The sequence below is a fragment of the Silene latifolia genome, chromosome 8 (genome assembly GCF_048544455.1).
Source record: "Silene latifolia isolate original U9 population chromosome 8, ASM4854445v1, whole genome shotgun sequence".
In the NCBI taxonomy this organism is placed as follows: domain Eukaryota; kingdom Viridiplantae; phylum Streptophyta; class Magnoliopsida; order Caryophyllales; family Caryophyllaceae; genus Silene; species Silene latifolia.
The window spans coordinates 109,011,284-109,072,231 of record NC_133533.1 but is presented as its reverse complement, the minus strand read 5'-3'; the positions used below and the strand labels follow the sequence as shown (position 1 = coordinate 109,072,231).

The 60,948-nt window shown below is 38.2% G+C and overlaps 5 protein-coding genes across 6 annotated transcripts; 3 read left to right on the top strand and 2 right to left on the bottom strand.

Annotated features, from left to right (window-relative positions):
• The first annotated feature begins 602 nt into the window (after positions 1-602).
• Positions 603-6,455, top strand: LOC141597266 (mitochondrial import inner membrane translocase subunit TIM17-2-like). Its single transcript, XM_074417651.1, has 2 exons — positions 603-1,441; positions 6,090-6,455. The coding sequence occupies exon 1, from the start codon at positions 711-713 to the stop codon at positions 1,425-1,427; it is 717 nt and encodes a 238-aa protein (XP_074273752.1). The 5' UTR covers positions 603-710; the 3' UTR covers positions 1,428-1,441; positions 6,090-6,455.
• An 11,324-nt stretch (positions 6,456-17,779) lies between these two features.
• On the top strand, positions 17,780-18,226 carry LOC141595712 (mitochondrial import inner membrane translocase subunit TIM17-1-like). The gene has a single exon (XM_074415678.1). The coding sequence runs from the start codon at positions 17,780-17,782 to the stop codon at positions 18,224-18,226; it is 447 nt and encodes a 148-aa protein (XP_074271779.1).
• A 705-nt stretch (positions 18,227-18,931) lies between these two features.
• On the bottom strand, positions 18,932-25,223 carry LOC141597265 (hexokinase-1-like). Its single transcript, XM_074417650.1, has 9 exons — positions 24,727-25,223; positions 23,372-23,522; positions 22,799-22,981; positions 21,723-21,797; positions 21,189-21,344; positions 21,011-21,109; positions 20,804-20,934; positions 20,261-20,342; positions 18,932-19,654 (listed from the first exon to the last, which is right to left on the bottom strand). Exons 1-9 carry the CDS (start codon positions 24,996-24,998, stop codon positions 19,313-19,315), a joined length of 1,491 nt encoding a protein of 496 aa, XP_074273751.1. The 5' UTR covers positions 24,999-25,223; the 3' UTR covers positions 18,932-19,312.
• A 20,670-nt stretch (positions 25,224-45,893) lies between these two features.
• Positions 45,894-48,103, top strand: LOC141597264 (uncharacterized). The gene has a single exon (XM_074417649.1). It carries the CDS (start codon positions 46,053-46,055, stop codon positions 47,808-47,810), a length of 1,758 nt encoding a protein of 585 aa, XP_074273750.1. The 5' UTR covers positions 45,894-46,052; the 3' UTR covers positions 47,811-48,103.
• Positions 48,104-52,630: 4,527 nt separating this feature from the next.
• Positions 52,631-55,738, bottom strand: LOC141597263 (uncharacterized). Of its 2 annotated transcripts, none has more exons than XR_012522727.1 (5): positions 55,518-55,729; positions 55,032-55,094; positions 54,781-54,932; positions 53,217-53,282; positions 52,631-53,046 (listed from the first exon to the last, which is right to left on the bottom strand). XR_012522727.1 is itself a non-coding variant. In XM_074417648.1 (5 exons), exons 3-5 carry the CDS (start codon positions 54,894-54,896, stop codon positions 52,868-52,870), a joined length of 351 nt encoding a protein of 116 aa, XP_074273749.1. In that variant the 5' UTR covers positions 54,897-54,932; positions 55,032-55,094; positions 55,518-55,738; the 3' UTR covers positions 52,631-52,867. The 2 variants fall into 2 exon arrangements, 1 of the variants encoding a protein (XP_074273749.1); XM_074417648.1 differs by having other exon boundaries at positions 52,631-53,036; positions 55,518-55,738.
• Between the last annotated feature and the right edge of the window lie 5,210 nt (positions 55,739-60,948).

Sequence of the window (60,948 nt, the reverse complement as noted above, 5' to 3'; positions counted from 1 at the left end):
CTCTTGTGGCAATTGTTCGTCCATGAAAGCTGAGCTACTTGCCCTCTTAGCCGGCCTATAAAGAGCGAAATTGTTGGGTTTGAAGAATTTATTAATTCACATGGACAACTCGCCTTGTGTCAAACTCGTTCTTGAAAATCAACTCGTAAGCAATATCCTCAAATTCATAGTCCAAAGATGCAATGAGCTTATAACAGAGTCACATTGGTTGGTTAAACTAGAACATACCTACCGGGAAGCAAATCGAGCAGTTGACCTTGTCGCTAATCGAGGTGTCCAGTCTACCATAGAAATACAACATTTAGATTCTCCCTTTCATGATCTCCACATTATTCTTAGAGAAGATATTTTCAAGGTAGCTATTCCCCGTGTTATAGCTAGTAGTTAGTTTCATCGGGACTTTGCCCCTCTTAAGTACCACAAAAAAAAAAAAGATTGATTAAGTTTAGGTAAAAGGGTAATGAACGGAAAATTAAACTCGTATGTAAAAGAAATAAAGAATAATACTCGTAAGTGCGGTTCACCGATTAACCTAAAACCACATGACTTGGAGAACGGGTAAGCCATAAACCCAAACAAAATAGACACACAAACACATTTCTCCTACTTAAAGACTAGTTCACACATTTCGGCCAACCAAACAAACAAACTACCCCACAACACAACACAAACCTCCATTTCTCCCAAACCCTCAAAAACTTAACGCCGCCATGGGAACACCAGAAACCTCAAGAGAACCATGTCCAGACCGAATCCTAGACGACTTGGGTGGCGCCTTCGCCATGGGAGCATTAGGCGGATCAGCTTTCCATTTCATCCGAGGTACAATGAATTCACCAAAAGGTGAAAAATTCTTAGGAGGAATTCAAACCATGAGAATGAACGCACCAAGAACCGGTGGTGGGTTCGCTGCTTGGGGTGGATTATTCTCAACATTTGATTGTACAATGGTTTACCTTCGTCAGAAGGAAGATCCATGGAATTCTATATTCGCTGGTGCTGCAACTGGTGGGTTTTTGCAGATGAGACAAGGGATTAAAGCTGCTGGTAAAAGTGCTGCGTTTGGTGCGATTTTATTGGGGATGATTGAAGGTGCTGGGATTATGCTTAATAGGATTATGTCTCCGCCAGTTGGGTATGAGGATCCGGCTATGGCGGGTTATCCTGGGTTTCCGGGTCAGCAACCGGGTGGGTATCCTGGGTTTCCGGGTCAGCAACCGGGTGGTGTGGGTGTGGGTGTGGGTATGGGTGGGGAGGTGAATGAAGGTGGTGGTGTGAGTGGGTGGTTTGGTGGGTTGTTTAGTGGGAAGAAGGATGATGGCGGTTCAGGGAGCGGGAGTGGTGGTGGCGGTGGTGGTGGGAGTGAGACTAAGGTTTTGGAGAGTTTTGATACGCCTACTGCTATGCCCACTTTCGATTACAAGTGATTGATTTGAGAAGGGTAAGAGTTTTTGTTTCAAGTATTGATTTTTTTATGTGAATTTTTTGTTGTTGTGTTGTTCTATATTTTCGCATTTTGAGTTGTACGATTATCCATGGACGGTTCTAAAGGGTGATTCATGTCAGCCGTCCCCAAATCATGGCTCTGATGTTGTTGTTGTTGTTGATGGGTTTTGTGTTCTTTTTAGTTTCGAGTACAAGTGATTGATTTAAGAGGGGTAAGGATGAAGTATGTTGAGTAATTGTTTCAAGTATTGATCTTTTTGTTATTAATTGTTGATTGTGTTATGTTTGTGTGTGTGTTTGGATGATGGGTTTTGTGTTCTATATTTTTGCATTTTGAGTTGTGCGTTCACCGTTTCTAAAGGATGATTCATGTCAGCCAACCCCAAATCATTTTGGGATTAAGGCTCTGATGTTGATGTTGTTGTTGATGGGTTTTGTGTTTTTGTTTGAGAAGGGTAAGGGTTTTTGTGAATTGTTGATGTTGCTGTGTTCTATATTTTCGCATTTTGAGGGACGGTTCTAAAGGATGATTCATGTAAGCTGACTCCAAATCATTTTGAGATTTTATTTTGGGATTAAGGCTCTGATGATGTTGTTGTTGATGGGTTTTGTGTTCTTTGATATAGTAGTGTAGTTTCGGTTTGTCATTTTAGTTTCGAGTACGAGTGATTGATTTAAGAGGGGTAAGGATGAAATGAGTTGAGTAATTGTTTCAAGTGTTGATCTTTTTGTGATTAATTGTTGATTTTGATATGTTTGTATGTGTTTTTGGATGATGGGTTTTGTGTTCTTTGCTAGAAATGGAGGTAGTGTAGTTTCGTTTGTCAATTCTCAATTAGTTTCGAATATGAGCAATTGATTTAAGTGGGGTATGATTGAAATGAGTGGATTTTTTGTATCAAGTTTTGATTTTGGTGTGTTTTTGGTGTTTGGGATGATGGGTTTTGTGGCGTTTGTTAGAAATGGTTGTAGTTTGCGTTGGTAATGGAGCTAAAGACTCTTTCTTTCTTTGGTATTGATCGCTGGAGTTTTTTTTGTATTGGGGATTTCGATCACAAGTGATTGATTAAGAGGGTAAGGATTAAAGGAGTTGGTTTTTTGTTTCAAGTATTGATCTTTGTATGATGAATTGTCGATGATGTTATTGTGTTCTTAGAAATGGATGTAGTGTAGTTTTGGTTGTCAATGGAGTCCCAGGCTCTTCATTTCTCTTCTTTGGTTTTTGATTAGGGTAAACTGAATTGAAATGAAATGAAATTAGTTGCTTTGTTTCTTCTTGTAGTGGAGTATCAGTCGTTCGATGCAAATTTTCTAATTGAATATTTGTCATAGGTCGTCCGACAGCCTTTGCCTTGCTGTTTGTGTGGCACCGGTGTTGTTCTTAAAAATAGCCTTTGATGTTCATTTTCCCTTTGACTTTTGATCAAGACAAGATGAATTAAAATGATTTTTATTGAATTAGTTGCTGTGTTTCTTTCTGTTGCGTAGTATCAGTTTTTTGACGCAATTCTCGACACAATATTTGTCATAGATCCTCTGAAAAGTGGTGTCTTTTTGCTCACACTAGGATTGCATATATCAAACCCCTCTCACGTTCCCTTTCCGAGTGTTCTTGTGGCACTTGAGTAATGTTGTCGATAGAAATTGCTTTAAAGTTATTATCTTTCATTAGTTTTGGTTCACTCGTTTGCTAAAGATTACATTTTTATGAAAAATTGATATGTTTTTTTTTAAAATGAGTATGTGAAATGACAGCTACATCTGAGTGATTTTGTTTATAGCTTTGTTCTTTTTGTTATATCAATGAAGCTTTTGTTGTTCATTAGTAAAAAAATCAATATAGAGAAAGAAAAGTTTTTTATGTAAATTTGAGGTGTTCCTATGGTTAGGACTAGCGATCAAGAGGTGCTGTTTTAAATTTAACAACTATTTTTGTGTGCGTGTTTGTATTAGGAAGTATTTAGGTTTTTATGTTTAAAAGAAGGGAGTGAAGTATAATTCTCTTGTCCTTGTTTTTAAGATGGGGTGAAATTTTTGTTTGATTTTTGTATGATAATGTTATGTTTGCGACTCTGCTTTTTGGGCGACGGATTTTCTGGTGTTTGTTAGAAATTGCTGTAGTCTCCATCGTCAATTGAGCCAAAGCTCCATTAAACTAGTTGCGACTATTTGTATTTTGAAGCGTATTTGATGCAATTTTCTTTATGACCGTGTCAGCGGAACTGCTTTCGGTGGAATCTCTGTTTGAAGTTTTGATCTTTTTATGATGATGTTATGTTTGTGGTTTTAATTTTTCTTCTGAACGAGCAATTGTGTTTTTTGTCATAAGTTTCAATTGTTTTTATTTTTCCATTGCCAATAGCCATTGGTTATGCTCCTTTTTATTGTGAGGTTCATTTCACTCCATTCTCAAGGCAATTTGCATCATGCACATCAATAGACAGCCTGTTATTTTTATAGACAGGGGCAAGGTTGTGTTACTTGTGTACATCAACCTCCTATTACCGCAACATCTGCGGCAGCCCCTGGACACTGAATCATGTTAGAAATGGTTGTAAAGTTATTATCATTTGCAGGAGCATTAGGCATTGAAGTAATACGGTTGTTGGGAGAAATGGCTCTAAAGTTTTCATCTGTCATGCCTTTTGGTTTAGTTATGTGCTAAAGTCGATTTTTTATGAAACATTTGATTGTTTGTTTAAAACTGGCTACAAAGAAATGTTAGTTTGGTATGTGTGTTTTTTCCCCATAAATTTTTGACGTTCGTTATCAAAAATGATTATAGTGAACATAAAGTTTCATTCTTGGTGAATATGAGGTGCTCTCGTGATTGGTATTGAACGGTGATGTTTCAATTTTAGAACTTTGTATGTTTGTGCTTTATTTAATATTTGAATCGTCTTTGTCCAGAAAGACAAGAAAGAAAGAAAGAATTTGTATGTCTTTGTTGTATTCAAGTGTTCTTTGATGTTCAATTGCTGCATTTTTTTTTTGCGTTTCATTATATTTGATGTTTATTCATTGTTCTGTTGTGGTGAACATATGTTAGGGGGTTTTTAATGGATTTTTGGTACTTACCCTTTTTTTTAAATTATATAATGTTTTGATTCACTCTCAATTAGCTCTTACCAGCCTCACTCAGCCCTTAGAAACTTGAAACTTAAAACACAAACATGTATGTATATATTGATAGATATTGATTCAACTCACCCTAAATGTAAGCAATCACAGAGTTTGTACATAATAGAGTGTAATCAGTGTATTATTTTATACTCTTTACTTACACCATATGTCCCAGGAATAATTTCTTCAATAATAGAAAAATGCCGAATTCGTAAAAAGTGTTAGCACTTAGTCATACGTACAAATTCAACATGCGTCCATTACATGAGTTGTTTTCATAATAATATCATGAGACTCTCTAATGAGTACTCCAAAAGGTGAAAAAAAACGTGAAAGCTTATCTCCGAGTTCATAGAAATTGGAAGGAGGGGAGACAAAACTGGTAATATGAGTGCCTAGATTTTTATCAATGAAACATGTTGATACAAGGCTAGACACTCGCATCATCTGTACTGTCTCTCTTGTTTTCTGTTTCTGTGACCTCAAAGGTAAGTCTCACATTTTTTTCACTTATTGGAGTACTTAGTAGAGAGCCTCGTGATATTATTGGGAAAGCTATTCATGTAATGGATTGACAGTGGATAAACGATTCAAGTGTGAACCCGTCTTATAGGTTACCGAATCTTGAATGTATATGTATGATTAACCCTTTTTTCCGAAATCAGCATTTTTCTAATATTGAGGAATGTTCCGTATGGTGTAAGTAGGGAGTACAAAATAATACTCTTCATTATGGCAAACTATGCTGGATTGTTTACATTTTCGGTGAGTTGAATCAATATCTATCAATATATACATATATAAATATTTATTACAAATCTCCAAATCTTTATGTTCAGTCGCATTATTTCGATTTAAAATTTTGAATAACAGTAAAGTTTATGTGGAGAAATAAAAATGCAGAAAGCTATGAGAGAATAGTAGACATGGGATATTAGTATATTACGTAGGTGTGCGCGACTGAGGATGAGTGGTGTTAGGGTAAGGGTGAGATAGGGTAGTGCAGGTGGTGGGAGCCCTCTGGATGCCTGTTGGTTTGGCATGGTAGAGGAAGGAGCCGATGAAATTGGTGATGTGGTAGAGGGAGAAGATAAAGGAAGCCTAATTATGTATATCTACTCCCATAGACGACATTTGAGGTGTGAAAAGTGTGTATTCTTTAGGCTATAAGAAATTCAAACTTGTGTTCAGTTTTTGACTAGAAAGCTGGAAGTTAACTGTTGATATCGTTAGGTTTGCTCTATATTGCTTAGTTTTTACGGGATTGGAACTTCCAGAGTTCCAGTAATTGTCGAGGTGTGAGACAATTGCCCATTTGACATTTGATGTTAAAAGAAGATTTGTTGCGAGTTTGCTTGTTGTATACAAAAGCTTTGCGAGAGACTAACCAAAATGCACCTTGCCCTGTGATAACTTAATTATGTATCGTAAAACAGTTGTCATTGATTTTTCTTTCGATCTTTTTTGATAAGTGACGGTAATATTGACAGTTTATAATTGTGTGCTATGTATGCTTTCAGGTTCCTTGGTATGCTTGAATAATAAGCAGCAGGCGAATAGTTTCCTTCCTTGGCACTCTATATACAGGAAGGACCGCAATTTGACAGGTCTAGTTATAATCGGTGGTCCTTTGAAGGTTTTGGGTTTGATTTACTATGTATGCCGTATGGTTAAGATGGCTACGGTCGACTTTTGTAAAATAATGTCTTAGCTTAGTTTTAGCAAATTACTCTTATTTATGTATTCTTTTGGTAGTTTTGAATCAACTTTAGTAACTCTGCTACTTTCATATCTCTGAGAGCTGGATTTGGGATCCAACATAGTTATGTATCGTAAAATTATCGAGATTTTTTTATCTATACACTGGTAACAGGTTTGCCTATCGATTTTTGTCCATCTTTGAATAGTTTAAGGCCTTAAAGGGAGGGTGTATCGGACATTATCGGAACTGACAGTTTGGTAATATCGAGTGTTCTTTAGCATCTTCGCCTTTTGGTAACAACTTCTATACCATCGGTAATTTTGCAACTGTAAATGACTTTTATCGTTAATTATCATTTGATTTTGTTGTTAATATTCATATGCAAGTACGATAAATGATTTTTACAAGTTTTGTGAATTTTGATACTCGTATCTATTTATGACTTAAAATTATACTCCCTCCATACCGGTAACATGGTAAAAAATGGGGTTTTTAAGAAAAAAGGGTAAAAGTAGGGGCAAATATGGAAAGTAAGCGGAATATAATAAGGATTAATGTTGGGTTGGTGAGAGTCCCACTACTTGGCATTTGTGTAAATATAAGGACATAAGGGTATTATTGGAAAAAAAAAAACAGCCCATTTATAGTGTGCTACAATTGGTGTGGTACGGTCTTATTAGGTAAGTGTTGCCATTAATCTGGTATTAATAATTTAAAAATAACCCAATGTTGGTAATTCGTCGAATTTAAGACATGCGGGCTAAAAGCCTAAAATATCAAAACAATTAAGACAAGCCTGAAAACCGTAATAACCCGTGTAATCACCCGGCCCATATTTAATCCGACCCGTATTTAACCTCCTCCTCCATAACACATACTCCCTCCAATTTCCTAATATCTTCCCCTTTCTGTTGGACACAAAAAATAAGAAAGGGGAAGAAAGAAGGAATAAAGTATTGGTAAATATTGTAAGGTTTATAGGAGAGAGGTAATAATAAAGAATGAATACTGAATAAAAATATGAATAAAGTAGTGTTAGGCCCTGTTCTTTTGGACTTAAAGTTGCTGAACTTAACTTAATTTTTCTGAACTTAACTTAATTTTGCTGAACTTAACTTATTTTTGCTGAACTTTTCTGAACTTAATTTTTCTGAACTTAATTTTGCTGAACTTTTCTGAACTTAATTTTGCTGAACTTAACTTATAATAGCTTAACTTTTCTAAATTAAAATAATGTTACTTAAATTAACTTAATTTAATTTCACTTAATACTACTACTACTACTACTACTACTACTACTAATAATAATAATAATAATAATAATAATAATAATAATAATTCCCTTCCAAAATAATAATAATAATAATATTTAATAATAATAATAATAATATTTAATAATAATAATAAAGAAATATAACTAAAAACACAAATAAAGATTATAAAATACTTTATTTATATAAGTTAATATTTTCGTACACATTACCTAATATATAAAAATAAAAAGTAAATCACATTACTTTTTTTTTTCTTTATAATCATCTAGTTCCATATTATCATCTTCCTCGTCACTTTTTTCATCTTCATTTGAGCTCACCCCATCAAATCCATTGCCTCGCCAAATGTTCTTGACTATGTTATTTCGCACCTTGTACATAGCTTTTTTCCGCTTCTTATCAAACATGCCTAAATCTTTTGTCCCTAGAACGTTCTCATATTGTATAACAGATATCCCATGGGTGTGCATCCGTATAAAATTATGAAGTGTGAAATTAGAAACAATAATGGACATTTGATACTTAGGTGACATTTGAGGCATAACTTTTAACACCTTCCACCTTTTTTTCAATTGACCTTCCACCTTTTTTTCAATTGACCAAATGCCATTTCAACTTTCATTCTCAATGACGAATGTCGGTAATTAAAATGCTCTAACATTGTTGGGGTTGGTGTCCTTAACAGTTAGTGCAAGGACTTATAAACCTCTAAAAGGATCAAAGGGCATACTTTGGTATTATTATCAGTTGATCCACGTTTATCAATAACGGTTGGCTTGCTAGATAAGTTTGACGTTATTGTCATACAGATGGCGGTGATCAACTGGTCCCTAAAAGTCACACCTATAGGATACGTTCGAGAGACGTGACGGTATGAAAATACTGTCATGTAGATGCCAAAATTGACTAACCAGTTAGTCCGAGTTATTTGACTAGTAATTAGTCAAATATGTGATGTTGAGATATTATATTTAACACGGATTAAATATCATGGGCTAAGGCGAATTAACCAGTTAATTCGTAAAATTAAATATAAGCGATTTATATTTAATTGTATATTGAATATAATTATACAATACTGTTTTGTCGGACACGTATTAATAATTCAGCTAACCCGTATTATTAGCTGATGCCTTAATTTCCGATAACCGATAACAGTTTATAATCAGACCACGTCATATACACTTAGCGAGTGATGGACCGGACCGCGAGTTTAAGTGAAGAGAAAATGAAAAGCCCATAGGGGCTCCTCTCACTCGGTTTGGCCGAGAATCACAAAGACAAAAGGGGAGTTCTCTCCTCTTGTCTAACCTAATTCTTTTGCTAAAAATTATTAGGGTTTCGAGAACAGTGCCTCTCGAAATTCGGATCTCTCATCCAGTGAAAAACTCACATCAGTTCTCCCAATATTGCAAGGCAATCGGAGAACACCATCTAGCACAAGGGCATATCTCGGACAAGTCTTGGGTGCAACGATTAGGAGGAAATCTGCTTTGATTTCTGTTCTTTACGCCGCAATTTAAAGGACCCGAGGTTGATTTCTTATTCCTTATCGTTTTTATGTTTTATGACAATATTCACATGTAAATTTTACGTTATAGTCCTACAATTAAAGGGGTAGTATACGGATATTAACCCACAAGTGGTATCAGAGCGAGGCCACGTAAATTTTCTATGTGTTTTTCATAAAACGATCTTGAAACGATTTTGCTTTTGTCTCGAAAACTGTGCCTAGTATACACGGCAGAAATTTTGAAACCGTGTCATGTATTACACGGTAATTTCATCTTGTTTTCGTTTTGTTTTTTGCATATTGTTGTTTTATACGAAGATTATAACAATATGTCATGTTTTTCTCAATTGTTAAAAATTGATTTTATGCGTTTTTGATCAAAATTGTTGTGGTTTTGTATCATAAAACCTGTTTCACGAGGGTTTTGTGTTTTCCAGAAATTTTTGCCCTCGATCGAGCATGTTTTTTACTCGATCGAGAGCCTTTTCTGTCTTGTTTTTGTTCGATCGAGTCCCTGTTGTATTCGATCGACCCTGTTTCAAAAACCTTTTGCTCGATCGAGTCCCTGTTGTACTCGATCGACCCCTTTCAAAACCCCTCTGCTCGATCGAGTTGTCCTCGTACTCGATCGAGCAGATTTGCTGATATAGGTACTCGATCGACCACCAGTGTTGTCGATCGAGCACCTCCTGGTTAGCATACCTCTCGATCGACTTGCGATTGATCGATCGAGCCCTTTGTCCCTCGATCGAGCACTTATGTACCTGGATCGAAGGATTTCGTCTTTGACAGCTTTGAAAATTTGTTTCTTTTGATTTAAATTTTCTTTTGGCTTCAATATGTACTTTATACGGATATAGTACACTCGCTATGATTGTGAAACAGTTCACACACGTACCATTAGGTTATTTTAAAGCGTTTTTAAAGTAACGGATTATAATGGATTAAAATTAAATGATAGAAGCGGTTTTATCACATGAATTTTAATCATTAGAAGGTGGTTTGGATAAATTTAACATAATTACGGAATTATGTCACGAATGAATTTGTTTTTAGTTGATGCATTTTTATTTATCGTTAATTTTTGAATGCCGTGAATGCCCTTTTTATTACGTATTTATTTTTATTTGCAAACGGTTGTAACTTAGTGTGGCCTTAGTAGAACGTGTTACCGTAATGATGGAACACGGTCTTGGTTGTATTTTGAGATCTCGTATCTCCGTTTTGGATTTTTCACTTGTAATTACAGTTTTTATTAGAATGTAATTAGGTTTATATTTTGTAATTTTAATTGTAATTTTTGAGAAGACCAAAGACGGAGACCAGATGCTCACTCCCGCTACATGGATCAAGATGGAACAACAAGACAAGCTTCTTGGGTCCAACGGTGGATTCCAAAGTTGTATTTTGTTCTTTTTATTAGGATAGGCCACACTAGGAAATTTTATTTACGTATTGCATTCAATTATTTATTTTATCGCAACGATAATTTGCATCATATTCCGCCTAAAAACCAAACCACCTAATTATTGCATGAAAACTGACACATATAGAGGTCACGAGTTAGTTTTCCTTGACATTCGTATGTCACACGTTTTTTAAGCCATCATCCAAATAAATTCATTCACGACAAACGCTAGTTATTCGTTCACTTAAAATGAATTATAATTTTGTTGATGGGATCTTCCTCGTATAAACTAAAATTGAGAACGGTCTTTATAGGTCAAACTCCAATGAGTCCCTTCTTCGTCGGTAGGCATAATATGACCCCTTCTACGTCGGGTAAGTTGGAACCGATTGACCTATTTTATCTCAACTTGTGGTCACTAAACGATCCTGTGACTATGGTGGACTATAGATAGGATTTCCGGAAATCTATCGACCAAGAGTTCTTCCAGAAGTATTAGCTAAACAGTTGGCTTATCAATTTACAGAAATTGAGTCTTGGGATCACTTGTATCTTTCTTGAGGGAGATCAATTATGCAAGTGCGAGAGTCTACATGTTTAAAATGAATTTTAAAATAGACTTAAATCACCTCGATGAGTTGCTTATTTCGTTTTGTTTTTCTTTCTTTTTCAGTGTAGATCACGATTTTAAACTGCTAAACAACAAATGGCTGGTTCAAGTGATAACCCAATGCCAAGTGCCACATTGGACCGTGAGTCCTGACTTCGGATCTTCATGAATCGGATGAATCGTCTACTCGATCGAAGAATGATGGATCCAACTTCGCGGACCGGGAGGCGGCATTACGGAATCGCCGCTGACGGAAGCTCAAATATCTCTTGGAGCCCATCCCGGCAAACCCAGGTCCCACGGCTAGAGTCTTTGAAGTCACCAAGTTTAATGATTTCGTATGGAAGCGGGTGCGATTAAAAACGTACTCATTTTTGCAATGGAACCCAATTTGCAGAAACGCTTCATAGCCCATGGTGCAAACAAGATTTTCACCACGCTCACCAAGGAATTCTCGAAAGCACCGAGAATCGTGACCTATGAGCATACCACTCGCTTCTTTGATGCGAGACTCCAGAAGGGCCAACCGGTTAGCCCACACATTCTCAGCATGATTGAGAATGTCGAGAAACTGGAGACCTTTAACTGTAACATCAGCGAGAATATTGTTATCGACCGTATTCTTCATTCACTCCACGATGGTTATTCGCAATTCAGAGCGAATTACTATATGAATGATTTGAAGAAAACTCCCCATGAATTGCACTCCCTCCTCGTACAGACCGAGAAGGACATGAAGTTCAGTGGGAGCTCGAAACAGGATGTTCTCGTTGTATCAAATAAAGGAAAGGGTAAGGGCAAAGCTCAGGCAAACCTAGCAGTAGGTAAGGCGAAGTTCAAGAAGTCGGGCTCAGGTAAGAGTGGTCCTGGTGAGGCGAGTAACTCATCAGGCACGACAAAGAGCAAGAGTGAAAACATGGAATGCCATCATTGCCACAAGACTGGGCATTGGAGACGCACATGTCCTGTTTATCATGAGGACTTAAAGGCAGGTCGTGTTAAACCTGTTGGTATGTCTTCTCTCTCTTCTACTTTTATTCATATGATTGAGATTAACCACGCAAGTTACGGAACTTGGGTACTTGATACTGGTTGTGGTTCTCATCTGTGTAATCATGTGCAGGGGCTCCGAAACATCGAACCCCTCGTAAAGGGTGAGGTGGACCTGCGTGTTGGGAATGGAGCAAGAGTAGCTGCCATCTCCAAGGGGACATATGTGATCCAGCTTCCTAGCGGATTTGAGTTGTCTTTATTTGACTGCTATTATGTTCCTAGTCTTTCAAAAAACATTATTTCAGTTTCTGCGCTTGATAAACTTGGTTTTTCATTTGTAATAGAAAACAATGCTTGCATTTTCTCATTACACGATATGATTTCTGACAAGGCGAGTCTCCATGAACGGAATTTATGTTTTAGATCAGACCACGGAAATATTACACGTAATGAATAAAAAGTTAAAGGTAGGTGACAAAAATCAAACGTATCTATGGCACTGCCGCATGGGACACATTAATGAGAAACGCGTAAAACAGCTCATTAAACATGGAGCTATCTCGGCCTTTGATTTTCAATCATTTGGCACGTGTGAATCATGTCTCATCGGTAAGATGACTCGTATTTCCTTCAAAGGTGTTGGAATGCGCGCTGCTGACCTATTAGGGCTCATACACACGGATGTATGTGGTCCTATGTCAATCACCGCACGAGAAGGCTATAGGTATTTCATCACTTTCACGGACGATTTGAGTAGATATGGCTATGTCTACTTAATGAAGCACAAAAGTGAATCCTTTGAGAAATTCAAGGAATACGAGAATAGGGTACTGAGAACCTATTGGGTAGAAAGATAAAAACACTGCGTTCGGATCGTGGTGGCGAGTATCTTTCTCACGAGTTTGATCAACACCTAAAGGATTGTGGGATTGCCCTACGAGTTAACTCCACTGGAACACCTCAATTGAATGGTGTGTCCGAACGGAGAAATCGAACACTACTTGATATGGTTCGATCCATGATGAGTCACACGGTTTTACCTGATTCATTATGGGGTTATGCTCTTTTGTCGGCCGCTCTAATACTTAACCGAAGTCCGTCTAAAGCTGTTGACAAGACTCCATATGAACTATGGAAGGGAACGGTCCCTAACTTGTCCTTTATACGGGTTTGGGGCTGCGAGGCTTATGTCAAGTGGAGACCTGAAGATAAGCTCGGCCCGCGATCGGTCAAGACATACTTTATAGGTTATCCTAAAGGATCACGTGGTCATTACTTCTATTCGCCAACCGAACAACGTGTTTTTGTTGCGGCTAGTGCGACATTCTTAGAGAAGGAATTTCTCGAGAATGCAAAGAGTGATAGAACCTTCGACCTGTCGGAGATTCGAGAACCAAACACCGAGCAACCATTGGAGGAACCAATTCCTTCAATCCCAGCTGCATGTAAACATTCGAGGAACCTAGGAGGTCGGGTAGAGTCTCTATTCCTCCGGACAGATACATTGGTATGGTCGAGGAACATGACATAGATGACGTTCTACTCTTAACGAGTAGTGAACCCGCAACCTATAAAGGTGCCGTGACCGATTCGACTCGAAACTATGGCTCGAGGCCATGAAATCCGAGATGGACTCTATGTGTGAGAACAACGTGTGGGATCTTGTTGACTTACCTGCCAAGGTTCGTCCCCTTCAATGCAAATGGCTTTACAAGATAAAGCATTCTGTGGAAGGTCAACAAGATATCTACAAAGCACGACTAGTTGCTAAAGGTTTCACCCAAGTGCCAGGTTTGCACTACGATGAGATTTTTGCACCCGTAGTTATCTTTGCGTTCCATTCGGATTATCTTAGCGATTGCCGCTTTTCATGACTATGAAATTTGGCAAATGGACGTGAAAACCGCCTTCTTAAACGGCTTTTTGGAGGAAGAGTTGTACATGGTACAACCCGAAGGTTTCATCGATCCAGCACATCCTAAGAAAGTATGCAAACTTAAGCGTTCCATTTATGGACTTAAGCAAGCATCAAGGAGTTGGAATCATCGCTTCGACCAAGTGATAAAAGAAAATGGATTTACTCGATCGGTCGAGGAACCATGTCTATATATCAAGTCGAGTGGGAGCAAGATTGTCTTCCTAATATTGTATGTTGACGACATACTCCTGATTGGGAATGACATACCTCTCTTAACTTCGGTGAAAGTATGGTTGAAAAACCATTTCCAGATGAAAGATCTGGGAGAGGCACAAAGAATTCTAGGCATCCGTATCTATCGAGATAGAGCACGACGGATGCTATCTCTCAGTCAAGAGTCTTACATAGACAAAGTCCTGGAGAGATTCAGCATGACTAACTCCAAGAAGGGGTTCCTTCCTATGGCTCCAGGGGTGCATTTGAGCAAGTCTCAGGCACCAGAGACACCGGAAGAGAAAGAGCGCATGACACGGATTCCTTATGCTTCGGCTATAGGATCAATCATGTATGCCATGATATGCACACGTCCGGACGTGGCATATGCATTGAGTATGACAAGTCGATTCCAACAAAGCACCAGGTGAACCACATTGGTTGGCTGTCAAGAACATTCTTAAGTACCTCCGGAGGACTAAAGATTGGGCATTGACTTATGGAGGCGAACAAAAGCTATGCGCAACCGGATTCTACGAGATGCTAGCTTCCAAACGGATCGAGATGACTCGAAATCTCGGTCTGGATTCGTTTTTACTCTTAATGGCGCGATCAGTGGAAGAGTTCGAAACAAACTGTTACAGCAGATTCTACGACCGAGTCCGAGTACTATGCCGCGTCCGAAGCTACAAAGGAAGCGATATGGATGCGTCAATTCTTACATGGGCTATCGTAGTGCCTAGTTCGAATGACCCGATCACCATCTATTGCGACAATAGTGGTGCCATCTTCCAAGCTAAGGAGCCAAAATCTAGCAACAAGTCTAGACATGTACAACGGAAAGCTCATCTAATCCGGGATTACGTGGAGCAAAAGACAGTAGTGATAGAAAAGATTGCTACAGATGATAACATAGCAGATCCTCTCACTAAAGCATTACGACAAGATAAGCATGAAGGGCATGTTAATTCCATGGGAATCAAACGTGTTCCTAAGTTGTAGTACTCTTTTATGGATCAGATTCATCCTCTCTTGTACTCTATATGACATCATCGTTTTGATATTTTATATATATATTTTGTTTTTCATGTGGATTTGTACGACAAATTTTGAACACCACAAAGTGAACTGCAAAAACATTATATTTTTTTTAGTCCTTAATTGCCCACATGAGCTGATAACTCTGGCAATTATTTTGTGACGTTGGTTGATGGTGGGTTCAACTAGCCATAAGTCAACAGGTTGACTGACCAATCACAGAGGCGATTTATACGGATATTTCGTAGGACACTATTGTGACATCGACGTGGAGTCCTAAATGTTTTATAACATTCGTTGCCCGGTCGTGGATAGGACTTCCATGGTGATCCTTAGAGTCGAATCTCTTGACTATCGATTGTCTCTTGAGACTACGGCAGATTTTGGGTGACTTTGGTTTCTTTCTCACGGTCATCCGTAACAGGGGGCCAAGTAGATTTTTTCGGGTCATTTCATCTTCGTGCTTAGATCGGAAGGAGTCGAGTTGAAGGAAATATTCAGCCTTTATCGGGTACTCGATATTTCTCAGGGCCACTCGAGGAGTCAGAATCGAAATGCATGGCCATGCTCGGATACGGATTCGTTTTATCGGTTAAGTTACTCTCTAGTCGGGGAAACCACTCTAGATACAGATCGATTGTAAAATACGACCTTTGTGGATCCAGATCTGCAAATTGTTTTACATTGAGTGGGAGAAATTTTTAAATGAATATGAGAATCGGTTATCGCACATACACTTGTACGGACAAGTGGGAGTTTGTTGGAGCTTGTGTCCTCCGGTTAGTGCGGATAACGTCATTGCACATACACTTGTACGGACAAGTGGGAGCTTGTTGGGGTTGGTGTCCTTAACAATTAGTGCAAGGACTTATAAACCTCTAAAAGGATCAAAGGGCATACTTTGGTATTATTATCCGTTGATCCACGTTTATCAATAACGGTTGGCTTGCTAGATAAGTTTGACGTTATTGTCATACAGATGGCGGTGATCAACTGGTCCCTAAAAGTCACACCTATAGGATACGTTCGAGAGACGTGACGGTATGAAAATACTGTCATGTAGATGCCAAAATTGACTAACCAGTTAGTCCGAGTTATTTGACTAGTAATTAGTCAAATATGTGATGTTGAGATATTATATTTAACACGGATTAAATATCATGGGCTAAAGGCGAATTAACTGATTAATTCGTAAAATTAAATATAAGCGATTTATATTTAATTGTATATTGAATATAATTATACAATCTTTGTTTTGTCGGACACGTATTAATAATTCAGCTAACCCGTATTATTAGCCGATGCCTTAATTTCCGATAACCGATAATGATTTATAATCAGACCACGTCATATACACTTAGCGAGTGATGGACCGGACCGCGAGTTTAAGTGAAGAGAAAATGAAAAGCCCATAGGGGCTCCTCTCACTCGGTTTGTCCGAGAATCACAAAGACAAAAGGGGAGTTCTCTCCTCTTGTCTAACCTAATTCTTTTGCTAAAAATTATTAGGGTTTCGAGAACAGTGCCTCTCGAAATTCGGATCTCTCATCCAGTGAAAAACTCACATCAGTTCTCCCAATATTGCAAGGCAATCGGAGAACACCATCTAGCACAAGGGCATATCTCGGACAAGTCTTGGGTGCAACGATTAGGAGGAAATCTGCTTTGATTTCTGTTCTTTACGCCGCAATTTAAAGGACCCGAGGTTGATTTCTTATTCCTTATCGTTTTTATGTTTTATGACAATATTCACATGTAAATTTTACGTTATAGTCCTACAATTAAAGGGGTAGTATACGGATATTAACCCACAAACATACCTTCGGGGGATAGGTAAGAATTCGGCTTTAAATAAATGTTTTTTTTTTTTGAAAAAATTATATAGAATAATAATTAATCTCGGATTGTTTATACAACCGATTTGAACGAAAATTATATCTATTTTTTAAAACTCGTCAATATAATGAAACTTATTATTCTGCTTAACTTTTCTGAACTTAATTTTCTTTGAACTTTTCGAACTTAATTTTCTTTGAACTTTTCTGAACTTAATTTTGCTGAACTTAACTTAACTTTATTTTGCTGAACTTTTCTGAACTTAACTTAATTTTGCTGAACTTAACTTATAGAGAGTGACTTTAAGTCCAAAAGAACAGGGCCTTAGTTGTTGATTTTTAACAGAGAGAAATATTAAAAAAATAAGTGAAACTTACCAAAAAAAAAAGAGGAAAGATAATCAAACTTGTGTAAAAAAAGGAAATAAGGAAGATAATAGGAAATTGGAGGGAGTATAAAACCTCTTCTTCAAGAAACCTTAAACACACACTATATATATAACCAATTTACCTCATCATACACAATTACCGTCAATATTAACTTACCCAACTCTCTTTTACCATGGCATCATCAAACGAAAAAACCCCGTACCCGTACTCCGTCTTGGAAAGCGCGGGCATGGGTTTCGCATTAGGGGGGCTAGTAAGCACCCCTTACCACTTTATCAAGGGACCAATGGGCACTCGTCTTCCGTACGTTGCCATGATGGCGCCTCGCACTGGAGGCTCCTTCGCGGTATGGTCAGCCCTCTTTGAGACAATGTCAGGAGGGCTGGCTCATGTCCGTCATAAGGAAGACCCTTGGAATAGTATTTTAGCAGGAGGGTTTACGTCTGCCTTTCTCTCTATTCGTAAGGGGTTTAGGCCGGCTTTTAGCCAGTTTCTTATCGGTGGGGCGTTGTTGGCTTGTATAGAGGGAGTTACGATCATGACTCGGCGGTCTGTTGAGATGCAGTCTCAGAATTACCCTCAGTATGATTCCGTCCCAAGTCCGGTTCCTGAGGCGAAGAATATGTCCGAACCAGGATGGTTACGATGGAGGTTCGGTAGAGGGAAGGATGATGACAACGAGGGAGATAATGTTAGTAAGACTAAGGTTTTGGAGAGTGTTGATACATTGCCACCACCAATGCCCACGTTCAACTTTCAGTAACTTTAACGTGACGGTCACAAGCGCTTTTCTTTTTTCTTTTTAACATTATTTAAATCGGGTGTGAGTTGTCCCAAACTTGTGACAGTTATAAGTAAGATTTAAATTCTAACACCGTTGCGATGTTGTATGTCGTAGTTGATTAATTTCTTTATGGATTCTTTTGTGAAACGGTTTCGTAATAATCTAATTAATTTGTGATCTTATAATAATGTTTGCACTTTGCTTTATTTCATATAGTAATACTTCTTTTATCCCGATCACTTGTTTTATAGCTTTTGATATAACACTTCCCACAAACATAAAAAAAATGACTAAAACGGAGACGTAACTAATACTCCTTTCGTCCTGTCATTTGTTTACCTATTCCATTTACCATACATGGCAGAATCATATGAAAGACCCTCCCCTTACAAAATCATCAAACACGCAGTCCTTCGACTTGTGTTGCAGGAGGTAGCATCCTGCTGCATCGTGTAAGGCCGATTCAAAGTTTCGTGGAACCCCCAGAGCAAGACTACTCCTGGTGGTCCAAGTGGTATTGGTATATATGTTTGGATACAAAATCTCATTATAGACAGCACATATCCGTCTATAACTAAAGACGGGCCAAATACAATACCACATTTCTAATAGAACGAGCAACAAGTGGGGTGGTAGGGGCAAAAAATGTCACCATTTTCAAGCTATTTGACCCGTCACTAGCTGATGTTTGGACCATTCATTCAATAAATAAGCAATACATAATGAACCATATGGAGAAAATCTTACATAATTAAGAAGAGTCTCATCTTAAGGGCCCTCACTTTTTGGACCCTTAGCTTGCTATCAATATTCAAAGGGAACAACATAAGTTTCCTGCCAAAATGCAGCTACAAATATCGAAATTTCCCTTTTATTTTAGCCATCGACGACATTGTCGGGCTAATACTTGAACACAAATGTATGTCGTAAATGTACAACCCTCTATAGGCCGGGACACCCCCATTTTCCCCAGAATTTATTATTCGCAGGGGACACAAAATTGATTCATATCGTCATATAGGACGGTTTATGATCACGGGCTCCGAGATTTGAAGCTACTTAGGTTTATTCTTCCGCAAGGTACTGCGAATGGGAAGCTGCCAAGAGGGCAGCACCGATGCCTGATCCGTCATTGGAGTGCTCGATTACAATGGTTTCGGAAACTTCATCACCCAGAAGCTCCTTCAATGTATCTTCCATGCAATCTCGGAACTTGGTATAGTGTTCAAACAACCCTCCATCTAATGCAATCACCGATTTCTGGTTTTCGCCTTGCTTCAATGTGTCACGAGCAAGTTTCTTAAGAATGCCCAAAATACCGGCTGCTGAAAGGCACGCGCCACGAGAAGCGATGATATCACAAATGTCAACTATTACTTTTCTTGCCCTCAATGATGTATTTGATATCTGGAAAAAAAATCAGAACATTAGCATTGAAAGTCGTCGTCTTAAGTAACATAAAGTTCCAATCACCAAAGCTCATTGTCCGTTCTATTATTGCATGGACTTGGTTCTTGAAAGAGTAAAGGAAAACCGAGTTGAATAGAGATAACGAAATGCGGAAGCTTATTTCCGCTTTTGATATTTCCATGCACGCAAAGAATCTCTCAAAGGCGGCAAAACTTAAAATAGGTTCGAGGGTATTATTATCATGGTGCTTGCTTGAGTTCTATAGTTAAGACTTAAGACGCTCCATTAAGAGCATATTGCGAATTTGATTTATACCAAATCAGGTAACCTTTGCAGAAACTGGAAAAGTGTCTCTTAAAGACACTTCTTTATTTCAAAGCTTTCTCCTGCTGTGACGGAGCCAGAAATTTTGTTAAGATTTTTTATCGGGAAAGGCAAAAAGATGACAAAAATTAACCATATTGGCAGTCAAACTTTTAACCATCATGCTTATTGGTACATGTCGGTTTTCTCAGACGTAAAAAGCCTCAAAAGAAGAAAGGAAGGGCTTGACAACAAAAGAAAAAATAAGTGAACAGAGGCAAGTAATGAAAGAAGTATTACCCCAAAGACATCCTTCAGTTTGCTTGCAACGACTTTAAGATCTGGTGACGTGTCATGATGCATTGCAGACATGTGAGGTGTACTGCGAAAAAATTAGCACAATCCTTAGATTGGGTAAAAAGGCCATTTCCTCCATTTCAGAGTGTAAAATTCCCTGAAAAGTGCTGATATGTGATTGAATGCTACTAGTAAGTTAATATAAGGGGTGTTGCGACGATATAAGGATCGAGTATGCAAAATGCTATTGGACAAAGTTGCGCCAGGAACATTTGTCTGCTTGTACTCACATTGATCCTCCATTAGATTCTAATGTGAGGTACAGACACTTTGAACTATTAATGAACTAGAATATGTAAATATGGTAATATGTAATAAGAGTGTAAAGGAAGATAAAATTAATTGAAAAATAATAGTAGAAAAGACAAAGTAACAGCCGCGACTATTTGAAAATTTAACGGGTGTAGTTTTCTCTTTTCTGTACATACTACATAATATCAAGAGTTAAATATAGAGAATTTAGTGAAGCGAGGACAAGAGACCCACCTCAATATGAACGAAGTTTTCAGTTTGGATGGGACAGTATCACCAAAAAAGCAAGCCTCTTCAGCCAGCTTACACAAGACTCTACGCACAATTTCCCCCAAGTACAATCCCGATATCATTTTCTCATATATCTGCACAAATAGAATACTTTCACCATCTAAAAAGGAAAAAAAAAATGGAAAAAAAAAAAAAACCCTAATGTCTGACCTGTTCACCGGGGTTCAAACTTTCTTCATCAAGTGCAACATCATATTCAGTCAAAGGCAAATGTGAAGAACGGAAATTACCCCACTCCATATTGATAACCTGAAATTTTAAAATAAATATAACTAACAAAAATGAAAAAGAAACTGTGCAGCAGAAGGAAAAAAAGTGAGTTGCTTACCATCTCCCCAGATTTAGGCAAAGGGCCATGCCACTTGGGAATGGCAGTCGCACGTTCAACATAGGCTGCATTTGTCCCAGTACCCAATATCACAGCAGCAATAACATCGTTGTTATAATACCTACCTCCTGCCAATGTTCCAACTGTATCGTTCACCTGGTCATTCAAGAAGATAAACAAACCACAAGTCGTTCCAATAAAGTTAGACACAGCGTTTCTGGGAGACAATGAGGCTTGTATGCGACAGTCGTAAGACCAGTCCAAATCCTTATGCATCTCTCAATTATAAATTTTTTGGATTGGTCTCACAGCATTCATCTCAGCATTCATCTCACAAAAGTTTCAAGTTCGTGTTCCGAAGAACAAATGTTAAACATTAGCACCAAGGTATTAGTTATTTGTCCACGAAATTGACGCCTGCCCTCGATAGTTCCAGTCGGTCGCGATGCGGAGTCACGGCCGCTATTTAATACCATGATTACTACCAAATGTCCCAAAAATTCTTCAACACAGGAAAATTCAGCAAAAGCTTACCAACGCTGTTACACGCATATCTACACCATTCCTCTCCAAGGCCGAGATCAACTTTCCAACCACATCCTTTCCAACCTACATCACATCAACCAAAGAAAATGAATACCACAACCTCCGATAAAGAACCATGTGTTGTTGACTCATTGCATAAGAAATGAGAGAATAGCTGTTAGCACGTCTCCAGGACTCGGAACATTATCGCCACTACAGCTTGCTGTTAAATTCAATAAATTGCACACGAATTTAGACTTAGAGCTAATGACGAAGGCAGTAAACTATCCGAGTGAGGACGGAGAGCCACTATATCAAACATATCTTATGCATCTTGCAAGAAAAAGGTTTGAATAGGAGACTCAGCGGAAAAAAAATTAAGGAAAAATGACAAATGTTGGAATTCCACATGAGGGAATAAGGCACAAGTTTTAAACGGTTAAACCATAAGCTGGCTAATGAACCATATGTTCATCAAGGAATGATGACCACTGCCGGCGCCCTATTCCTCCTTTCGCCTCACACCAAGAGATAGTTTGGATAACTATCCGACAGAGGACAGAATATGCCAAAAGGGGGTCAGAATGAACTGAAACTTTTCTCATCAACTAAAGGTATTCAAGAAACTAATTTTTTGAAGTTTCGGAAAAATATTAGAGCTATAATTATAAAACAGTGACAAAATGGAGTGGGTGGCAACTGGAACCCATAGCAGAAAACTTTTAGACATTTAACGAACAGCTTCTGAAGGGATGAAACACTCTTTCCAAAAAGGTGAATTTGTAACTGCAATTTACAATTTAATAGAGCCCTGGCATGAGAAATTAGTCCTTGCTATTTCAGCCTGTCCAAATCGTAGCTTAAAGTTTAGTCCTTTCACATGATGACAAAATTTTTTTAAAGAGATGCAGTTACTAAAATGTAGCTGAAGAAAGGAAATTATTGTTCTGAAATATCCAGTAGAAGCCATCAAAGTACAGACGAAATTATGGAATATTGGTAAGGTAACAGATTCTGATTTCTCTTCCACTGAAGTAAAGGGACCCATTAACAAGGGTTGGGGATTGATAGAAAGAAGAACTAACCGCATCTTTTATATCGAAGCCTTTGGTCCATCTTATAAGTGTTCCTGATGAGATTGATGTCTGTCTGACTGGAAAAGAGAAGGTAAAACCCAACTCTCTTTGTTTGTTGGGCTCTGGATGAAGTCCTTCACTTTCCGTAGAAACAAATTTAGCTAGGGCTTCAGCTATGTAATCAAACAATTCCTGAAACATGTGTTTATATATTTAAGGAGTTAATATCGCAGTAACAAAGGTTCAACAGTTTATGTCATGTCACTCCGACTCAAAATTTGAACTCCTGCACCCACATCTGACACTCCACACTCCTACGAAAGGTATACACAGTAACACTAGGATACCTCATTTTAAACCAAAAACATAAAACGGAGTCCGATACTTTGACACACAGCCCTTTTGGGTACTTCTAACTTTCTAAGTTCTAACCAAATCTTGAGTAACATAGTTAACGAGTGCCCAAAGTAAAATTAGCTACAGTAATATAACCAAACAGTTGCTGAAAGCCTAAACGCGGCTTATGGAGTAGGATACCAAAATGAAAAGACTAACGGTTATTGGTGTCCTAAGTAAACTTACTTCTGACGTCGCAACCATTAATTCTGGTGGAATTGAAACTTCCTCAAATTCTTGTTGGACAACACCTCTATCTGTCCCACCCAATTTCACTCGCAACACACGGAAATTAGTGCCACCAAGGTCCAAAGCATAGAACAATCCCTCCTCATCACTACAAACGGGTCAGAGAAGAACATACCATGAGTTATAAAGCATTTTCATTAAGGCATAAATAAATGAGTACAAAAAACTTTACATTGCGAAATCACGAAAGCCAGAATTTCTACCTAAAGTAGTCGATAGAATAGATGCAAAACCAATAAACGAGTACAAAAAACTTTACATTAAGTAATCATTACTATGAATAATTAGACACCAAATAACGTTTCAATTGGGATTAAACCCGATCAAAAATCCACCAAGTTAAACTCTGAATAATGCAAAACCAATACAAAAAAATTCAGTCTTGCCACATATCCCAATTCACCAAAAATCCATTTTTTTCACACATAAGTAATTAAGTAAACTATGTACTTTAAATCAAAGTACTGTAATAAATTAGCCCGGTAAATAAATTCATAGTCACTAGGAGACATAACACTAAAATCATAAACTCCAACATAATTAATACCAGCAAAAACCCAACATCATATATTTTACAAATCAATAAAATCACTCAGAATTCAGAAATAAACTTGAAAAATATCTTAAATTAAACTAATCGTTAGTTTAAATATTAAAGCACCAAATTACGTTTCATTTCAATAAATCTGATGTAAAATCTACCAAATCACACTTTAAGTTAAGCAAAACCAATCAATTACAAAGAAAACCAGCTTAATTAACCCGAAAATCATCAAATTCTCAATTAATTAACACAAAAATCATCAAACACCATCAAAATCAATGCAAAAATCAACAAACACCATCAAAATCAATCCAAAAATCATCAAACATGAACTCAATCAACCCAAAAATCATCAAACACCAACTTAATCAATCCAAAAATCATCAAACACCATCAAAGTCAATCCAAAAATCATCAAACACCACCTTAATCAATCCCAATATCATCAAAATCAATCCAAAATTTAACAAACACCAACTTAATTAAATCCAAAAAACATCAAACATCAACTTAATCAATCCAAAAATCATCAAGACCAACTTAATGAAATCATCAAATACCAACTTTATTAATCCAAAAATCATCAAACACCCACTTAATTAATCCAAACATGATCAAAGACCAACTTAATCAATCTAAAAACATCAAATACCAACATAATCAACACAAATTAAATCAAATTTCAACATAATCAACACCAACAAAAAAACCCAACATCAAATCAAAAAAAGCAACAAAATTAACATACCCAGAAGGAAGATTATCAACAAAACTGATGAGCATCTTAAGCTTAGAACCACCTTCAGAAGCAAGACCAGCATGCATCTCAACAGCCATAGCATCAGCAACCTGTCTAAGTTTCCCTAATGGTGTTGCACATTTTTCATCAAGTTCCTTTACAATTCCCATTGCTTTTCCCCATTTTCGAGATTTCTCCATCCTTCTTCTTACAACATACGCCGCACCACCGCACGCCGCCGCCGCACCCACCACCACCGCCGCCACTACCACCTTCTTCATCCTTTTTTTAGGTGAAAATAGTGATTTTGAGTATATGGGTATGTTAAAGATTGAATCTTTTTTATGTTTTTGAGGTTGTAGAGAGAGATTATTGATGGAGATAGTAGATCAGAGCGATGTAATCGGAGTTTAAGGTGGTCCGAGTTTTGTTTTATTTTTCTTGTATTACAAGTTTATTATCTTTTTTTTTTTTTACAAAATCTTTTAAATTACAAGAAAGATTATTTAGGAGTATCTTTTTTCTGATTTTATTTTAGGTTTTACGGTATTTTTTTTCTTATCTTTGAAGAGAAAAAAAGGTCGGATTTGGATCGGGTGAACTTTTATCCGCATTTAGTGTCTGCTTGAGCATATTCATCAATGGTTTAAAAAGTATCACTCAGGTGCGACATTTATCATCTAAAGTCCATCCAGTCATCATCCGTGAATAAAACAGATGGATCGGATGATAAACAGATGATAAATATTTGTGTTTTAAATATAAAAGAATTGTTTTTTTTTAATCAGAAATTTTTTTATAAGAAAAATAAGTGCAAATTTTATTTAAAGTAAATGAAGAGTTTTAGGTGATGGATGGATGATTTTTGAATAAATCTTTATATATTTAGCTCATTATACATCTGTCATGTGTCATCTATTGCATGTTTGTTATCTATTTATATTGGGTATATTATCTATCCATTTTATCAAGTTGAAGCCTGACGGTTATTAAGCGGGCGTGGGTGACATTGTCCTTCTTACTTGAGGAGAGACCTAACAAACTGGCCAATCTGATTTGTTTGAGAAAGTTAGCCTAACACTTTGGTAGTACACGAGTCATATCATGTTGGATTGGACCATTTCTGGTTTTAGCTCCATTTTGCGGTTTTTTATCAACATTTGGGCATATAGATAATTTGGGTTAAGTTGTTTCTGGTCGAGTCATCTGAGATATTATCCTAAAACATGACTAAAGAAGAATATTTGACAAAATTACCTAAATTTAAGAGAATGTTTTGAGAATTAATCCTTACTTTTTTATGTAGCTCATATTAGGTGTGATTCTAAAATGGTTATTTAAGATCATCTAAGATCACCTGGGACTTCTCGATCGGATCAAATTTTTCGGAAAGAGTGATTTCAGGTCAAAGTTAATTATGGTCCAAAGAACTAGGATTGGGGAAGGGGGTCAATTCGAATGTCATGTCACATCTAAAACACAATTTATATTTAAGATGAGAATATCCGTTTAAAATTTATAACGTGTCAAATAGGATGACAACGGATAAAAGTAGTGATGGGGCATATTCTGCACCGCTGACCAAGTCAACACACTGAGCAAGGTCAAAGATATCCACAGCAAGTCAACGACTTAGATCGCTTAGCCGATCGACCCATCTACGCTAGCTAGTGGTATCGGCATGGCAACTGCCGGTAGGGACACATACCGCGTACTCATATCCAAGACCCTCGGTAGGCTGCCGTAGGACAATCGGCCGAGGGTAGAACGGTCTTTCCACCTGATAAGCCACTTGGCCACTTGGCCACTACGTGACAAAAGGTGAAAGCCATAAATACTCCTCAACCTTCATTGAGGAAAGGATCCACAACTTAACCTAAAATACACTATTCATCCAGTAATATCTCCTTATCTCTCTACAATACATTCCTAGCCAATTAGTATACAACTTATACCTCTAAGTTCACTGACTTGGGCGTCGGAGTGAGTACGCTGGCACACAAGCCAAGCCCTCGCCTTCGTTCATTGTTGCGGGAAAGGCCGAGAGAGGCGATAGGAGCGGGAAGGGTTCAACCAAAGACATTATTCTACAAGCCACGGGTGGTAACGATACTTGCTCGGAATTACACCGGAACAATTGGCGCCGTCGTGGGGAAAGACACTAGAAGCTAGTCACATTCATTCCCAAAAAAAAAAAACAACAAAAACCCACCCAAAAAGCTAAGAAGATGTCGAAACAACAAGATGCGGTCGAAGCAGAAACGAAACGGCATTTTACCAAGATGATACTTTCAACAATTCTCGAGTCATACGACCCTCCACCGGCGGTGTAGTCCAACCGGAGTTCGGGATGCCATCAATACCCGACACGCCGCTGCCGATAACAGGTCACCATCATGGGACATGTGGTTGACATAGCAAAACCGAAAATGCTCCTAGACCTAATTAGTAGTACGCCCGCTCACACTGTCACGCCGACAAGAGCAAATGAAAGCGTCCGGGAGACCGGGGCCCAAAATGTGACTCGAGAAACTTGAACGGAGCACTAGGGAGAAGCCGACCCAGCCAAGTCGCCGGGGGAGCCCAAAGTGGGCGCGGTAGACCTAAGTCCTTCCCGCACTCGTGGGGGACAGCGTCCGCCGCACGAACGAGGCTCACCCCGAAGAAGCCGCAGAGGAGTCCGACTCGGCGAGTTGGAGAAGAAGTCCGAGTCGAAGAAGGAGCCCCTCCCGCTACGGGGGAGGAGCCAGGTTAGGGACCCACGGAGCCGATCGCCGCGTGCCGTTCGACACGTGGTTAGGCAACCCCTCAACGCCTACGTCCTCGAAGTCCCGGTGCCGAATAAACTCAAGCCGCCACCCTCGTCATACAAGGGAGATGGTGATCCGGTCGACCACGCCGAGGCCTTCGAGTCTTACATGTCGGTATGGGAGCGGACCCGATGAGGTGCAGTGCCGAATTTTCCCAACAACTTTGCATGGGATGGCTCGGAGCCGGTACAAAGGGCTTCGATGGCTCGGTGTACTATTACGCCGACCGAAGGGCGCTTTCCTAGCCCAATACTCCCGCAATAAGAGAAGGGCCGTAGAGACATCGACCTCCCGACTATCGACGGGAGGGGGCGAGTCTCTCCGGAGCTATGTGAAGAGGTTCGACGGAAAGGTCCAGCAGATTCGAGAAATTAACCCGAGTGGCGGCCTTCGACCGATGAAGGGCCTCCCAAGGGAGCCTTAAAAACGAGCTCATCAAGAGCGGAGGCACGGGCCGGACGCCGCGAAAGTTGGCCGACCAAGCCATCAAGGTGGAAGACTACCACAAGACACGGGAAGATCCCCGCGAAGCCGAGCAATCGAAAAAGAAGAGTCACAGCGGGGACGATCGGGACGAAGGACGCCGCGACAACAACGGCTCGCGGTCCGACGATCGACGCCGTGAGAATAACAGATCACGATCGGACAGATCCGACCGGAAGCAAGACTCGGCGGCGGGTGCGGGTGGAATTCGAGAACGTACCACCGAGGCGGTATAGTGAAAAAACCCCTCTCGTCGTATCGCCCGCCGAAGTCTTCGCCCGAGCAAAAACGAGGGCCGAAGTGGGAGAGACCCCCAAGCCAAAAAGTGACGGTGACACGAGCGATCGTGAGTACCACGGCCACACCGGCCATTTAACCAACGACGCCGCCACACGAAGAATGCTATAGAGGAGCGATCCGGAAGGAAGCCTCGGCAAGTACGTTGCAAAAGGCCAAAAGGCGACGCCGGCCGAGTTCAGATAGGAAGTCCGTCTTCGAGCGGATAGGCGTGATTCATGTTGTCATCGGGGGCAACGAGAACGGAGGGTCCGCTCATGGGCACAAGCGGCACCTAAACGAGCTATATCAGGCCATCAACTTTGTGCCCAACTCGAGGATCCCCTCTGCAAGCATCCCCGATATAACTATCGGAAGAAAGGACTACGAAGGGGTCATCGCCCCTCACGGCCGACCGCTTGTAGTCAATTTGGACATATCCAACCACCTGGTCAAGAGGTGCCCGATTGACACAGTGCATACACGAACATCATGTTTAGAGAGTGCTTTCTCGGCCTCGGCCTGAAGATCAAGGACTTAAGCCCCTGCACCAACCCCCTATACAGCTTCTCTGGGGCCGGGCTGGTACCGCTGGGATCAATTAAACTCCCGGTGACGTTCGGCGAGAAGAACGCGGCTAAAAACATCCTAGCTGAGTTCGTCGTCATTGACGGCTCGTCCGCCTACAACGTTCTCATAGGCCGAGTCACCCTGAGCGAGGCCGACGCAGGTGATGTCCATCGGGCCCTAACACCGATGTATGTCTCGGACCGGGGAAGCGCATAAGCTTGTCTCCAAAGACGAGAAGGATGAGGTGGTCAACGTCCAGATAGCCGCCCGAGGCGCAACATGCAATCCCTCAAAGAGGCGAAGAAGTCCGAAAAAGGAAAAAGCCCGTCCTTACAGCAGGGAGGCGACCTCATGGATACGACTAGTGGCTGATTGGGGGGGATGTGCCTGGGATGAGCCGTTAGGGCATTGGTAATCTTGTAAAATTTATGTAGCTACGGAGGTGTCCAAGATAGCTGTGGACACCCCAACGCATGTTTTTACCTAGTGAAAAACCACCCGCGCCTTCCATCAAAACAAAATTTTCCCATCGATTTATTTATCAAGAAATAGACGCGGCTCACACTTGTCATACCGACAAGGGCGGCGGTCTATATCAAGAAACAGACGCCGGCTCACACTGTCATACCGACAAGAGCGGCGATCTCCACCAAGAGTCTAGCGCGTCGCATCACCCCAAGTAGTAGACGCCACGGCGATCACCCCAAGAGGTTTGATGCCGTCATGATCACTCCAAGTGGTAGACGCCACGTAACACGCTATCAAGAAAGACGCCGCTCACACTTTGTCATACCGACAAGAGTGGCGAGTCTCCACCAAGAGTCTAGCGCGTCGCAGTCACCCCAAGTAGTAGACGCCACAGCGATCACCCCAAGAGGTTTGATGCCGTCGCAGTCACTCCAAGTGGTAGACGCCACGTAACACGCTATCAAGAAACTACGCCGCTCACACCGTCATACCGACAAGAGCGGCGATCTCCATCAAGAGCCTAGCGCCGTCGCAGATCACCCCAAGTAGTAGACGCCACCAGCGATCACCCCAAGAGGTTTGATGCCGTCGCAGTCACTCCAAGTGGTAGACGCCACGTAACACGCTATCAAGAAACAGACGCCGGCTCACACTGTCATACCGACAAGAGCGGCATTCTCTGTCAAGAAACCAGTGCCGGCTCACACTGTCAATCCGACAAGAGCGGCAATCACCCTCGTAAGGCGGATACCATGACAGTAACGGCCATCGCACACTACACTCGCAAAAACAGACGAAGTGTCTTGGAAGCGTTGAAACACAGTTGAGATACGCACTCTAAAACGGCCACGGCCAAGCCGAGGCGGAAACAAAAGGGGCGCTCAATTAGGAATACAGGAAGACAATTCTGACAAAGATGAGATAAAGACCTCGGCCAAGCCGAAGGCGAAAGAAACGAACCATTATTAGAAGATAAGTTACAAATTACAAGTGAAAAGAATACGGACGACGGCCGTCCCCATAGGGACACGCCGAAACATAATCTACCAAGGTTGTACAAAAAGAAGACAAAAACTACTATTATGTTCACGTACAAGGAGATAACGGGAGGAAGGGCTGAGTAACTGGCCCCCGGACAGCCGAAGCAGATCTGCTGTAAACTTGTTCTCATCAAGCCGCATCTTCTTCAGCGGGCAACCCAGCAGCTATTCTAGCAGCCTCAGCCTCGGCTTCGGCAGCCTCAGCTGCCCTCATCCTTTCGGCTTCTTCCTTAGCCACCCGAGCCCTCTCAGCAAGAGCTGCTTTCTCAGCGGCCGCCTCCCTCTCCGTCTTTGCCTTCACCGCCTCCTTGGCCTCCTCCACCGCGGCTTTCTCCTTAGCCTCGAGCTTGTCATCAAGCAACGCGTCGAACCGCCCACGGGAAGGAACCATCAAGAGGGAAAAGCTCCCGATAACTTCCCTAGAAAGCATCTCGGCCAAATCCCGGAACTTGGCGCACGATTTGGGAAGCATGTCGGTTTGCGGCATCTCGATGTCCGCCTCCTTCGCTTGATGACGGCATCTCTCCGCCCCGAACCACCTCCGCCCGAGCCTTAAACAGTCCGGGACTCGTTCCTCTGCTTAAGGTAGAGGTCGGCGCGCCCCTGAGCGAGCTCACATTTCCTCAGCAGTCCCGCAGCTTCGGCAGCCGCAGTCTCGGCTTTAGCCCTCTCAGCAAGGACCTCCTTTTCAGCGTCCTCCCTAAGTCTTCTCTCGGCCAAGAGCGTTTTCTCAGCTTCTATCCTGAGCCTCTGTTCATTAAGGAGACCCAACTTCGCCGCTGCAGCCTCCCCTTTGCGGCATTACGCTCATGAACAGCCCGAGCCACGGCCTTCTCTTGCTCCCCGAGACGAGCGGCGGTAGCCACGTTCCACCTCGCCAGCCTCCCTAATAAGCTTCGTGCCCTCCTCTATAAGCTCGGAGACGGAAGCCTTCTGGGATGAAGGGACGATGGTGGCAATTTGGCCACTAACTGCGGGCCGGGAGACGAAAGCCTTCTCGGGATGAAGGGTTGACGGTGGTGCCTTGATCACCAACTGTGCGAGAGGACCCCACCACCTGCGCCCAACGTGAGCAATAGCCGATTGCGGCGATCTGCAGAATTCAATTAAAACATCAGTATCAACACCGACTTATCAGAAACACCTAATGGTTCGGCTAAATTTAGGCCACAAAGGTACCATGTTTGGGCTTCTTGGCCGGAGGAGGCACTTCCTTGCCCGCGGTAGAAGCTGTTCTCTTCCTCCTACAGATAAGAGGAGATCCCTCCGCATCAGAGTCCCCCTCATCGGGAATTTCAACAACCTCCACCTTCTTAGGGGAGGGGATGGGAGGTGGGCAAGTGTGTCGACGTTGTCGCCGCCGAAGGCGTTGTTTTCGCGTCCGACGCACCACACCGCAACAACCCTCGCCCGCGCCTCCTCCTTGCTCAAGACCTTTCGCCGCTGTTCCATAAGATCATTCGGCGACACCTGCGGTCATCGGTGAAGCCTTGGGATGCGGGTTAGCGACGGTTTTATCTTTGTGCAGCCCCATTCTCCGAAGAAGATCCTCAGATAGGTCCGGTCCAAAGTGGTCTACAAAAGAAACATAGCAAGAGTCAAGAAGAAGAAATGAATCGAAATTCGAAAATAAAGAAACATCAAGAGCGGCGGTGGGCCTCACACCGACCCCACTCACCCCGTGCTAGGGCCGGTATGAGGCCGACATAGCAAAGCGGCTCATCCTGAAGAATGATCTGCGTCGGGGGAATCCATCTTTTCGGCACCCCACCCTTGTCCACCTCAAAGAGCCTCATGGCCAGCCTCTCATCCTCCTTCAGAAGGACCCTGCTAGCATCCATTTTAAGACGCTTCCGAGTGACCCATCTGTCATGCTCCGCCCTAGTCTCACACCGCAAATTAACCCGATCCTTGGAAGGAACGGGCGGCGGATAGTCATTCGGCACTTTAACATACACCCACCGACCCTGCCAGCCCTTGCAAGAAGAGAGTTTGTCAACAGAGACGTAACCCCGCTTTCGGTTTGTCTTTGTACCATCCAACGCGGCCAGGGAGTGACGGTTTGAGATGATGAAGACGGCGGAATAAATCCACCGTCGGAGCCTCTCCCTTAAAAAGACAAAGCCAGACGAAACCAATTATGGTCCTCATGGCCAGCGGGTGCAGTTGGGCAACAGCAACGTTCATGGCTCTAATTATAGCCACAACGTACCCATTCAGCGGAAACCGGAGCCCGTACTCCAAATGCCGCAGTACACGCCAAGATGGCCGGCGGAGGGCAAAAGATACACTGACCCTCCCGGGGATAACAATTTCGTATCCCCCACCAAAGAAAAAATGATCCTCGAAAAGTTTCCCGCCGGAACAACGGGCAAGCTTACGGGACCAAGCACGATCAAGGCGGATCTTACAGACATAGCCGTGATCCATGACGTACCGTCTCCCCTCACTAGGACGAGACCTTTCCATATCATCACCAAAATCATCACCAAGATCACCAAAAGAGTCAGAATCCTCCCATTCCTCCAGAATTTGAGGATCAACTTCAGGAGAAGGAGACCTAGGACCCCCGACGCAGTTTACTAGGCCCAAAGATCGCAGAAGACATGGTTCACAACAAATTATTAGCAAGGAAAATAAAGAGTTTGCTTGTTTACCTTAAAGAAAAACACTCGCCGGATCAAATACTCCGAAGATTAAGAAGAAGAAAACCCTTGAAAGTTTGGAGAGATGAAGATTTTAGAGAAAAATTTTCGAAAATAAAATGGAGGCCAAAATCACGGAATAACTACCCTATTTATAGAGAAAAGCCCATGAAGAAGGACCAATCAGGGCACAGCCCATGAAGCGCCAACCAATCAGCGAACACACACGTGTCAAGCATGCAACCGCGGGATGTCAATCGTCGCAACAGTTGAATGTCAATCAATGCAACAGTGACCAAGCGTCTTCAACACGCCTATTCACATCTTTTCGACTGTTCATCTCCTTCAAACAAATTCCTAGGTACCTAGTCTCCGCCGGCTACCAATCAACCAAGCCAGGAAGCACCGGCCGGGGGCAATCAAATTCAACCGGCGCTCTCAGCCCTGGTCTCGGCCATCGTCTTGTTCTTTTCCACATCGGATACCCTTCACGCATCCATGTGGAGGGGGGATATGGTATATGGTACGGCCTAGCAAGAGCCACGCCGATACACAAGGAGACACCGATACTGAAAGATTTTCGAAATTTACTTCAGAATATGCGCTCAGCATACATCGGAGCCCATACCACGGCATAGACTACGCTGGGGGCAAATTGATGGGGCATATTCTGCACCGCTGACCAAGTCAACACACTGAGCAAGGTCAAAGATATCCACAGCAAGTCAACGACTTAGACTGCCTAGCCGATGCAGCCCATCGGCCTGCTAGCCAGGGTATCGGCATGGCAACCTGCCAGCCGGGACACATACCCGCGTACTCATATCCAAGACCCCTCGGCCGGCCTGCCGTAGGACAATCGGCCGAGGGTAGAACGGTCTTTCCACCTGATAAGCCACTTGGCCACTTGGCCACTACGTGACAAAAGGTGAAAGCCTATAAATACTCCTCAACCTTCATTGAGGAAAGGATCCCACAACTTAACCTAAAATACACTATTCATCTGGTAATATCTCCCTTATCTCTCTACAATACATTCCTAGCCAATTAGTATACAACTTATACCTCTAAGTTCACTGACTTGGGCGTCGGAGTGAGTACGCTTGGCACAAAGCCAAGCCCTCAGTTCGTTCATTGTTGCAGGAAAGGCCGAGAGAGGCGATAGGAGCGGGAAGGGTTCAACCAAAGACATTATTCTACAAGCCACGGGTGGTAACGATACTTGCTCTGGAATTACACCCGGAACAAGTAGAATGATTAAAGAGTAGGGACTAACAAAAGACTTTTTTTATTGATTCAAGTGAGGTGCTATTTAACCCATTTTAATCTTAAACAGATATAACCATCTTAAGAAACCAACTGCATATAAAATATGCAATTTTGGTCAACTTTAGGTATCAAATCGACATTATTAGGCCGAGTCATTCAAATAAGGTTCGATTTACCATGTCTACTTAGGATGCTCATAAGTTTATATATTCTCCTATAACTCATATGAACCGAGCATAATCATATGTAGCCACAAAGATTTGGTAGGTTGATCTTATACAAAAGAGAACGTGTTATGCTTGTGCATGTCCTCTAATAACTTTCATTTTATATCATCACCGTTTTAATCTTAAAATATATATAACCATCTTAAGAGACCCACTGCATTTAACATATGCAACTTCGATCAACTTTGGGTACCAAGTCGACATTATTAGGTCGAGTCATTCAAGTAAGGTTTGTTTTATCATGTCTATTTATGATGCTCATAAGTTCATGCATAACTCATATGAATCATAATCGTTTTGTCGCCGCAAAAATTTGATAGGTTGATCTTATACAAAAGAGAAAGTGTTGTGCATGTGCATGTGTTGGGTTTGTGCCTTGATTCTGTTAGTCGCCGCTTTGAACGACTATGTGGGGGTCTAGCTACCTAGCGGTCATGCTTATCATACCGTCTGAATCTGTAATCTGAAAACTTCTCACATATCAATAAAACTCTATCCCTTCTGCCTTGTAGACGTAGCTAACACACCGTTAGTGAACAACGTAAATCTGTGCGTTTGTCTCTTTATTGTTCTTTATTTGTTCTTTCTTACTTCCGTTCTAACAACATGTCCTCTAATAACTTTCATTTTATATCATCACCTTAGTATCAATCATTTCTTGAAAATGTAACCATTAGATTGTTACAAGATAAGATTAGAGACTAGCGAGTGAATGAAACAAAGAGAATATAAATTGAAATTCAATACCAATAAGGAATGTGATTTTTCATTTGCGCAACATATCATTAAGAAAAGTTTGATATATTCAATACCCTACCATCTCGTAAGCATATGATAAAGACAAAAACATCGCTTGCTAGGACAAATGATGCGTTATTATAGTTGTACATGATTTTGATACGTTTTTAAGAGCATGTTTGGCCTAAATTCTCAAAAATGAGTTTTTGTTTATCAAGCTTAATTTTTCAAAAGTGTTTTTCAAAAGCTATTTGTTGCTTCTATTTCTATGAGCAAAAATATGGATTTTTAGCTTTTGAGAATTTTTTGTTTAACTTTTAGAAAATGATGTTTTTGGCTAAAAAGTGTTTATGAGTCCAAAAGCACATTTACAAGCTAGGTCAAACACACTAAGAGCATGTTTGGCCTCGATTCTCAAAAATGAGTTTGTGTTTTTCAAACTTAATTTTTCAAAAGTGTTTTTGAAAAGCGGAAACAACAAATAACTGATTCTATTTCTATGGGCAAAAATATGTATTTTTAGCTTTTCAGAATTTTTGTTTAACTTTTAAAAAACGATGTGTTTGGCCAAAAAGTGTTTTTGAGTCCAAAAACAATTTTACAAACTAGGCCAAATATACACTTTTAAAATGACTTTTGCTTTCTAAAAGGAGTTTATTTATAAGTTACATTTTGAAAAAAAATTAGTTGTTTGGTCATACTTTTGTAAAAACTCCTTCTTATAAAATTATATGTTTGGCTTGACTACTTCTATCCAGCTTTTTTTGCTTTATTTATTAATCATGTTTATTGATAGTTATTCCCTCCGTCTCATTCATTTGTTTACCTTTTATATTCTTTGTCAGATATTTTAATTAACGGTAAATAAATCATTGGGACGGAGGGAGTATATAAGATCATAGAAGTAAGATTGTAGCAGTAAAAAAATAGTTGGAGTAGACGATAAATTACACGTTACTTTGATGGGTACATGTGAAAGAAGTTGATGGGTACATGTGAAAGAAGCAAAGAATTGAGAGAAAAGAGAAAATGAAGCACACCATAATATAGCATACGGAGTATAAGATAATGGTTTGTTGGAGGCAAAAAAAATGCGCAAAATAATTGGGTGTTTAGCACTTTTGTGAAAAGTAGAATGAGAAGTAGAAAATATCTACTTCTACTTTTTGGGGTCAATAATCAATTTTTAACTTTTTAAAAGTAGATTTTCATATCCCTAATTTACAGTATTTGGCCTAACTATTGCTTTTTAAGTTAAAAAATCACTTTTAAAGCTTAGCCAAACAGCACCTAAATATCACATACTCCCTCCATTATTTTATATATGTCATTCTCACATTTCGAGACACTCACTTCTCTCTTCAATATCTCTCAAAATATATAAGTTAATAATATGAAATGTATACTCTTTTGAAAGCAAATTTTATGACGAATCTAATGATATAATTTTCATAATTTTTTCTAGAGTATATTTTTATATAATCGAAAGTCAAAGGCTTACCTCGTAAAACGAAAACGTCATATATAAAATAATGGAGGGAGTACATATTTTAGAAGTCCCAACAATTTTAACAAAGGAGACAATAATATGATAGCGTTAATTATACGGAGTATTTGTCTACCTAAAATCCCACATTGTAAATAAGTTGACTTATAGATCTTTGAATTTTAGAAAATAATTGCCCTTTTAAATACTCATGTCGTATTACATCATACTTCCATCAAGTTGCATTTCTCTCGAAAATGTCTTTGTCAAAGTTCTAAGAGCACCCTTTTGTGTTATTAGATACACATCTTGACAAATTAACACATTACCATATTTATTGTCTATTTTTTATTTGCAACAAGTGATGTGTCGGGATGTGTATGAAGTGAAACACAAAAGTGGGGACAGAGGATCCTCACTGCCCTTTTATGGGTTTTTCTAACGTGTGCTCTAAGGGCACACATTAATAATCCATATATAGCAAGTTTAAGTTGTTTAACAACAAGTTTATATAAGATACTCAAATATATTCTCATTTTTACCATATTTTATGAGAATATGTTATTAAACTTACCATATATGGGTTATTAATGTGTGTCCTAGGGCACACGTTAGAAAAACCCTCCTTTTATTGGGTATCAAAACATATTAATAAAAATATTTTATTTTGTTTATTTGACTACTAATTAAAAATTAAAAATAAAGTATAATTTTGTAACTAGTTATCTAAGATAGGAGTATATATTAATTACAATTGAAATTCTCTCAATTTTCCCTCACAAATTCATTTAATAATATTTCCCATTTATACACTTATCCCTTTATTTCTATGCATAAATGTACAACTGTTCGATATTGTCAAAATGCAATCTGAACCGTTTAAAGGAACTTGCCTCTCCATTTCTTTTTAGAAAATGGAGAAAATCTTGACTCCATTAATTACTCTGTCCAAATAACTAACCTTAGTTTTGTGGAGGATGTCAACTTCAATGTTTAGCAGTTCCAAGCTTTAAGCTAAAGCTGCTAAAATAAAGGCTAAAGACTTAAAACTAAAAGGCGTACGGTAGATCTAATAAACTACGACGAACTAATTGCTTTTGACTTGGAAAATCCTTTTGATTGATCCTTTATTCCCCTTTGAACGTGAAGGACTTAAATATTTTTGCACAAATCCCTCCATGTGACATCACATAACTGTCTTAAATAATGTTAAAAAAAAAAAAAGATTGTGAGAAGTCACAAGTTTACAACCATTTGGTAAAGGCCTGGAAGCTTGGGAGCCTCAAGCACTTGACTCCAATTTTTCCGAGCACATATACTTGGATAATAAGTCAATTGTTGATAAGAATATTATAAAAAAACATATACTCCGTATTAACTACCTAGATATCTTCGTAAAAATACTCTGTAGTTAATAAAAAGTTCGCTTATCAATGTTGGAGTTTATTTGAATTGGGTGACTTTCAATGGTAAAGTTGTGATAAATACGAGTTTATAGCGTTGAAAAAGGTCCAATAAATGGAAAAAAAGTTAATATATGAAATTAACAGTAAAGACTAGAGACAGAGTGTTTGTGTATTTCAGTTAGTCTCCCTAAAAATAGAGGCACCTGTCTTAATAAATGGGGTCAAATATCATTTCCCTTGAGTATATAAGAATTTTTTTTTTGCCTCTCTCCACGCATTCCTCTTTTGTCCTATTCTTACTACGTTACCCGAGACTTGATTCTTAAGTTTAAGACGGATATATTCGTTTTAAACAATAATTTATTTATCCAATGACTCAAATAAGCGAGCAAAACCTAAATATATAACGAGTTATTGTGATTCTGGACATAAGGCAAACAAGACAACTTAAACTAAGGTTTTTTGTTCCCTAAACAAAAAAAAGGTTTTTTTTGAACATAAGCACATAATAAATTTTAATAAATAATTTTTTTTTTTGTAAGACAGTCTTGTTCAATAAATTTGTAAAACAGATACTTTAATAACTAACTTGTCATTTTAGTAACTTTCAATAAATAATACTCGTAATTTTTAAGTCAATTTTAGATCATTTTTAGCCACCTTTTATTTTTAACTATAAAATAATTCCAAACTAATTTATCACATATAGACATACTCCGTATAAGTTTAAAACCATTTAAAATATTATAAATTTTCATTTTAGACGGACACTATCTGTCTAAAACTGTAGATGGATAGTGTCCTTCTCACAAAATGAGGGTGGATAAAGTAGGTGGGTGGGAAATGGATATATCCACGCTCCATTTACCCTTCCACTTACATTTTGTAAAAAGGGTCAATATCAATTTACAGTTTTAGATAAATAGTGTCCATCTACTGTAAGACGGATTACAGAATAAAACCAACAGCAAGTCTTGCTATAGACGGATATATCCGTCTATAGCTAGGGACGGGTCAAATACCCTAAAAGTTGTGACATTTTTGGGTCCACCACGCAAGTTGTTGTTTATCTTATGCGTAATGTGATATGTTACTTGGCCCGTCTTTAATTATAGATGGATAGTTGCCGTCTATAATAAGACTTTGTGTAAAACCAAAAACAAAACAGAAGTAGTTCAATGATTAGACACTATTGGACATGCAAAATCGTGGAAGAACACAAGTTGGTGAAGTACATAATTATCGAAGTCAAATGGCACGGTGTGTGAGAATGTACTACTTCTATTTTACAAGAGTTAGACCCTCTTTTTTTGGATTTAAAGTCACTTAATTTAAGATCACTTCAGATTCTATAAGTTCGGTTTAGTTCAGATCAGATCCTATAAATTCAGTTCAGATCCTATCGGTTTAGTTCAGTTCAGATCTTATAAGTTCAGATTCTATAAATTTAGTTTAGAAAAGTAATATACAAAGTATTTTTTTAAAAAACTGATGCAAAAATATTTGACATTTAATTATTCGATACATATATATATTATTATTTTCAAAATAAAATTATCATTCTTCTCATTATTTTTTATCGTAATGTAAGCGTAGTACAATGTATGAACAAACCAATATATCTAAAGCGGAAAAATGTTATTATTTTACCTTGTGTTTTAGATTATATTTTTTTATCAGTGTTCTCTCTTGGCTACCCATTAATTTCATGTAAAATTTTTGTTTGATCTCACTAAAAGTTTTCGTTTTTAATAATAATAATAATAATAATAATAATAATAATAATAATAATAATAATAATAATAATAATAATAATTAAGTTAAATTAATTTAAGTTAATTTAAATTCGGATCGTGTAAATTCAGTTAAGATCCTATAAGTTTAGTTCAGATTCAATAAGTTCAGTTCAGTTCAAATCCTATAAGTTCAGTTCAGTTCAAATCCTATAAGTTCAGTTCAGATCCAATAAATTCAGTTTAGTTCAGATCCTATAAGTTCAGTTCAGTTCAGATCAAATAAGTTTCAGTCCAAAAGAACAGGACCCTAATCTTTTGGACTGAAACTTATCTGATATGAACTGAACTGAACTTATAGGAATTGAACTGAACTTATAGGATCTCGAATCGAATCGAATTTATTGGATCTCGAATCGAATCAACTTATAGGATCTCGAATCGAACTTATAGGATCTGAAGTTAAGTTAACTTAAATTAAGTGAGTTATAGGATGTGAATCGAATCGAACTTATAGGATCTCGAATCGAATCGAACTTATAGGATCTCGAATCGAATCGAACTTATAGAATCGAATCGAACTTATAGAATCGAACCGAATCGAACTTATAGAATCGAATCGAACTTATAGGATCGAATCGAATCGAACTTATAGGATCTGAAGTGAACTTATATTAAGTGACTTTAAGTCCAAAAGAACACGGCCTTAGTCTTACTGAAGACGGGTCGGAGCAAGTGATGGGTAATGCCACTCACAAAACGGATAGGGGGGACAAGGTGAGGGCACCCCCATGTGCTTCCCTCTCTCCTCTATTTGGGTCATTTGTGAGAGAAAATGGTATCCGTCACTCCAAAGTGACGGATACGTGCCGTTTTCAATGAGATTTTGTGATTTTACAATCCATCTCATGGTAGACGGATAATCTAAATCTGTAAACGGATACTATTTATTTAAAGTTATAGACTGATGTAGCTCTCTCATAAAAATATAAGTGGGAAGACAAGTGCGGGTATCCATTTCCCACCCATTTGTATTATTCACTCTCCTTTTGTGAAAGAGACACTATCCATTTACAATTTTAGATGACGGATAGTGTTTGTATAAAGTGAGAATTTCTGAATATTTTAACATATTGAAAACAAAAGAAATCGAAATAAGCTTCCACAAGGCCATACGATGAGACAAAAAATGGGGTAAAATTAGAGATGAAAGTGAACACGTTAGCCGATGGACAAGCATGCCTAAGGCCCTGTTCTTTTGGATTCGAAACTTATACGATCCGAATCGAATCGAACTTATAGGATCTCGAATCAATCGAATCGAACTTATAGGATCTGAAATGAACTTATTGGATCTGAACTGAACTGAACTTATAGGATCTGAACTGAATTGAACTTATAGGATCTGAACTGAACTTATAAGATCTGAACTGAACTTAACTTAACTTATAGGATCTGAAGTTAATTTAAATTAAGTGAGGTATAAGATCTGAACTGAACTTATATGATCTGAATTGAACTGAACTGAACTTATAGGATCTGAACTGAACTTATAAGATCTCGAATCGAATCGAACTTATAGGATCTCGAATCGAATCGAACTTATAGAATCTGAACTGAACTTATAGGATCTGAACTGAACTTATAGGATCTGAAGTGAACTTATATTAAGTGACTTTAAATCCAAAAGAACAGAGCCTAAGTATTGTTCATGATCTATTTTAGCACGACATGAATTTAGCACGACAAGACACATATGTGTCATAGGCCGTGCCTGGGCCCGAAGTTTGAGAAAGAAGATTATACCTATGATAAACACGGCACGACCCACCTAGGTACGTCGAGTTTGGACACGCTCAAAATACAAAGAAATGGATTTAAATAGAGGAATATATTGTTTTGGCACGCCTAAGCACGTATTTATGTTTGGACAAGCATCTGCCAAAATACACGACACGTATTTATGTTTGGACAAGCATCTGCCATACTCGGCTAATATAGTACGCGAAACCAAAAATAACGAATCAAACAAATTTAAAAATATTTAGGATGATGCTCAATTTATCATTTTAATAATTTGAAAAAGAAATCAAAAATATTTAGAATGATGCTCAATCTCGATATTACTCAGTGTTTGTATTTTGTTTTCTTTTGTAAAATAATAAATGTGAGAGTATAACTTTGTAGCAATAACAAATTAAACAATTTAAAATGATATTCCGGAACATAAGCATGAAATCTAGTGGTTAAAATTCGGGTGAAACTCATAACCTAGTGTACGTGGTTAACTGGTTTGCAGGTTATTACGTATATTTGGGAGTTTATCCACAAAAAATAATAATTGTGGAATGTGATGGAGCCAAGAATTTATCCATGTGAGAGCGAAAAAGTAATTATTTAACGAAAACTTTAAAAAAAGTTGCAAAATTTTTTAAAAAAACTTTGAAATTTTCGGTCGTCAATAGGGGCAAGCGCACTAATAGCCACCTAATTCTACCCCTAAATGGAGTTACCCTTGTCAAAAAAAAATTCAGAAATTGTTCTGTAAGACCAATTTACACATAAGACTAGTTCAATAACCAAAACCCAAATAGATTACTCAATAAATTTGTACAATGACCATCACAAGCGTATGACTTCTCACAACACCTCCCACTTACTTTCTCACTTGTACCTTGTAAGAGGTTATAAACTTGTGACAAAAAATGTCCGTCATAAATGATAATTTATAAAATTTATAAGAAAATATTTTATTTTAGTAATTTAAAATTCTATATTAATAACTTGTATATTTAAATTTACTAGTTTTAATTATAAAAGGCCGAGTTGAAAATTTTATACTCCTTGGGTTTACAATAAGGTGGTAAAGTTGACGTCAATTTGTATCCCTAATTCCAAAATGATTGGTCAATCTTAAAAATAGTTAGGCCCATTGGGTTATCCTAATCATGTGAGTAAAGAAATGAAAAGTTGGTCCACTAAAAACAGTACGTAAGCCTAACCCCAGCTTGATTGATTTCAAGACAAATTGAGTATGAAATGACACTTGAGCACATGTCACATGAAAGCTACTATAGCTAGTCTTGCTTGTGACGGGTTAATCCCATCACAAGCTTGTGACCTCTCATAAAAAGGGAGAGGGGACAAGGTGGGGCACCCCCCATGTGCTTCCCACTCACTTCTCAATGGGCATTTTGTGAGAGAAAATGATACCGTCACAAGTTTGTGACGGATATCGCCGTCACAAATGAGAATTTGTGAAGCTACTATTACACATTCACCATGGTCTGAGACACTGTTTTTCCGACTTAATTTCAACTCGTTTCTTTTCTGTTCAGTGCTATTCAATTTCAGCAAGTCTTGCTTGTGACGGGCTAATCCCGTCATAAGCTTGTGACCTCTCACAAAAGGGGGGGAGGGGACAAGGTGGGCACCCCCCCATGTGCTTACCAGTTACCACTCACCTCTCAATGGGTATTTTGTGAGAGGAAACGGTATCCGTCATAAGTTTGTGACGGATATCGCCGTCACAAATGAGAATTTGTGATTCAGTTTAGTTCAATTTAATTTTTTTTTTTTTTTTTTTTGACAACGGCAGGTGAATAACTTACAATGTTTTACAGGCAACAACGTAAGCTACTCGACTAGGTAGTACCAGAAACCCGATAACTAAATCTAGCACTACAAAGCCATACCTAAGAGAAACGTAAAACTTAAATAAGACTAAAACAACAACATTAAGAAAATATAAATCCGCGATGATAGGATGGATAATGGCGGAGGATTGGCCACGAACAACCGAACCAGCTTCCAAGGCATTCTTGACTTCCAGAAGGCATCGACGCCACCGAGCCGTCGAGTGACAATGACTAGGTGTACTTCCGCTCTTGCGAAAAGAACGAAGACATAAAAAGAGATGAGCAAGACGACGAAGTCCGCCATCAGCGGAGATAAAACTCCTACACCTAAGCGATTGAACCCTTCGACCAAAGGACCAACACCTTAAGAAATTCATCATGCAATGAAGAAGGGACAAAGGCAGTCTCATAACCCAAACCCAGTCAAAGGAGAGACGACCAGAACCAACCCACACCTCACTGATCACGGGACAGGACACCCATAACCAAAGGGACATAATTATTGAAATAAACTGAGGAAGCAAACAGCACCAAGAAAAGTGAGCCATTAACAAGAAGCAGGAACCACCACATCCGACCCAACCAACGACACTCTCAAAACCTCGACTCCAACCTACCCATCACACCTCAAATCAACAAAAGGAAAGCACCCGGCCAGCAAACTCCCTCCGACTACAAAACAGGACGGTCACACACAAATAGACCAAAAAAGTCCCAGCCGGCTCAACAAAGGCCACACCCAAGAAGGACACAAAAAACACCCGACCAACAATCGAAACCCCCCAGGACCGTCGGCTTGCATGCAGGAAACACCAACCCAACCCAAAGGACGACACAGAAAACCAAACAAGACACTACAACGAAACCCGATTCACCCAACGACTCCTCCCAGGACCACCACTTAACAAGCAAACAGACCCAAAAGAAACAAGACCGGCAAAACAATAGGAGACGGACATGAGACCGAATGGTGGGGGGAATGGGGGGATCACCAAAACAGACCCAAATCACAACGGATGAGCTATACCCATCAAACCAAACAGACAGACCAACAAAAAAAAACCCAATCCAGAGGTGGGGGGAATGGGGGGATCACCCTGGATTGGAAACAAAGGACGACGGCGACAGGACAAGGGGACGGGGGACGGGAACGTCAGTGAGAGACCCAACCCAACATGACCGACAAAGGCCATCAGAACTTACTAGGGGAAGGGGGGAAGGGGAAGCATGCAAGGCTTCGACGACAGGACAGGGTAACGAGAGAACGACCGACACCATACCGTCGCAGCCAGAGGACCATCGGAACCAAGCCAAGAACCGTCAACAGGATCGGAGAGAAATCAGACAAGCCGGGCGGAGAAAGAGCTGAAGCATGATCGATCGCCGGAGATAAGCCACTAAACGAGCCTAACTCCGGCGATAAGGTAGGGGGAGAAAGAGGGGGAGTATGTGGTTAGGGGAGGCGGCGGCGCAAGGTGATTAGGTTTTTGTGGTTTTTAGAGAGAGGGAAGTTTAGAGAGAGGCTTTTTTATTAAGTGTTGTATAATTTAATTTATTTAAGTTCAATGCAACTAATATTTTCATAAATTAACTCTTACTTTAACTCAATTCAATTTAACTAAATTTCATTCTATTAAGTTCAATTCAACTCATTTCAGCTGAAAAGAACAAAACTTAACGGACATGTCTTTTCAACTACATAAGTTATGTTATCTCAACATCTAATACACTAAAAACAAAATACTCCTATCAAATTTGTCTACTTTAGCCTTTTAAGCCGGTCATATTCGTCTTACATATTAAACAAGTTGAATATTACTCTATATAGATGTAGCAAATTACCCTCATAACTTATGAACTATGTGCAAATCAGACCCCTAAGTTTCACTTGTAGCAAATTAGCTTCATAACTTTCCAAAAATGTGCAATTAAACACAAATCAAGTTTTTTTACTATTTTTTTAACTAAAACTTATTGTTTTTATTTATAAAAACTATTAAAAATATATTTTTTAAATAATATAATATTTACATATTCAACGAAAAATACGAACTAATTTTAGTATAAACAAAAATTTGGTCATGTAACTTTTCATTGTAATATCATAAATAATTCTCATATTATTAACATTTTTCACCAAAATAAAAATAAAAATTTGCATATTTTTAAATAATCACGAAAATATTAGGATTAAAATATACTCCGTAATCAATAATTTTGATTTCAATAATCGTAAAACATTTAATTAACAAATTTTATTCTTAAAAATAAGATATATGGTTAATTGCACATTAAGAGAAACTTATGGAATTGATTTGTTACATTCATAAATCAAGTGCTTGATTGTACATAGTATCAAACTTATGGAGCTGATTTGCTATATTTCCGGATTATAATAGAACATTCAATTGAAAACGTTATGTGAAAATCAGCGTGTGGGTTATTGATAGAGCCCACAAAACAACCCGACCCGCAAGAAGCAACTAACGGCAACGGCGACCGACGGTTTGATTGACAGCCGAAAACACCAGATTTCCCCAATTACAATGGCAAAAATCGCGTCTTTGATCTTCAATCCTCTCCGCCAAAACCCTAATTTATGTCTCAGATTCAAGTCTATGTCAATCTCAACCCAAGATCAAAACTTGTCAAATGTTGCCCAACAAGTATGGGACATCATTCGAGAACAACCCAGATGGGAATCCACCCTAATTTCCCAATTCCCCTCTTTTGATTTCTCAAACCCTAATTTCTTCAATGAGGTAATTAAAATTCAGACCAATGTCTTTCTTTCTCTTCGTTTATTCGATTGGCTTTCTTCTAATCATGGGTTTTCCCCCGATCCCAAATCTTCTAATTGTTTATTTAATGCACTTGTGAATGCCAAAGCTTCTGTTTTAGCTAAATCATTTCTGGATAATGCTCCGAAGTTCGAGCCCGATTCGGGTTTGTTAGAATCTTTGTTGTGTTCCTTGTTTGATGGTGGATTTTTTGATGAGGGTCTTGATTTACTTGGAAAGTTCAAGTCTTATGGGATTTGCCCTTCACTGATCAGTTGGAATTTAGTATTGTCTAAAGCGGTTCGCGGTAAGAGGACTGATGTTTTCTGGAAGTTGTATGGGGAGATGATGGACAGTGGAGTTGTTGGTGATGTTGAGACTGCTGGGTATTTGATTCAGGCATTTGTTGTTGATGACAAACCTGTAAGTGGTTATGAAGCTCTAAGGCAAGTTAGGGACGGCGGGTTCATTCCTCGTAATGATGCTTTGAACTGTTTGATAGTAGCCCTCTCCAAGGATGGAGACTTTGCTCGGGTCTCCGAAATTTTGCATATGATGATTGGAATGAATCAAAATCCCGATATTTATACTTATCAAGGAATTATATATGCTCTTTGTAAAAGGGGGAGAGAAGGTGAGGCCTATAAGATTTTTAACGATATTAGGGAAAGAGGGTATAGGCCTGATACGAAATTCTATACGATAATGCTTCAAGGGCTTTGTCGGAAGAATTTGATTGAAAAAGCTAAGAAGTTATGGAGTGAAATGGGAGAGAAAGGCGTGCTTCCTAATGAGTATACATATAATGTACTTATATATGGGTATTGCAAGACCGGTGATCTTGAAGAGGCGCGAAAGTTGGTCAAAGAGATGCGTGATAGAGGTTATAAGCTTAACAATGTGAACTATAATACTTTGATCGCTGGGTTATGCAAGAACGGCGAAATGAAGGAAGCTTGTGACTTATTTGAAGAGATGCCCCGGAATGGCGTTGCTCGTGATGTTCTCACATATAATTCTTTGATTCGAGGCTTTTGCAAACAAGGGGATTTTGATAAGGGCCTACATTTCTTTGAATCGCTTGTGGCATGTGGTTTAAGGCCTACCACGTCATCGTACACGTCTCTTATCGAATTACTTTGTCGGGTAGGAAAAACCCAGCAAGCATTGGAGTTTTTGACAGAGATGTTGAATAAGGGTGTTGAACCTTCAACTTTCAACCGTGAATGTATTATAGTTGGGTTATGCAAGGAAGGATCAGCATTTGAAGGGTTCCAGTGGTTATCTGATATGCTAGAAATGAGGCTTGTTCCTCATAAAATGGTTTTTGAAACAGTCATTCATTCCCTTTCTGAGCAAAATATGCTGGAAGCTGCTCTTGTTGTTCTAAACTCTATGTTAAGTGTGGGTTTCAAGCTTGAGCACATCATTTGTGTTTCCCTTGTCAGTAAACTTTGCAGTACTAATTCAAATAGTATTGAACTGCATATCCAAGATGCCATATCTGGAAGCCAAGTTTCATAGTTATCTGTGTCGTATATTTGGAGGGTTTTGCTTAGTGTTTTCTCAAGCCAGGATGCGGGCACCTAACGTTTCCAAATTGAACAAGTGATACTGATCGTCTTTCGTGCTCATCGGATATTATATTGAGAAATGATGTTAGTTGATCAAACTTTTGAGTGGCACAATAATGGTTCGTTGCCTTTGCTTTGTTGTAATTGTAACATGTCCAGATTCTTTATAGCTGTCACTGATTTTGGAGCGCAAATCACTTTCCGAATTTTTTCCTTATCTATAACGTGTATTGGTGAATAAAAGTATTTTCCGCTGAAATCTATACATCTTAAAAAGCCCAAACCCCGTTACACCGTAGCTATGACAGAGGATATGATCTAAAAGCATAACAAAGGTGATAGTTATATAGTTGCCTTGGCTGAGATTTGTTGGTGCAGAGAATGTCATTTGTTTACTGATACAATTGAATAATTTAACAAGGCCGCCTTATCTCTTTCTTCTTCATTTATTTTACAATCTCCACAATGCCATCGAAGACATCGGGATCAACGGCGGGGGCCAGGAGACGATGGCAAATTTGCGTCAAAATTGTTGAATTTATCTGGGTATGACTTCAAACTATCAATTCAAAGGTGTAATTTTTATGTATTTTTATTGGTTCATTGTTTGATTGATTTTTTATGTATATGGATTGATGGGGAGCCTTGGCGCACCGGTCAAGGTGTTGCTTTGTGACCGTGAGGTCACGGGTTCAAGTCCTTGGAGCGGCCTCTTGCCAAAATGGCAAGGGAAGGCTTGCCCCAAGCCCCCAATTACACCCTTGTGGTGGGACCCTTGCCTACCGGGGACGCCATCGTGCACCGGGCTGCCCTTTTTTTTATGGATTTGGGTTTGAGGTTTTAATGTAGATTGTGTGATGGGTAGCTGTTGGATTTGTTTTTTTGTTTTTTTGAGTGATGGGTATAGGTTAAAGTCGTTTTTTTAATTTGGTATTGTATTTGATTTGAATGTGGGTTTGTATATAAGTTTGTGATTTTTTTTTGGTTTGGTCATATGTCCATTTGTTTAAATTCCGTCTCAATCATTCGTCTAGCTTTGGTTAAAATACGTTTAGTGAGAAGGCGGGAATATTTGCTGTGGACCTTTAATGGACTAGAGTGTTGTATTGGTTAGATGTTGGTTGCCATTTGATTGTTTGGAAATTAGCTTAATGTGTGCTCGCATTTAGTTTGCAACTAAAAATATGAGAACTTTAGAGGCTTTTGCTGAATGAAATTCAGCTGTTATATGTAGCGGACAAGTTTTTTACTTTAGCTATGATTTTATCTCCAGGTGTTGAAATGTGAATATGCTGTTCGTGGTGAGATTGTTACTCAGGCCGAGGTATGACGACTTTGAATCTATTTTGTTTTGGTTACATTAGCAGATTGAAATCGTCTTTTTGCTAGGAGTTTGGTGTTAAATTACTATAGACGAATTAGTTTTTAGGTGATTAAATATGTTGGAAGAAACTATAGTGGTAAGGATAACAATTTGACTGAGCTATTTTTGTGCTGTCTACATTAGCCTATTGAAATCGTCTTAGTATAGACGAAATAGTTTTAGGTGATTAAATATGTTGGAAGAAGCTTTAATGCAAATTCGCTCACAGTCTTGTCTTGCCAGAAGACTGTAGGTGTTGCTGGTAAGAGTGGCAATTTAACTGAGTTATGTTTGCTATTTTGTATTATGCGTCGCGTGCTCGTAACTAGCCATGATAGACTTTTTTTTTTTCCTGATGAACTGTCATCAAATTAATCAGGCATTAAGTTACTTGAATCCGGATAATGTAGGTTCAAACTAAACCAGGCATTAAGTTACTTGATTAACTAGGAAAGAAAAATATAGGAGAAATGGAGATTTAGTTGATTGAGATAGAAAAATAAGCGGTGACCAAAAATCTGATTCATACAATTGTTGGGATATTGATGAATAACTCGATCATATATGCGGACAGTGTGTGAATAATGAATCATATTGATTAGTGTCTTTTCTCATATAGGACCAGTGCAGCACATTCAAATTTTCCAATATAAGAAGACCTAAAGCGGTTCAGTTAGGCGCGAGACATGGAAGAGCCCTTGAAGGAAGCCATTGAAGAGAAGAAAGATACCATGTTCAATAATCAATTCACTTAGGCAGCTTATCGATGGTGGGATTACTTGATAACATGTCTGTCAACAAGTGAGTACCTATTTAGTCTGCTGATGGACATTGTTGTTGATCATTTGATTTGCACATTTTGATATTTCTATTCTGTGGCGAGTTTCTTTTTTAAAATTCTTAAAATTTTAAAATTCTTAAATTGTTAAAATTCTTGTGGTTGGTAATGGGAATGTGTTTGAAAGTCTAGAATAAACTTGGTCATAATTTCATTTTTTTAGTATTAGTAAACTGTGCAACGAACTGATGAAGCAAAGACCTCAAAGAAAAATGAAATGAAAGAACTACGGAGTACTTCCTATATGAGAGGTCTTATAATAAGATTATTATGAGATCGTCTCATAGGAGAATTAGGGTAGTTGGGAGGGAAGGAGAGAGAGCGTTGAGAGGAAGTGGGAGAGACGGAGAGGGAGGGAAGGCTCTATGTTTTGTTTTGTTTTGTTCAGATTGCTTTCACATCTGTGGTTCTTGCTTATCCGATACTTGACACCGAATCTGAGTAACATAGGTTCATGGTCTCGCGGGATAGAAGCCCCTAGAAGAAACTACCTGCACAATTTTTCAGAGAAAAGTGGTTACATTGAAGATGCGAAACTCCTGAGTGGTGTTTTACTCAATGGGACTTATTATCACACGGATTATCTCTGGTCATTCGTACTCCCTATTAATAGAACTTCACTTGACCAGCTTCCAGAATGGTACTGATTTCGGTCAGCATTCTTGAACTTTTTTTTTAATTGTGTTAATTATGTGTTGTATTCATAGAATGATCTTACCTACGACTGATTGTTAGTTATGAGGATGCGAGCCATGAAGATGTTGGACGACAAAACACAACACAAGTTTTCCTGGTTTGAGCGGACACATATGCGAACTGTGGATCAGCCTCTTGCAGAAATCAGGCTCAAACGTGTAATTACATTGTTGGTTGATGTACGAAACTCTGAACACTTGTTATCGTCATTAGGTAAACCTTCACCACCCACTGTCTTCTTTTATGGCTCTTTGGGCATCTATGGTCTACTTCCTCATAAAATTGACCGGCTTTTTTCATTGGAATTTCTCGACTTGAGTTCAAACTTCTTTTATGGCTCTATTCCACCGAGAATGGCCACAATGGTGAAGCTTCAAACACTTAGACTTGATGGCAACTTTTTCAATGAGACCATGCCGAGTTGGTTTGTGCCCCTGTCGAATCTTTTGATCCTAAGCTTGTCGAATGATCAGTTGAAAGGCTCAGATTCAATTGGGAAAATAAACAGACTCAATAGTCAATACCCTTATACTGTCAAACAACAAGATTTCCGGGTCACTGCCCGCTCTAAGTAGCTTAAGTGGGTTTAAAGTACTGGACTTGAACAGGAATGAGTTGGGACTCCGAGCTTATTCATGTCTTTGCTGAACAATAACTCCTTTAATGGAGAAATACCGAGAATTTGTAATCGATTGACCTCGACTTGTCATTGAATCGTCTTAACGGAAGATTACCATTGTTCCTTTTCTCTCTGCCTGATATTGGCCACCAAAACTTGCCATCCAATGAAACAGGTAGGAACACTCTCGGATACTTTTGATGTGAGAAACTCGGGTTTGTTGACATATCGAACAATAGATAACAGGAGTAGTACGCTGTAGGGGTGAGCAAAACGGTATTGTATATTTTTGCTCATCCCTAGTACGCTGGCGTTTAAGAAAAACAGTAATACAAAAATAGTTAGTATATAGATAATGTCAATTCATAGTTTTCTTTCTTTACTTGTGCTATGTTTAGAAACACAAAATCTCATTATAGACGGCACTTATCCGTCTATAACTAAAGACGGACCAAATACAATACTACATTCCTAATATGACAAGCAACAAATGGGGTGGTGGGGGCAAAAAAATGTCACCACTTTCAAGCTATTTGACCCGATTTTAGCTATAGACGGAATATATTCCGTATTTGTTTTTTCCATCTAGTATTAATATAATCAACACAAATTATAGTACAAGAAGGTTTTACAATGTTTTTTTTGGTCTAAACCATCCGGTAATCCGAACCACATTGGGCCGACTAATCCGGATTTCGGGGCGTGTCCAAGGATTACGGTATTTAAACCCTTCTCAATCGCAGTTGTGGGGGATCGATCCGCAGACCTCCCTACCAAGCGCAGTCCCATGCTACCACTGCGCCAACCAACGATTGGTAGACGGTTTTACAATGTGAGATCCTCTTATAATATAAAAAAAGGGACAACTCATTAAGTAGTAATAAATAAATGTCTTTTTACAGAAATGGCCAGTCTTACAATGTAAAACCGTCTTACATTATAGTTATTGTAATATTAACTCACTACTACAATATATGGCTTAGAGAACTGTTAAAATAAGCTTTAGAGAACGCCTTAGGACCGTTCTTTAGGTCTGTGTTCTCTAAAGTTTATAAAACGGTTGATATAGGCGTTTTATATTCCCAATCTTAAATGACAGTTGCATATGATGACCGTTCTCTATTCTCCATAGCAAAAGAAGCTCTTTGGCCTGATAACAGTTCTCTATTCCTAGGAAAAGAGAACGCTTGGGTCATCCCACAGTTCTCTATTAGTTAATTATTTTTCAAAAAAAAAATTACAATACAAATTAAATTTTCTGCTGGAAATGATAATAGTTTTATATTGAAAAAAAATATAGTGCGCAAACATACAATTTTCCCACGCCACTTGCCTACAAGTGTTAATAAAAATTCACATCAATTAGACAATTGCGCTACTAAAATCAAACTTAAAGCTAATGTCCCTTGAAAAAAAAATTAAATGCTTCATTAGGGACATTTTACATTTTTTGCTCTGGACACACCGCTCCATCATCCGGACCAGCCTCGATCACACCTGCCCTTGGATCATGCTCAAGATTTGTGCCTTGAGCTCTTGCAACAGCATCAATGCCACTCGAGTAGGCCTCTCAATGCCTAAAACACTCATCCGAGCCTGGTTCCTAGCAGCCATATATGATAATACATCGCCACTATGTTTCCACACCAAGAACATAAATCTGCAACCATCTTAGAACAACATAAACACAGAGTCTAAAGACAGAATGCAAAAAAGATGTTAGTGTGAGCATAAATCAATGCTAAGCAAAAATCACAGGTGGGCGTGTTAATCATCGCATTTTAAATTTTTAATATAGCACAGCAACTATTTGATATAAATACCCAAATAAAAGACTTACCTAATCCCCAATGTTACACATTCGGAGGTCTTGTAATGGAGTATATCATTCTTATCGACATTTTTCCTAAAATATAGTTAGACAAAAGAATCGAACATTGTCAGGAGCGCTATTTAAGCACAAGTATAACAATGATGTAAAAAAACACAAGTAGTTATAATTTGAAAGTATCTCTAAAGAAGAAAAGACAACGAAGAGACTAAAGTATCGCCAATTCGCCATGAATCAGCTTGTACATGTTTTTACATCAGAAACATATCTGAAGTCCTATGACTTCAACAACCCACAAAGCTGAGTCCTTTGTAATGACACCCTATTAGAAATTAAGAAATTCGACATCTTAAACATTAAGCTAAATATAACTGCTAGCTGAAGAGAATATTTTCATAAACCAAAACCATTCTACTGGTAGCATAAAGCTTCTTGATCCATGATAAAAAGAAAAGAAAAAAAGTAGTAATTATACAAACAAGAAAATAAAAATAAAAATAAATGAGTTGGTCACAATAAGCTCTGGATAATCATGTGGTTCACTAATCCAAACATTCCTCTAATGTTTGAGGTGATATTTTGGCAATATAGACAGGTAACTAATTACATTAAACACTATCAAGGCCATTCTGAATCAAATATAAGCATTTCTGTCATGATCAAACGAAAGAGTATACAGCGTATGAAATCATCCCAAAACCAAAACCTCCTACCGTCCCATGTACAAGAATGAGACATTAATTCAAACACAACAGAGTTTCAATATGAACATGATGCAACAAGCCTATACATAATAATTAAATAAGAAAACAAGTAAAATGACGACAACTCAATACGAAATGAATAAAAAACTAGGACGATTTATAGAAGAAATTGATTCCTCAATGTTATCTTAGGAGAAATCGGCATGATAACGGAATGCCTAAATTGAATCCCTTGTTGACTGTTAACATTATAAAATCAAACAAACTCATAAAGTAGGGTTTATAATTTTGGGGAAATCGGAGAACTTTACTTTGAAAATATGAAGTTAGAAGAGATGCATGCACGAAACTCAAGTTCTGGTGGGAAACATATTCCAACACGACTCATCTAACTACATAAAACTCATCCTTTACTAAGACAAACAAGAGTTATAGTGTTATACCTTTCGCTTTAATCACAACCTTAATTTTGACCAATTCGTCATGAAAATCTCAAGAGATGGCAACAATCCTACTGCTTTTTTCATCTTTAAATAACAATTCACATCATTACTCAGGATTAACCATCAATCCATATCAGTCCTGCTAGTTAATTTAACCACTTAAACTCCAGACCTCGCAGTAGAATTAAAAGCAAAAGCGCAATAACCAGAAAGAGGAAATAACAGATGATGCTTAATTTAGTACTCCGTAATAGAAAATGTACATTATGCTTAATCAAAGAAAATTGTAAAACATAATAACTAGGCTTATGTACAGACATCCAGGGACTATACTTCTTCAGTTCTTCTATTACATCAACAAGAACAACCAAAACCAGAAGATAACATTCTATTACATGAAAATAACAAACAAATTTAGGGTTATACCTCTTCTCCTTTTTTGTTATAAGCCCAGTTCTCCTAATATTCCAGCACACTGATGCATAAAATTTCAAAGCATTGCCTCCGTTAAATACCTTGCTCGTGCAAATACTCAACCTCATTTAAGACCGTCCTAAACTTATCCGCCTCATTTTTACCTACATGATTTGTGTTACACATTTACCCTTCATAAGCAACATTTAATTAACAACATTAAAAAGTAAAAATAAAACTTTATTGCAAATTGAGTTACTGACAGCAATGTATTTGGAATGAAGATTTCTCCAAACAACTTCATCTTCTTCTTCTCGTCCTCTTTCCTGATTATTAGCATTAACATTATTTAGATTAGAATCAGCGGAAATTCCAGGTTTTGAATCGTTTTACTCAAATGAACGAACATCAAAGCACAAGTTTTAGTTTCCGCCTTTATCAAAATCGACCTGATTTCAATGTTTTATTCAAAATCTAAGTTTAGAACACTAAAATTAACAGTTTGGAACATCTTAAGCACTTAATTATACAATAGATCATCAAAACATCGATTATATACAAAATCCTCAATTCAATTAGAAACCCTAATTTACAAACAATTAACTCTACTCGAATTTTTGTGTAAAAGTTAGCCTAAAATTAAGTAACAATCCCAGTCAACAAACAGTAATTAATTTTGAAAAAGATAAATCACATTCAAAAGCAAGTAATAATTTCACTATTCTAAGAGAGGAAAAATGTGAACTTACGGATGGCGGTGTAAACTTGTTTACTGATGTGTGAGCCTTATTGGGCGGTGATGGCGGTCGACGGTGGTGGTGGGGGTGGCGGTCGGCGGTGGACTGATGCAATTGAATTTGATAAAGGGGAATTGAATAAAGGGAGAAGGAAGGAGAAAGGAGGAATGGTACGAGGGGAATTAGAAAGACGTGTTTGAAGATAATGTGGCCTATGGGGACACGAAATTTCTGGGTTTTACTTTTTCTTTTTTTAATTTATTATTTTAATATTTTAATGATAAGTTTAGATAACTGTGAATATAAGAAGCGTTCTCTATTCTTTGTCTCACATAACGCTTAGTTCAGAAAAGCGTTCTCTTTACTGCTAGAGAACGGTTATTTAACTTAACCGTTCTCTATTATGTGTTACTTATTCTTGTTTTTGTAGTAGTGACTATATACGAGTATAATATTCAAACACCACGTGACATGCACTTCGAAGCTCAAATAGTCAAGATAGCTAGGGTCTTAGACTCCAGTGCAGATCCTCTGTTTCATTTCGCGTCCTATCTTGTATTTTATCCCTTCTCCTATTGATACATAAGCATTTAGATATAGATTATTACTATTTCTATTATTTTATGTGTGATGTGTCAAGGTATTAAGGTAGTGAGATACAAGATGAGACACAAAAGCACGATAGGTGATCTCAACTAGCACACACAATAGAGAGGATTGAGCATCCCCTTAACACTCTCTCTTCTAAAAGGACATCCTCTCTATTGTGAGGCATATGTTACATGTCCTCTTAGCAAGAGGAAGATGGTTACTTCCTCTACTTTTATATGAAAGTAGAGGAAAGTAAACATTGGCCCTAGTGCCCACTAACCAACCATTATTTTCTTTGTGTCTAATAATTTATTTATTTATCAAATATGAGATTATTTAAAGTAAGATTAACAATTTAAGAGGATCCTCTCTATTGTGGTAAGAAAACTAGAGGAGATAAAGAAAGAGGATGATAATAATGAAAAATAAGGTAAATGAAAAGATATTGAGGTGTCATAAAAATATAGGGTGAGTGAAAAAATAAGAAGGTAACCTCCTCTCTATTGTGGGTGCTCTAAAGCATGTACAATAGAGAGAATGATCCCTCCTCTTAGCCCTCTCTCTCTCTTCTAAGAGGATATCCTCTCTATTGTAGGACTTATGTTTAATGTCCTCTTAGCAAGAGGAAAATGGTTACTTCCTCTAATTTTAGAGGAAAATGAACCTTGGTCCTTGTGTCCATCAATCAACCATGTTATGTTATTTCCACAACATTTATTTTAATTTTTTTCTTTTGTTAGAAGTTAAAATGCAAATAATTGGGTAGATGATGGAAAAGAGGATCCTTATGAACAAAAATATATAAGAAGAGGATGAAAATAGTGAAAATAGAGGTAGGTCATAGAGAAAGTGATGTGTCAAAAAATAAGAAAGTGAATGAAAAAAATAAGTGGATCATATCATCCTCTCTATTGTTCATGCTCTTAGGAATAACGAAATTAGTATCATGTTTATATTTTTTTTTGTTCATACACGTATTTATCACGGTTATATACTTTTTGAAATAGTTTTTAACAACAAAAGTAACAATGTGAACATCTGTATAAAATTTAATATTTTGGCACTTTTTTTTGGGTCAAAGTTTGACGTTTAAAAAGCAAACGAGATTACCGAGTTCACGTACAATATTTAGGATACATTAAAATGATAAATCCCCCCATAAGGGCATGTGAGAGCGTAACATATAGAGGTGGCAAACAGGTCGGGCCGCGTTAGCTAGGCTCCCTTATATGGTCCTTTCGTACCCCAAAAGGCTTTTTTTTTCTTTAAATTTTATTTTATATACTCCGTATTTTTGATTTTTTAACGGGTTTCTAAGGGTTGCAGGACTGCGAGATTTTAATCCTAACCCCATGTTAAAGGCCGTTGTTCCAAACTACCCGGTCCTCCTGGCCAGGTCTAATAATAATATCTAGACTCGATATCACCCGTTAGTTATTAGTTAACTAATGGCACCTTAAGGAATCTACTAATGATTCTCCAAGAGCTAACCTTTAAATTAAAAGTATTATTATATCAAGTAATACTTAAGATTATCATTTAATCTAATCTATGGTATTGACATTAGTCAACCGATGATGAAGATCAGCAAAAAGTATGCCAACGATAACAACAACAACAACAATAGTGCTTCATTCATTCCCTTTTCTGTATAAAATAAATTCGTGTACGACATTTTGTAAAAGGTTTTTCATTAAAGAGACTAGAATTATGAATCCAGTCAGCAGTGATTAAGCAATCACGCATGCTTAATGCTTTTTTTTTTTTAGATTTTATATATTCGCCAACTTGTAATTTTTTGGTGTTGATCAGGAATATCCTCTACCGATACCTGAGTTATTTTGGCTATGATATTGAAGGTAACTTAATGAGTAGACTCGGATATTCGCCAGAGTAGGGACAATCACATTCGAGTGCTGAAGGTAACTTAGGCTCTGTTTGGCAGTACGCTTCAGGTACCTGATTTGCCTCAAGTAGCTTTTTTGCAAAAAAGTTCAGATATCTTATTTTTTTTAGAGTGTTTGGCAACTACTTTTTTTGACCTGAAAAGGTACCTGAAACGAAATGCTACCTCATGTAGCATTTGAGAAATCAGGTACCTGATTTCTTTTTAACTACCTATTTTACCCTTATTTTTTTTAATGTTATCAATTTTAAAAAAAAAAAAAAAACTCATTCAATTCAATAGTCCTCCAAAAAAATTACCGCAGCCGTTCACTAAATTCTTCAGCACCCTTGCCCACAAAAAAATGAATTTCTACAATACAAGTACAAAACTTGAGCATCAGATTGCTCCGTCGACTTGCTTCTACGGATAGAGGTATCGTAAGTTGTTTCTTTTTCATTAATTTAGCGTGATTCGGTCAAAAATTATCTAGTATGAATAGAAATCAATGAAAATTTCATTATAGGTGGGTTGTGTAGATGATGATCATGACTTGATTTGTAGGAGTTAAAACATGTTAGTTGCTTGGTCGAATTATGTATATTGGCCGTTTTTATATTTAGACTCCTTTGATTTGTACTGGGTACTTTTTACTAGTGCAATTTATGTGTGTTTTTTCTTTATCTCAAATTATTTAAGATGATGATGAAGATTATGATGATGTTGTTTTTGATTTGTACGGGGTACTTTTTACTAGTGCCATAGTAAAAACATAAACGATAGCAATAATAAACCATGTGCTTTTACGTAATTTTGTCAAATATCAGCTACCTTTTCAGGTTGTTTCTAAACAGTTTTAATAAAAATCAGCTACCTTATTAGCTCTTAATTTTCAGCTACCTTTTCATGCTTCAGGTACCTTTTCAGGTTTCAGTTACCTTTTCAGGTTTCAGCTATCTTTTCAGCTAATTTTGCCAAACAGAGCCTTAGTGGGTAAAAGCATCTCAAGTTTGTTTTTTTAACTGTAAGTCACAGATTGAACTCATGTCTACTTTATTTGTGTAAATCAGTTAACATTTTCCACATTTTCGAACAGATCAAAACGACTGTTCCTATAATAAATACACCCGTTTAGTAAAATTTATGAGGAGTTTCTTATAAATTAAACAGAGTAATATGTAACAAATAATGCGTATTGTTAATACGAATATATGTGGTGTATTCTCAATCAATTATTGATCTAATCCTTTAATAACAACTCAAAATTAAGAAAATCGTTTCATTTTATTTCTTATCATACCTTGTTTTTATAGAAAATTTGAACTTATTGGTATTGATCTAGGATTGCTATTAGTACACTATTAATTTTGCATAAACAGCTATAAAGGCTGAAAAAAAGATGGGTTATTCTATGTGTATCCTCGGGTTTTTCTGAATTCCAGGTGGTATCCCTCTTCTTTTAAAAACATCACTGGCGCCCTTAACTTTAATGAAAACTTCTTAAAATACCCAAAATGCTCTAATATACCGTTTTTAATTGTTTAATTTATGCACTTTCTATTGGTTTATTGATGATAATTGGTCAAACTATTATTACAAATTCCGTTTACTCAATCTTAAATATACTTTGTTTATCAAATTTCATCGTTAGAAGACACAAACTTTATTAGTTTGGGTATTTTATGAACTAATTGTAAAATTTAGGGGTACCGGGGATGTTTTTTAAAACCAAGGGGTACTACGTAAAAGTCGGAAAAATAAATGAGGGTACCATGTAGAAAATCCAAAAAAAATTCATTATTGTAAGATAACACATAAAATAAAAGTGTCCCTTGATTAATATGTAAGGCCACAATTAAGGGACATAAAATGATGATAAATTGGCATGAACGTGTAGGCAGCAATGCAATATTAAATATTTGGTTGTACAAATTAGCAAATATAATTAGCATTACAAATTAGCTAATCCAATGTTTAGGACCGGAAAAGGTTTACGAAGTACAATTCTACAAAGCACTAACTATGTTTCAATTATTAAGATTTTGTATTTTATTTAATCTTAATTTTAATAACTCTTGATGATACCGATCTAAGGAAATGCACATTATAAAGTTGTTTTACAGTTTTTATACGTCATAAAAGTAGTCTTATTTCATATTCCATACAGTCATACACTTTAGGGTTATTCAGATCAAATACATGTCAGCTAGCATAACTAATAAATAAAGTTATTAACGTTGATATCCATAATTTGGATTTAAACTTCGTTAGCATTAAATTCGCATGCATAGCTCCCTTTACCCAGGGAAAAAGAATTTATTTGATAGGTTGATTTGGAAAAAAAAAATAGGGAAAATGAAATAAATGATTACATACCATGGTAATTCTCGTTGACTCTAAAAATGATCCATGTTGTTATGGTGGAGGCAACATTGGCATTATCATTTTGAGGATCTTTAGTACCGCCCAACATTTTAATGTCACATAAAAGTTGAGATATTTCAATTAGCCCACAAATCTTTCACAAAATCTCATTGATGACGGCGATATCCGTCACAAGCTTGTGACGGATACCATTTCCTCTCACAAAATACCCATGAGAGGTGAGTGGGGAAGCACATGGGAGGTGCCCCACCTTGTCCCCTCTCCCTTTTTGTGAGGTCTTCAGCTTGTGACGAGATTAGCCCGTCACAAGCAAGACGCTTTGCAAATCTTTTTCTATCTTCTAAGTTGATCTTCTTATTAATTCAAAGATGAGAAATTGGTTGTATTTATCATTTTTCTTCAAAGATTATATATCCACGCAATATTAAAAAGAAGTCTTTAAATACCCATGATTACGTGGATCAACTGTTTAGAAATTGTTCAAACTTAGTTAGTGTATTGTGTTCAAATCCTGAGAATGCAATAATGTTAATCTTACGAAAGATAACTTTACTGCTCTAATGATCCTATCCGGCTAAATTC

What these genes read in the sequence shown, in the direction of transcription:
- LOC141597266 (XM_074417651.1), top strand. Translation starts at nt 711, where the DNA reads ATGGGAACACCAGAAACCTCAAGAGAACCATGTCCAGACCGAATCCTA.
- LOC141595712 (XM_074415678.1), top strand. Translation starts at nt 17,780, where the DNA reads ATGGCGCCTCGCACTGGAGGCTCCTTCGCGGTATGGTCAGCCCTCTTT.
- LOC141597265 (XM_074417650.1), bottom strand. Translation starts at nt 24,998, where the DNA reads ATGAAGAAGGTGGTAGTGGCGGCGGTGGTGGTGGGTGCGGCGGCGGCG. An exon ending in GCTTCGATATAAAAGATGCG is followed by an intron (nt 21,798 to 22,798) that starts GTTAGTTCTTCT and finishes GATGTGATGTAG; the next exon opens with GTTGGAAAGGATGTGGTTGG. An exon ending in GTTTGAACCCCGGTGAACAG is followed by an intron (nt 20,935 to 21,010) that starts GTCAGACATTAG and finishes CTATTTGTGCAG; the next exon opens with ATATATGAGAAAATGATATC.
- LOC141597264 (XM_074417649.1), top strand. Translation starts at nt 46,053, where the DNA reads ATGGCAAAAATCGCGTCTTTGATCTTCAATCCTCTCCGCCAAAACCCT.
- LOC141597263 (XM_074417648.1), bottom strand. Translation starts at nt 54,896, where the DNA reads ATGAGGTTGAGTATTTGCACGAGCAAGGTATTTAACGGAGGCAATGCT. An exon ending in ATAACAAAAAAGGAGAAGAG is followed by an intron (nt 53,283 to 54,780) that starts GTATAACCCTAA and finishes ACTATATTTTAG; the next exon opens with GAAAAATGTCGATAAGAATG. An exon ending in TGTGTAACATTGGGGATTAG is followed by an intron (nt 53,037 to 53,216) that starts GTAAGTCTTTTA and finishes AGATGGTTGCAG; the next exon opens with ATTTATGTTCTTGGTGTGGA.